Source organism: Capricornis sumatraensis, chromosome 16 (assembly GCF_032405125.1).
Source record: "Capricornis sumatraensis isolate serow.1 chromosome 16, serow.2, whole genome shotgun sequence".
NCBI lineage: Eukaryota > Metazoa > Chordata > Mammalia > Artiodactyla > Bovidae > Capricornis > Capricornis sumatraensis.
Window position 1 is genome coordinate 83,776,500 of NC_091084.1, and position 68,501 is coordinate 83,845,000.

A 68,501-nucleotide genomic window follows, 5' to 3' on the forward strand; every position below is an offset into this window, starting at 1 on the left:
TGATGCTGGGAAAGATTGAGGGCAGGAGGAGAGTGGGACGACAGAGGATGAGATGGTTGGATGGCATCACTGTCTTGATGCACATGAGTTTGAGGAAACTCTAGGAGTTGGTGATGGACAGGGAGGCCTGGTGTGCTGCAGTCCATGGGGTTACAAAGAGTCAGACATGACTGAGCAACTGAACTGAACTGAACTGGCCACACTCACCTGCCGGGGTCCAGCCCCGGTGGATCCAGGGAATTCGAAGGGTGGACGGCGTTGGCGTGGAAAGACTTGTTTATTTATTAATATAAGATTAGATTAAGAAACTGTAGTGCAGTAGGAAGATTAAGTGGAGAAAGAGGGCTGAATAGCTTGGTTTACGCGGAAGACCAATAAAATTCCAGACAAGGAATTTGCACCATCTACGTTGGGCCGCCGGTGCCCGCTTGAATATCTAAGGGTGCTTCGCCTTAAGCTCCCTTTCTCGCGGATCTTAATAACCAGGGCAAATAAGTAGACCTGGCGAGCCTCCGCGCCCCAGATGGAAATTCAGCCTGAAATTAAAGTAAAGAGCAGAGGGAAGAAAAGGGAGAGAAAAAGAGAGAGAGACACGGGGGGAGCCAGATTCCCAAGAAACCAGGCCGAGACTAGTCCGAGAAACTGGTCTGAGAATCTGGTCCGAGAATCTGGTCCCGTCCTTTATTGTTCAGAAGGCCTTTTATACTTTTGATAAAACATGGAGATCAATGGGTAACACAAAGTTATGCAGCGTTAGCAGTCCAGACTCTTATCAAAACCAGGCTTTTCTCTCTGCATACCTAATTGTATACGCAAGTCTTAGGTAATTTACATCATCTTCCAACCAAAAGGGCCAATTAACATTTTACAGCCTTTTTTCTGATAAGGGTTTGTCAACCACAAGACTTATTTGTGTTGATCTTCCCAAGGTCTGGTGCCACTCTCAGAAAGCACTAAATAAAGTTACATTCTTACACAGCAAGGATACAGCAACTTATAACAAGTAGAGGGAGTGCAGTGATTTACAGCAAAAGAGAAGCAATTAACTCAAAAGTCTAGTGTTGCTAACATCAAAACTACTATGTATCTTTTTCTACATCCTGCTTACATTAACATCCTTCCAGGTGCCTAAAAGATAAAGAATAAGGAGGTCTGGCAGCAATCCTTGAGTCAACAGTGAAAACCCTCTACCAATATAATTTTTAACTCTTTAGAAAAGGTTCTGTATCTTTAAGATGTCTCTCGCGGTTGGGGGCTGTAAGCAATTCACAAGCTGTAAGAGGTCTGGGGAACCTGTTAGGCAGGCTAGAGAGCTATCAGAGGGGTTTAACTGAAACATCCCTTTCAAATGCAGAAGACTAAAACCCTGAATTGACTTTTTTCCAGAGAATATCAGAAAAGCGGAAAAGCAGAGCACAAAAGCGGGCAGATATTTGCTGGGGTACATGCTTAGGAATTTCCAGAGGGGTCCCTGAAGTCTGAGCACGCCTTGCGTATGTCAGCTTCTTTCCTCATGACCTTGTCACGGGCGGGATTCCTCACACTGGCTCCCGGCACTCACCCATTTTTGAAAGGAGGCTCCAAGACCTCACAGGGAAGAGATGGGTGGCCAGCACCCTGGTGTGAGGGAGCGGAGGACAGCGGGGTCAGGCAGCTGGACTTTGGGGGTCAGCTCTAGGTTCAGACCCCTCATGGTCCCTTCCAGGTAATGGTGGGAACCGGCAGGACGGGGCAAGTGAGCCTGGCCTGTGTGACATGGGAAGCGGCTCCGTCAATAGCAGGGGTCACCGCTGCATGTAGTCTTCCTCTTGGGTTTTCCAGACTACTCAGGGAGACAGGTGTCGTCAGCAAACGGTGTTTAACTGTTTAACACAGTTCATGTGTCCAGGCAGTGTTTCATTCGCTGTAAGGATGCCATCTGACTTCCAGCCGCTGCCAAGTCCTGACACTGTGACCACTGTGGTCTGTGTGCAGCCTGGAAAAGAGTTACGAGATGAGACAGAGTGAGAGGAGAAGAGTCTCTCAGGGCGGGAGACACTGTAGAACAGCGGGCTCAGGGGAGAGCCAGCCTTTCCTAGGATTAATAGCCAATGTTTACAGCCTCCAGGCAGAGTCAGTTCCTGCTGGGAGGGTGGCCTTAGGTGGTTGATTCAGTTCAGTTCAGTTCAGTCGCTCAATCGTGTCCAACTCTTTGTGACCCCATGAATCGCAGCATGCCAGGCCTCCCTGTCCATCACCAACTCCCGGAGTTCACTCAGACTCATGTGCATCGAGTCAGTGATGCCATCCAGCCATCTCATCCTCTGTCGTCCCCTTCTCCTCCTGCCCCCAATCCCTCCCAGCATCAGAGTCTTTTCCAATGAGTCAACCACCATGAGGTGGCCAAAGTATTGGAGTTTCAGCTTTAGCATCAGTCTTTCCAATGAACACCCAGGACTGGTCTCCTTCAGAATGGACTGGTTGGATTGCCTTGCAGTCCAAGGGACCCTCAAGAGTCTTCTCCAACACCACAGTTCAAAAGCATCAATTCTTCTGCACTCAGCTTTCTTCACAGTCCAACTCTCACATCCATACATGACCACTGGAAAAACCACAGACTTGACTAGACGGACCTTTGTTGGCAAAGTAAGAGTCTCTGCTTTTGAATATGCTATCTAGGTTGGTCATAACTTTCCTTCCAAGGAGTAAGCGTATTTTAATTTCATGGCTGCAGTCACCATCTGCAGTGATTTCGGAGCCCCCAAAATAAAGTCTGACACTGTTTCCACTGTTTCCCCATCTATTTCCCATGAAGTGATGGGACCAGATGCCATGATCTTCGTTTTCTGAATGCTGAGCTTCTTTAAGCCAACTTTTTCACTCTCTTCTTTCACTTTCATCAAGAGGCTCTTCAGTTCCTCTTCACTTTCTGCCATAAGGGTGGTGTCATCTGCATATCTGAGGTTATTGATATTTCTCCCGGCAATCTTGATTCCAGCTTGTGCTTCCTCCAGCCCAGCGTTTCTCATGATGTACTCTGCTGCTACTGCTAAGTCACTTCAGTCGTGTCCGACTCTGTGCAACCCCATAGACGGCAGCCCACCAGGCTCCCTCATCCCTGGGATTCTCTAGGCAAGAATACTGGAGTGGGTTGCCATTTCCTTCTCCAGTGCATGAAAGTGAGAAGTCAAATTGAAGTCACTTAGTCGTGTCCAACTCTTCGAGACCCCGTGGACTGCAGCCTACCAGGCTCCTCCGTCCATGGGATTTTCCAGACAAGAGTACTGAAGTGGGGTGCCATTGCCTTCTCCTGATGTACTCTGCATAGAAGTTAAATAAGCAGGGTGACAATATACAGCCTTGACGTACTCCTCCTGTTTGGAACCAGTCTGTTGTTCCATGCCCAGTTCTAATTGTTGCTTCCTGACCTGCATATAGGTTCCTCAAGAGGCAGGTCAGGTGGTCTCGTATTCCCATTTCTCTCAGAATTTTCCAGAGTTTGTTGTGATCCACACACTCAAAGGCTTTGGCATTGTCAATAAAGCAGAAATATATGTTAGGTGGTTGATTAGGGTGCGTATTTTTACCTAATTCAGGGTCAGGGAGCTAGCTCGTTCAGATCAGGACGCTCAGGACTGTGGTTGTTGTGGGGCGTGGTCCTGTGACCTTGGTGTAACCTGGGGGCATGTGAGGGCCTCACTGGCTGAACGCCTGCTCGTGGGGGTCGCAGGGGGCTGGCCCTCACCCCGTTCCGGCCCTTCTTCCAGGCTGCCTCTGAGGAAACCCGCTGGGGAGGAAGGTGCCCTCTTGTTCTCTCCCGCCCTGCACGGGCGGCCGCGGTCACTTTGCAGAGTTCCCAGGCAGCACGTGGCACACGCCCCGTGTCGCAGGAAGGCCCGCGTCACGGTGCTCCGCAGCTGCTGCGCGCCTCACAGTCGCAGGCCGCGTTGGTGGTGCCCCGGCTCGAGGAGGCCTCTTGAGACGCCTCTCCGGCGAGCGTCTGCCCTGGCACGTCTGCATTTCAGGCTTCCTCACTGTTACCGCATCTGTTAGAAAGGTCGGTTATGTTGTTATGATGAATAACCGACATTTGTTATTGAAGAAGCTAAGCTACTCCATTTTGTTAACCGAAAAACTCCATTTTGTAAGGTTCTGGGAAAAGAGCCTTTGGAAATCCCCTGACCCTACCCCAGCACCCATGAGCCTATCGGACCCCAGACCAGAATCTCCTGACTTAACGTTCAGGAACTTGTGGTCTACCTAGGTAATAGGGACCAATCAAAAACCAACACACAAACCCTTCAAAAGAAAGTGACCAATCAGACGTCCCCCTACCTAGAAATTTTTTCATGAACACTCCCTATATAAGCAATGTAATCCAAAACTCGGGGCTCCTCCCTACAGCTGCTGCGTCGGTAACGGGGGGAGCCCCAGCTCGAGCTTGGTAATGAAGACTCTCTTGCTTTTGCATCGGACATCGGCTCCCTGGTGGTCATTGGGAGATTTCGCGACTTGGGCATAACATTATGATGCACTGATGTTATACCACGACTCACTGAAGCGTCAGGTGATTGTCAGCCCTTTCTAGCAACAAAGCGTTTCTAATTAAGGCGTGTGCACTAAGCTTTAGAGGCAGCGCTGCTCAAGAGCTAACCGACCACAGCATCCTGCGAGCATGACTGCTATATGCGTGGGAAACCAGAACCTTCACACGAACTTGCTCTCCCGCAGTCTCAGCACCACACCGTTCCAAAGGCATGTCTGCGTGTATTTTGTGCCTTGACAAATGGTTGGGAAACTTTTTTTCTTTTAAAATCTAGGAAAAGATGTGAGAAAAGAAGCCTGATTGATGTATGTTTCTCTCATCTTTCTGCTGGTCTTATAAAAGAAAAATGTTGAAGTGAATGCTTGTTAAAAATGGTGATGGGGCTCAGGACCGGCCCCCAAAACGTGCCGTTTGTGCACATTGATTATTTCCAATCAGGATGTTCTGACCCGCCTTCATCCCCTGAAAGCAGGAGAGAGTATCCACAGGAAGGGTGCCCGTGCCTGGAGGAAGGCAGGCGGGGACTCACAGGCAAGCCTCGGCTCTTCCACACGAGCTCACTCCCACGGCTGGAGCTCTTTGGCCTTGTCAGGTTTTCACAAATCATTCTTTCTTTGTCTAAAAAGAGTAACAGCTACCTGCTTTGGTCCCTTCTTTGAGTCTCATATTTTTCTGGGCTCCTGTACATACAAATTAAATGTTTTCTCCAGTTCATCTGTCTTACATCAATTTAATTACGAGATGAGCCAGAGAAGCAGGAAGAGGGGAAGGGAAAGCGCCCTGCCTATAAGGCGAGGCCTGAGCTCAACTGCAGGACTGAGCTCAGCCCTGGAGGTGCAGCACAGGCTGCAGAAGGTTCACAGGCGAAGAGCAGGGGTGTCAGCGGATGGGGTTACTGCGGGGACACTGATGGGAAGTTGGGCGGAGGCGTCTCGAAGCACTGAGGTCGCCCCAGCAGGCAGAGGGTCAGGGCGCAGTCCAGGAGGCGGCCTCACCTCCCTGGAGGAGCTGGTCACAGGGCAGGAAGTGGGCCAGGGACGCGGGAGGCCCAGGGCTTTTGGGTGTGGAGCGGAGGGACTCAGCACACTATAGCACCTCCAGCGTGAGGAAAGCCAACTCCTGCCAAGTGAAACGGGGTCCCAGGTGCGGGGTGGTCCTTCCTGGGACAGGAGAGGCAGAGCAGGTGACCAGAGCGCACCCAGGTCAGTGTGCACACGGCCTCGCTTGTCCCAGGGAGACGGGACCTCCGAGTGCACTTTAAGGGTGATCCTGCGTCAGGTACCCCAGGGTTTTTCTTATGGAGATGTTTTCTTAAGCTATGTTAATGTACCATGCATTTCCCCTAGACTGTCTTCAAATCAGTTTCCCAGAAGACTCAGAAGACAAACCAGTATGTTTTACTCATGCAAATGTTCTCTTAAGCTATGTTAATGAGACTATTTGCTTGGAACCCTGCCTTTCTTCAAGATTCATATCAATAGTTTTTTGGCCTGGGAAGACTCACCTGGTGCCAAGTTATCTCAAAATGCATGTTGTGGGTGATGGGCCTGGTGCCACTCTGAGTTTTGAGACTTCTCCGTTCTCTAATTAACAGCTTGCTGATAGGTATATAACATGCTGCTAAAGGCTAACAGAGGACACTCTTTTTGCCCTCTTCTGATGTCTATGTCAGAAGCTGTCTTTATCTCTTTTATACTTTAATAAAACTTTATCACACAAAAGCTCCGAGTGACCAAGCCTCATCATGGGCCCTAGATCGAATTCCTTTCCTCCGGAGGCCAAGAATCCCGGTGTCTTTCGTGGTTTAGCAACAGCCTTTCAGAACCACACACCGACTGGCCCGTGCACGCTGAGGGCAGCCCCCAGAAGGGCAGGCGAGGCACCCTGGGCTGGACAGGCTTGGCCAGCCAGCATCACAGCTGGAGCGGCAGGCACCCGAACCGCTGAGCCGTGTTTGTAATGTGGTCACAGATCAGAGCCTGCCCATGCTCCACAGCGATGAGGAGCCCGCGCAGCAACGAAGACCCAGGACAGCCAAAAAAAAAAAAAAAAAAAAAAATTAAACCCCGAGCACCAATAAACACATTTAAAAGTTTAAAAAAACCCTCAGAATTTAATGAAGAAAACTCAGGACTTACTGTAAGTGCCTCTCACAACTCTTGAGGGTACCTGATGTTGGTTAAAAACGTACAGCTTGAGTATAATAGGGGCAGCTCTGCCCAACAAACCGTCCAGGGGGACAGGAGCCCAGGCTGGAATTGTTCCAGGGGACAGGCGCAGGCCCCGCCCCTCGAGGCCCCGCCCCTCGAGGCCCCGCCCCCTCGATCCTCTGTCCAGCAGGTCCCGCCCCCTCGCAGGCTCCGCAACTCGGCGCTCCTTCCAGCGGCCCAGGCCTTGCGCCGCGAGGCTCCCTCACTCGGGCTGAGCAGGAAGCGGGAAGACGTCTCCCTTCCGCTTCAAACCTGCTTTTTCGGGCAACCCCGCCCCTGCCCTGCAGGCCCAGGTGTGAGGGAGGGGCCGACGCGGACATTTCCTCCAGGCCCCGCGCGCCCCGCGGCACGAGTCTAGCCTGGCCTTCTGACCCTGGGGATAGCTCCGCCCCAGGTAACGGCCATTCCCATTAAACGCCCATCCGGTGTACAGCCTGCCGCCGGGGTCTCCTGCGGCTGCGAGGGCGCTCTGTCTCGGCCCAACCGCTCGCCTCCGGGCTGTCCCGGCACCCAGCCCTCTTCCGGACCCCCGCCCTCCCCAGTGTCCCCACCCTCGCACTGGGCCGTGCCCCCACGGCGGGCTTGCGTTCCCACTGGCCAGTGTGCGTCCCCGGGTGAGGGCGGCCTCACTGCATCCCTGAGCGTCCAGAGTGGGGGTGGGGGTCCGAAGAGGGAGGGTGGAGTGGGCTGGAGAGGGTGGCTTTGCTGAGACCGCTTGTCTCAGGTGGTAACTAGACCTGGGCTAAGGGATGCCCAGAAAACTGGTATAACTTTCCGGTTGTGTCTGTCGTGTTTCAGAACAGATTAGCATTTGAATCCGGGGGCCTGGAAGGAGGATGAAAGTGAAAGTCACTCATTTCCTGTGACCCCCATGGGCTGTACAGTCCATGGAATTCTCCAGGCCAGAATGCTGCAGTTGGGTGGCCTATCCCTTCTCCAGGGGATCTTCCTGACCCAGGGATCGATCCCAGGTCCCCTGCATTGCGGGGAGATTCTTTACCAGCTGAGCTATGGGGGAAGCTCGGAATGGGGTTAACCCTCATCAATCCTTTACCAGTCCTACAAGGGCCTGGATAGAGCAACAAGGCAGGGAGTGGGGAGGGGGCTTCAGGGTTTGACGGCATGGGGGTGGAGGATGGAGCTTCTTAGCCTGGACTTCTGTCTCCTAAAATTGGCTCTGGTTCTCTGGGGTCGCAGGCCTTTGGACGCAGACGGGGACTTAATAGCTGCCCTCGTTCTCTGGCCTCTGGGTTTCCTGGGCCTCTAGCTGGCAGAGGGCAGGGCAGCTCTGGGACTTCTCAGCTTCCATCATCATGTGAGCCAGTCCTACCTAAGAAATCTCTTTCTAGATCTATGTGGCTATAATTAAATGACGCTTGGCTCCTTGGAAGAAAAGCTATGACCAACCTAGACAGCATATCAAAAAGCAGAAACGATTTTGCCAACAAAGGTCCGTGTAGTCAAAGATACGGTTTTTCCAGTAGTCATGTATGGATGTGAGTTGAACTATAAAGAAAGCTGAGCGCCAAAGAATCGATGCTTTTGAACTGTGGTGTTGGAGAAGACTCTCCAGTCTTGGCCAGCTAGGAGCTCCAACCAGTCAATCCTAAAGTAAATCAGTCCTGAATATTCATTGGAAGGGCTGATGCTGAGGCTGACACTCTAATACTTTGGCCACCTGATGTGAAGAACTGACTCATTTGAAAAGACTCTGATGCTGGGCAAGATTGAAGGCAGGAGAAGGGGACGACAGAGGATGATATGGTTGGATGGCATCACCCATGCGATGGATGTAAGTTTGAGTAAGCTCCGGCAGTTGGTGATGGAGAGGGAAGCCTGGTGTGCTGCAGTCCTTGGGGTCACAAATAGTTGGATGTGACTGAGCAACTGAACTGACATTTTGGGGTGACCTTTTAGCTTCATAAGCTATCAAAATTTCTCCTCAGATTTGGGACGTTTTTGGTCATTATTTTTTTAAATATGCTTTCTGACCTCTTTGTCTTCTTCTGAGGTGCCAGTACTTCTTAGATTGTTTTTCTTAATCTAAGGCAGTTAGAATAATTCACAGGACTTTCACTGTTCATTCATCTTCTCCTTTGAATAATTTCAAGGTTTTGTCTGCTACTTCACAACTTCTTCCTCTTGATTCATTCTGCTGTTAATGTTGTCCATTGCATTTTAAATAATTTCATCCATTGTATTCTTCAGCCTAAGAATTTCTACATAATTCTTTTTTTTTTTTAATGATTTTTCTCCCAGTAGAACGTCTGTCTTATTTGTTCACGTGTTGTTTTCCTAATTTGGTGAATTGTCCTGGTTTTTGTAGTTTACTGAGCTTCCTTAAAACAGCTATTTTGAATATTTATTGGGTAAATGGCAGATCTCCATTTCTCTGCGGTCAGTTATTAGACACAGTTACTGTGTTCCACTGATGGGGTCATATTCCTTAAATTTTCTTAAAAACACTTTTTTTTTTTTTTTTTTACTAAAGCATAGTTGCTATACAGTATTATATTAGTTCGGAGTGTACCGCAGAGTGATTCAGCATTTTTGTGGATTATGAACTGACCATCATGATAAGTGCAGGGGCCTCCTGTCATCACACAGAGTCCTATGCTGTACACTGCCTCCCTGTGGCCTTTATTCGATAACTGGACCTCGATTTTTCATATTCCTTGAAGCCCTGTGTTGCTGCCTTCACATCTGAACAGTGACCTCTTCCCGGCTGACTTCAGGAGAGAAGCGCCCTCTGGGGCTGTGCTGGGAACTCTCGCCTGTTGCTGCGGGGCGCCGGCTCCACGCCGCCCCTTGTGGCGAACGCTGCAGCTCCGCGGCCCTCGGTCCGGAGGGCCCGGCTGCGCGCGGACAGCCCCCGCGCCCCTGGGGCCCGCCCCGCGGTCCAGTCGCTGGTTTCCCGCAGGCCGGCCGACGCGCAGCTTTTCCGCCCAGGCTCCCAGAAGCCCGAGCGCGCGCCCGGCCGTCGGCGCATGCGCGGGGGGGCGGGGCGCGCCTCCCAGGGAGGCAGGCTTGAGGCGAGGAGGCGGTTTTAACGGGAGCCTGCGGGCGGAGAAGAAGGCAGGCTTGTGCCCCGAAACCGCCGTCTTTCAGGGCCTGGGCGCCAGGTTCTTTTGTGGAGCAGAGATGGGGGGAGGGGAGGAAAGAGTAGGAAGACTAATCCGCCTTTGTAAGAATGGCTCGCCTCAGGCAGGAGGTGTGAGCCTCACTTCCTCACACTCCACAGGTGGGCGGCTCAGGGCCTCAGGCAGGCCCTTATGTTTCTTTATAAAAATAAAAAAGGGTTCAAGTCACTGGAGCAGAGCCAGTGTAAATTTAAAATTAACCTTTCCTGGTTACCTTTAGTCCTGAAATGCCACCGTGGGGGTTGGGCGGGGGGGTCAGCATGGGAAGAGTTAGACCCTTAGCCTCCTCAGTGCATCCAGTATCTGGTTTTTTGTCCAGCACCGCGCTGGCACACGCCGCTGGACTCCGGGCCTTCCGCAGAGGCTGTCTGGTCTGTGGGCAGTCGTTCAAATCGGTTTTCTTTGGGGGAAGAGAGTAGAAATCTCCTGCTCCACCATTCTGATGATGTCGCTCCTCTGCCTGTGATTTTTTTGTTGAAAACGACGTTTGAGTGCAGTAATGTGGGAACTTGGAAATAAGGTTCCTGCTCTTCCCCAGGCTTGCTGTTTGCTGACACTGTTTTTGTGCTTCTGATTGTTGTGGGCAGTCTCCAAGATGAGGGCCAGCCCGAGGGGTACACGCCAAGTCTTCTAAGGTCTTCCCTGAATCTTGGTTTATGTGGTCACTTCCTATTTTCCCCTTATATACACTTGTTTTTCAGTTACTGTCCAGTGTCCTTTATGCAAGGCAGGCCTAATGCTAAAGAACTCTCTGTTTTGCCAGCCACAGGATTCTTGGTTGACAAATTTTTCCTTCAGTGCTTAGAATAAGTCAACCCACTGTCTCCTGGTCTCCCAAGCTTTCTAATGATGAGTTTGCTGCTGACCTTACTGGGGTAAATATGATGAGGGTTGTCTTTTTCAGGAAGGCCATTAACAAGAGCCTCCAGAGACTTTTCTTGCAAAGTCCAGAGCATCAGGGTCTTGAAAGCTCCTCCAGATGATTGACACTGAAGAAACATTATTCCTTGTCACAGTATGTGAGTGGAGGAGACGCGGTTGACTGTTTACTGGACGGTGGCTGCCGGGCAGATGAGGCGGCCAAGGCCTGTCACAGCAGCTGGTGCCTGCTGGGCAGCGCTGCCACCAGAAAGTGTCGCCCGTAGACGAGACCTGAGACCAGAGACCCTACTTCTTGATGCTGAGCTGAGTATAAGCATCACAGACTTTCCCACTCAGTCAGCACCTTCTGTGACGGCCGCTCACCTGGACGCGTGGTGCCTGGGAGTGGTTCTGTACTCGTGGGGCCTGGGTCGCTGCCCTAATGGGACCGGACTTCTGGGAGCTGCAGCAGCGAATCCTGAGTGGGCAACACCATGTTCCCACTTTATCCCTCTCTTGAGATAGAAGAATCTCTCTGAAACAATGATAACTAACCCTTGACCCCGATGACAGAGGGGTCACTTGAAGTGACCCATGAGGCATCTGTGAGTGAACCTGGGCTGGGAGGAGCCGCTCGGGCCATCCAGTGAGCTGCCCTGTGACAAGGACTCCCCGGGTGACGGAGGTGATGACCGTAGGCTTGGGGGTGTGGCCACAGGCAGGATTCATCCTGTCACTCTGAGGCCCTCCCCTTCTGCTGACCTCAGCATGGGTTGAGCCCCTTGGGCCCTGAGGTGGGCGGGCAGTTCTGTGAGGGGGAGGGGCAGCAGCCTGGAGGGCCAGCAGTCCACGCCCCCAGCTTGGGTGAGGCCCTGGGGCTCCCCCTCCACCAGCAGGCCTGGGGCCCCAGAGGCTCTGGCTGCCCTGGGTGTGTTGTCCTCCAGGAGCTCCCCCCATGCTGGGCAGCCCGAGAGTGTCCCAGCCCCCCTCCGGCCACAGCCAAAGGCAGCAGGGGTGGCTGGGAGATTCTAGAACTTAACTTGAAAACATTTGTGTTGCAGACTGGCCAGCTGGAAGCCTGACCACAAAGTGAGCCCAGGGTAATTCCTCATGGCTGGCGAGGCAGGAAGGTCAGGCCACACCTCGTGCATTGAAGCAGAGGGCAGGATGATGCTGAACCCTGGGCCCCTGGAGGCCAGGGCTGGGTGCACACAGCCCAGCCCGAGGTGGGGGCAGTGCCGGCAGTGTGCGCTGTGTGTGCCTGATGCCCGTGGAGAGGATGTGGTCCAGGGGAACACGGGGGTGTTCTCTGCCCTGTATTCACATCAGGAGGGTGGCTCACACCGCCACGGCCTTCAGAAGCATCGTATCCGGATTACCTGGCCAGCTCAGAGGACGGTCTGGTGCTGCTTGGGGCCTAGAGGAGAAGCTGCCCTGACGCAGGCCCACCTGGGTGGGGGCTGGACTGTCAGAGGCTGGACGGCCTTTCCTGCAGCTCGTCTCCCCTCCCCCGCTCTTCCGAGTCGGGGAGGGGACGGTCCTTTTAAAGCACCGGGAATAAACATGATGCCCCAGGAAGCTGTGTCACAGACACTCTATTTTGCCTCCCCCTGCATGGAACCTGGGCCGTGCATGCTCCAGTTAGAGATGCGTGTAGCCAAGTGGTCCTTGGAATTAATCAGGGCAACTAAACGGAATAACGACCTGAGAAAATTATCACGTGACTCCCGACACAGCCACAGAGGGGAAAGGCTTGAGCTGCACTGCAGGACAGGAATATGGAAAGTGTGCCAGCTTCCTGCACTTGCGTTCCGGAACACTTCCAGAAGGACTGAGGGAGGCTCCCAGGCCCTTACTAGGAGAACAGAGTCCGTGAACCAGGCTGCGGGGGCAGGCGGAGAAGGCGGCATGGGCGTGGCCGTCCCTGCGCAGCTGTCTCCTGACCGTCACGCAGGGGGCCTTTGGAGCAGCCCCTCGGAGAGGCTGGACCACGATGGGAGCTGCTGAGCAGCTCAGGTCCTGGGGAGGCTCCTGTGAGCCACACGTCCCAGGGGGAGGAGTCAGGAGGAGACACAGCAGCCCAGAAGTATGAAGGCCAAGGAAAGGGCCCTTAAAAAGCTAAGTTCCAGATTCCCAGGGGCCAGGTGTTTCCACTTTAGGTGGTGAGTCTCTGTGTGTCAGATGTCTGTCCCGGCGCTTGCACATGGGCTCCTGAAAGCCCTGGGTGGCTGCAAGTGGCCCAGGCTCTGTGTGCCCGGCTGTCACCACGCAGTGACGTTGCCCATGGGTCCACACCGGCCCAGTCGGAGAGGACCCTCCTCTAGGCCCTGAGGACGGGCTGGGAAGCAAGAGGGCTGGGACGGGGTCAGGGCCCTGCTGTACCCCTTTATCTTCCCAGTTCTGGCTTTCTTTGCGCCAAGCAGCCCAGTGTGCGGTTAACCAGTGCTGTGCTCCTTGAAATCTGTCCACACCTCTCATCCCTTCCCCGTGAGTCCCAGTTCCTCACTGGGGTTTCGGGGTCCTCTGTGGCTGGCTCCTGCAGGCCCACTGTGCAGGTCCCAGTCCAGCTGGGAAGATGAGACGGACTCAGTGACAGTGCAGGCAGCGGTCCAGGGACCCAGGAGGACACACAGCACAGTACGTGCTCCCTGCAAGGGCGAGGTCAGGGCAGCTGCTTGAAGGAAGTGGGTCCCCATGCACGGGTTTGACCACAGAGACTCGAGAACAGGCATCCAGGCAGGGGGAAGCTGGAGTGTCTGGCGCACACAGGACTGAGGCTGGGGAGTGGGTGCTGGGCTGCCCCCCCTCTCTTCCAGGACCACCCCAGCTGGCGCTTTGTGCTCCATGTCTCCAAACTGAAACACCCCCCAGCTCAGGGCTGGAAGGCAGTCCCATGACGGACACTGGGCTCAGAAGACCGGCTGCTCTTCTGTGAGCCTTGGGCCGGGCTGGTGGGGCAGCGGCTGCCTCGGGTCACCCTCACTGTCCCCAGCTCCATCCCACGGGGACTGAGGGAGCAGAGGAGCAGGGGGTGACACGGGGGCCTTCCACCGGACAGGATGCCTCTGGCTGCCGATGCCCATGGGCTCTGTGGGGCTGGGGGAGCCTCCATGTCAGTAACACAGCCCTGCCAGCAATCTGTGAGCAAAACTCATGAAAGGCACCCGCCAGCCCATGATTTTCAACTGATTCCTGAAGTATAAGTCACGTAATGCAATTGTATCTCTCATAAAACGTGGCTTCCAGGTGGAGAGTGGTCGGGGGTGGAGGAACATTAGAAGGGGTGGCTCCCAGGGCATGGAACCCTGCCGTTCAGCTGGCCATGTGCCTGACCTCTTCTGCAGCCAGGCTGGTTGTGCAAGCAAGCTCTTCCTCCAGAAGGGAAGGGCGTGGTTGGCACAAGTGCTAGAATCCACCCTAGGAGAGAGGAGCAGACCCCTCTGCTCTGTCCCTGGGAAGGGGAGCTCTGAGGCTTGTCCGCCTATGTGGACAAGGCACCTCCTCTGGGACGACAGGGCGTCAGGGACAGGAGCCTCCTGGTCCAACCCTGGTCTGTCTGCCTCTGGACCCAGCGTGAGGGGTGCCAGCTTCCGTCTGCCTGTAGGCTGTGGGGCCTCGGCCACCTCATGGAGCCTTGTCCTGAGCAGGAGGGCAGAGCCAGGGGATACTTCTCGTGGCTCCCTTGACCGCACAGCTCCCAGGAGACAGCTGCCTGGCGTTTCCAGCCCCGCATGCACGGTGACTTCCGTGACTCCGGCCCACTACCCCTCGAGGAGGCAGTCTCCAAGCAGGCAGCTGGCCGTCCAGGCCCGCGACCTCTCGGCTCCAGCCAGAGCCACCCGGGACGTGGACTCAGATCTACAGCCTGGGTTCCCTGCAGCCTTGGCTTGTTCCCTCACACTGGGGGGCCCTGGCAGTTATTTATCCCAGTTATCCCCACCGGGAGCGCCAGCCCCAACCTACACCAGTGCTTCGGAGAGGGCTTTCCCTGCACAGAGCAGGCAGGAGGCAAGGGGGCAACTGAGCTTTGACACCTGGACCCAGTGTACAAACTGTGCACACAACCGCCAGGAGGGGCAGGGTTTGGCAGGGAGTGGGGTGCCACCCTCCTTGGATCCTTGTTTGGATCAAACGAGGAGGGCCAGAATCAGACTGGCAGGTGCCCCAGGCCAGGGCAGCCCCTGGGGATGCGGACAAAGGTAGGAGAAAGTGCTGAGAGTTGGTGTTAGTGCAGAAGGCTGCTAGAGGGGGCTGGAGCATGGCGGAGCCCCCGCTAAGGTTCCTTGGTCAGACCTCTGCGCCCAGAGAGAGATGAGGGTGGAGATGGAGTTGGTGGAACTCCAAGGACATGGACAGAGAGCCAGTGTTGGTTTCAGGGAGCTGATCAAGTTAAAGTAGTGGGGTGAGGTTGGGAGGGGAGCTGCACTGAGAAACTATGAAAGAGAAACAGCCCTGGCATAAAAGTGTTGTACTTCATTGAGCTGAGAGAAAGAGGAGGCAAGACATCAGGCTGGCAGGGCCCCAGGCCAGAGCAGTCCCCGGGACTGGAGATGAAGGCAGGAGAGCTCTGGGACCTGACCTCAGGCCCTGCAGGTGGTGAGGGCCAAGTGGCCCTGTGCCTGCCACCCAGAATGGAGCCCCCTCCCTGTTCCCTGCTGTCCAGTTGCTCAGTCGAGTCTGACCATTTGCGACCCCATGGACTGCAGCACGCCAGGCTTTCCTGTCCTTCACCATCTTCTGGAGCTTGCTCAAACTCTGTCCATTGAGTCGGTGATGCCATCCAGCCATCTCATCCTCTGTCGTCCCCTTCTCCTCCTGCCTTCCGTCTTTCCCAGCACCAGGGGCTTTTCTAATGAGTCCACTCTTTGCACCAGGTGGCCAAAGTATTGGAGTTTCAGCTTCAGCATCAGTCCTTCCAATGAATATTCAGGACTGATTTCCTTTAGGATGGCCTGGTTTGATCTCCTTGCCGTCCAAGGGACTCTCAAGAGTCTTCCCCAACATAGAGTCCAGCTTGACAGCACAGGTTCCTGAAAGTGCGGCTTGGCAAAAGAATGAGAAACACTCAAGAAAATTAAAGGGGAGTCAGGGGACCAACACCCCCACGAGGTGAAGGTGCCCTGACTGATCTCCAGTCTGCTTTATTACACTTTTGAGACCTGCTTGTACGCGCTTCTGTGAGCACAGCAGGCCAGGTGGCCATCAGTGATAACCTTGTGTAGTTCACAGTTAGCATTTTTGTTCCCTGTTTTTCTGCCTCAAGAACAAAGACCCAGTCACTCTCTCTGTGCCTCGCAGGTGCCAAAGATAGGAACAGTCTGTTGATGGCTTTCTACACCCAGGCATACATCCTGCTTTCGAGATGTTTTTGTTCCTTCTTGGATTCCTTCAGAAGTCACATGCTGAGTCAGGTCCTCTCAGTAAGATTGCTTACTTCTTTTGCCAGACCTTTTAATAGGACTGGTCTCCTACACCCCAACACCACAGTTCAAAAACATCAATTCTTTGGTGCTCAGCCTTCTCTATAGTCCAGCTCTCACATCCATACATGACCACTGGAAAAACCATAGCTTTGACTATATGGACCTTTGTTGGCAAAGTAATGTTCTAATATGCTGTCTAGGTTGGTCATAGGTTTTCTTCCAAGAAGCAAGAGTCTTTTAATTTTATGGCTGCAGTCACTGTCTGCCCAAGAAATAAAATCTGCCACTGTTTCCAGTTTTCCCGTGTGCCGGGGTCCAGCCCTGGTGGTTCCAGGGTGATTCGAAGGTGGGGGCGGAGTCGGCGTCCTTGGAAATAACTTATTTAATTATAGATAGAGAGGGATTAGAAAATTAGCAGAGAAAAAGAGGCTGAATAACTTGGTTTACATGGGATACCAATAAAATTCCAAGACAAGGAATTTGTACCATCTACGTTGGGCCACCGGTGCCACTTGAATATTGGAAGGTGCCCTTCCTTGGGCTCCTTCTCACGTGGGCTTGAAAACCAGGGCAAATAAGCAGACATGGCAAGCACCCACGCTCCAGATGGGAATTCAGCCAGAAAAACGGGGAGCAAGAAAGAACGACCTGGGGGTATCAGTCTTTCCGGAAACTGATCCCATTTCTTTATTTTGGGGTTTGCTTATATACCTTTTGTTACACATAGGGATGAATACAGAGTCATGCGGGGGTCAGCAGTCCTGACCTTTATCAAAATCAGGTGCTTCACATAAATGTATTTAAAAAAGGTCTTAGGGGTTTTACATCATCTTCTGGCCATGAGACCTGCTGACATTTTACGACCCTTTCTTTCTGATAACCAAAATACTTATTTTTTCCAAGGGTGTTTTTTCTTAAACCAGGCACCACCCTCCAAATAAAGTTGCATTCCTATAGGGTGAGGGTGTAGTGAGTTACAATCAAGAAAGGAATTTATTTAGCCCAAGGTTAACATGATTAATCTTAAAGGTTAATACTTAATTCTCCTATATGCTTAAAGGTTAATACTTATTTCTTCTATATGCTTAAACGTTAATGCTTATTTCTCCTATATGCTAGTTATATTCATTATAAGGACAGGGAATATGGAGATTTAGCAGCAAACATCAACCCAACAAATGAAAATCCTTTCACCAATGCTCCCCTTAAGATCTATTTAGTCTTAAGATAGTGATAAAGTTACATTTTTACATAGCAAGGACACAGTGATTTATAACAAAGTACAGCGATCTATTACAAAAGAGAAAATTCATTAACTCAAAAAGTCTAGTATTGCTAACCTTAAAACTACTATATTTCCTTTTCTATATTCCAAATACATTGATTAATATATTCCCAGGTGCCTAAGGATATGGAGGCCTGGCGGCAAGCATTAACTCAACAACGAGAAAAGCCCTATGCTAATTAAGACTCTCAAAATACTCCAAAACTCTCTGTGCTGTTTCTGGTTGAGAGGTAGTAAACAATCATGTGCGTAGTGGCAGGAGTATGGATAATCCTGTCACACAAGCTAGTCTGTCAGCAGAGAGGTTTGACCTGAGACACCCTTGTCACATCCAGGGCAGGGAATTAGCAGCAATTATTGGCACAACAAATGAAAAAACCCTTCACCAATATAATTTCTAACCAACCCACTATACCGACAATTTCCAACTTCCCAAAGGAATTTGCCTTTAGTAAGTCTAAAACATCTCGTGCCTCTCAGGTTGGGAGGCTGTAAACAATCACATGCGGCCGGACGAACCTATACAGGTGGGCTAGATAACCTTCAGAGGAGTCCGGAAGCTGAAACGCTCTTGTCACGCCCAGGAAGTTTTATTGCCTTGGAGCTGCACGTTTACTCCTCCGAGAGAAACGGTGATGGGGGAGAGCCCCCCGTAAGGTCAGAGGTGTAGGTGAGAGCATAAAACAGACTCTGGTTTTGGGGTAGATGCTCGGGAACAGGGGCTTTCCTGAGGCTTGATCACGCCTTTGCCTATGCCAAGCCTCCTTCCTCATGACCTTTGCCATGGGCGGAGTTCCTCACACTGGCCCCCGGCACCCCTGTCTACTTGTTATGAAATGATGGGACTGGATGCCATGATCTTGGTTTTCTGAATGTTGAGTGTTAAGCCAGCTGTTTCACTTTCCTCTTTCTCCTTCCTTAAGAGTCTCTTTAGTTCCTGTTTGCTTTCTGCCATTAGGGTGGTGTCATCTGCATATCTGAGGTTGTTGAGGTTTCTCCCAGCTGTCTTGATTCCAGCTTGTGATTGATCAAGCCAGCATTTCACGTGATGTGCTTTGCATAGAAGTTAACTAAGCAGGGTGACAGTGCACAGCATACACTGTCATGCTCGTCTCCCAATTTTGAACCAGGCCATTGCTCCATGTCTGGTTCTAACTGTTGCTTCTTGACCTGCGTATAGGTTTCTCAAGGGGCAGGTAAGGTGGTCTGGTATTACCATCTTGTGAGGAATTGTCCACAGCTTGTTGTGACCCATACAGTCAAAGGCTTTAACGTGGTCAATGAAGCAGAAGTAGATGTTTTTCTGAAATTCTCTTGCTTTTTCTATGACCCAGCAGATGTTGGCAATTTGATTTCTGGTTTCTTTGCCTTTTCTAAATCCAACTGTACATCTGGAAGTTCTTGGTTCATTTACTGTTGAATCCTAGCTTGGAGAATTTTGAGCATTACCTAGCTAGTGAGTGAAATGACTACAATTATGTGGTAGTCTGAACATTCTTTGGCATTCCCCTTCTTTGGGATTAGAATGAAAACTGACCTTTTCCAGTCCTGTGGCCACTGCTGAGTTTTCCAAATTTGCTGATATGTTGGTTGCAGCACTTTCATAGCATCATCTTTTAGGATTTGAAAGAGCTCAGCAGGAATTCCATCACCTCCACTAGCTTTGTTCATAGTGATGCTTCCTAAGGCCCACTTGACTTTGCATTCCAGGATGTCTGGCTCTAGGTGAGTGATCACACCATTGTGGTTATCTGGGTCATCAAGACCTTTTTTGTGCAGTTCTTCTGTGTCCTTAGTGGCTCAGATAGTAAAGAATCTGCCTGCAATGCAGGAGACCCAGTTTTTATCCCTGGGTTGGGAAGATCCCCTGGAAAAGGGAATGACAACCCACTCCAGTATTCCATTTTTTTTGAAAGGACTTTATTTTTTAATGCAGTTTTAGGTTCACAGCAAAATTGAACCAAAAGTACAGAAGGTTCCTCTCCTGGTGCATGCACAGCCTCCCCACTGTCAACATCCTGCACAAAAGAAGTACATCTGTTATAATTAACTAAAGTACATCGACACACCATTATCACCCACAGTCTGCAGTTTACATTCAGTTCAGTCGCTCAGTCATGTCCAACTCTTTGCGACCCCATGAATCGACCCCAGGCCTCCCTGTCCATCACCAAGTCCCAGAATTCACTCAGATTCATGTCCATCGAGTCTGTGATGCCATCCAGCCATCTCATCCTCTGTCATCCCCTTCTCCTCCTGCCCCCAATCCCTCCCAGCATCAGAGTCTTTTCCAATGAGTCAACTGTTTGCATGAGGTGGCCAGAGTACTGGAGTTTCAGCTTCAGCATCATTCTCTCCAAAGAACACCCAGTCCTTCAGAATGGACTGGTTGGATTGCCTTGCAGTCCAAGGGACTCTCAAGAGTCTTCTCCAACACCACAGTTCAAAAGCATCAATTCTTCGGCCCTCAGCCTTCTTCACAGTCCAACTCTCACATCCATACATGACAACCGGAAAAACCAAGCCTTGACTAGATGGACCTTTGTTGGCAAAGTAATGTCTCTGCTTTTCAATATGCTACATTAGGCAACACTATTGGAATTATGCATTCTGTGATTTTGAACAAATGTGTGATGACATGTATCAATCATTATAGGATCACACAGACTAGTTTCAGTGCCCTAAGAATCCTCTGTGCTCTGCCTATTCACCCCTCCTCCACCCCTCACCTCACTCCTCGCAACCGTTGATCTTTTCTCTTTTTAAAACATATTTATTCATTTGGCTGTGCTGGTTCTTAGTTGCGGCATGTGGGATCTAGCTCCCTGACCAGAGGCTGAGCCCAGCCCCCCTGCACTGGGGCACAGAGTCTTAGCTGCTGGACCACCGCGGAAGTCCATGGCCACTGACCTTTTTGTTCTCTCCAGTTTCCCTTTTCTGGTGATAGTTTGTGGTGAACGACATCAGATTTGTGGTCTCTGAAGAAGAAGATTTAGCTGCGGGACCAGGGATCATTCGCGATCACTCAAGAGCTTTTGTGGAGCAGAGGTTTATAAAAGTAAGAAAAGGAGCAGAGAAAGCTTCTGACACAGACTCCGAAGGGGGATGGGGGTGCCCCCCTTGCTAGTGTTAGCAAGGCCTTACATGCTTGTATCAGACCCGCTCCCACCACATGCACCCTAAGGTAGCAGGGTGAGTCAGAAGGTCTCGTTAAGGAGGGACATATCCTTCAGCAAGATGCTCTGTTGTTACCTAACCCTTACTATGCCTAAGGGATGTAGGAGAAAAGGTTTCTCCTTTCTTCTTCCCTGAGAATTCCAGACCCCTCTCTCCTCCTCAAGAGCCCCAGACTCCTCTCTCCTCCTCAGAGACTCTGGACTTCTTAGCAACCTGCCTAGGAACTGACTCTCTCATTCCCCCCTTTTCTTGTAGGAGAATTATGTTCCCAAGGGAAAGGGGCATTTTTTTTCATTCCATAACTACTTCCTGCTGTTGAGCGGTGTCATCCTTAAACTGCTGAGACAACATGTTCTCCTAACCCTCATATTGAGGGTCTCGGATCCTGGGGCCCCAAGTAATAGTTGGAGGAGGCTGTGGCACTTGTAGAAGCCTGGACAACCATGGGCAACTTAAAAACTTTAGATGGCTAGAAAGAAGTCCAGTTACACAGCTACAGATGCAGGCAGCAAACAGCAGAAACAGAACAACAGGCAAGGTGAACATCACATTAGGGCCATAGTTAAGGTCCAGACTGCTGCACTAGTCCCTTTTAGGAGTGTTAGATGTCATCAGATTAAGAAGAGACTTCATGCATGGTTGCTGTTGTCGAAGGTATTCGCAGACTTGGAGAAAGTCCTTTCCTTAAAGTGGAGAAACCCACCACGGGAAGTCTTCAATTGATGAGAGGGTTGAAAAGCTGAAAGCTTGTCCTGAAGATCCCGGATGAGCCCCCAAGAAGATAGTTTATGCTGAATGATGTGATCTCTGAAGATTCGCGATCTCTGAAGAAGATTTAGCGTTGGGACCAGGGACCAGGCTTGATCACGTAAGAACTTTTGTGTAGCAGAGTTTTATCGAAGTATAAAAGGGACAGAGAAAGCTTCTGACACAGACATCAGAAGAGGGATGGGAGTGCCCCCTTTGCCAGTGTTCTTGCCTGGAGAACCCCATGGACAGAGGAGCTTGGTGGGCTACAGTCCATGGGGTTGCAGAGGGCTGGGCATGACTGAGCGAGTAATGCATCACTTTACTCTATAGTGCTGCTGCTGCTGAGTCGCTTCAGTCGTGTCCGACTCTCTGCCACCCCATAGATGGCAGCCCACCAGGCTCCCCCGACCCTGGGATTCTCCAGGCAAGAACACTGGAGTGGGTTGCCATTTCCTTCTGAAATCTGACAAAACCTGACAAAACAGGATCCCCTGGAGGAAAGAATGGCTAAGCCACCCCAGGATACTTGCCATGAGCACCTCATGAACTGTATAAAAGGAGAAAAAGCTATGAAAGGGAAAGATGAGCCCCCTAGGCCTGAAATATGCTACAGAGGAAGCGTGGAGGAGAACTACTAATAGCCCCAGAAAGAATGAAGTGGCTGAGCCAAAGCGGGAAGGACACTCAATTATGGATTGTCCGGTGATGAAAGTAAAATTCAATGCTGCAAAGAACAGTATTGCATAGAAACCTGGAATGTTAGTCCATGAATCAAGGTAAATTGGATGGGGTCAAGCGGGAGATGGTAAGAGTGAACTGAAATGGATGAGAATGTGTGAATTTAACTCAGATGACCATTGTATCTACTACTGTGGGCAAGAATCCCATTGAAGAAATGGAGCAGCACTCATAATCAGCAAGAGTCCAAAATCCAATACTTAGGAGAGATCTCAAAAATGACAGAATGATCTCGGTTTGCTTCCAAGGCAAAGAATTCAATATCACAGTAATCCAAGTCTATGCCCCAGCCACTATTGCCAAAGAAACTGAAGTTGTTCAGATCTATGAAGACCTAGAAGACCTAGAACTAATGCCAAACACAGATGCTCCCGTCATCACTGGGGCCTGGAATGTAAAAGTAGGGAGTCAAGAGATACCTGGAGTAACAGGCAAGTTTGGCCTTGGAGAATGAAATGAAGCAGAGCAAAGGCTACCTGAATTCTGCCAAGAGAATGCATGGGTCATAGCAAATACACTTTTTCAACAATGCAAGAGATGACTTTACACATGGACTTCACCAAGTGATCAATACCAAAATGAAATTGATTTCATTCTCTGTAGCTGAAGATGGAGAAGCTGCACACAGTCAGCAAAAACAAGACCTGGAGCTGACTGTGGCTCAGATCCTCAGCTTCTCATAGCAAACTTCAGGCTTAAACTAAAGAAAGTGGGGAAAACCACTAGGCCAGCCAGGTACAACTTAAATCAAATCCCCTTTGAATATGCAGTGGAGGTGATGAATAGATTCAAGGGGTCAGATCTAGTAAACAAGATGCCTGAAGAACTATGGACAGAAGTCCATAGTACGGTACAGGAGGCAGCGAACAGAACCATCCCAAAGAAGAAGAGAAGGAGGAAAGCAAAGCGGTCATCAGAGGAGGCCTCACAAATCGCTAAAGCAAGAAGAGAAGAGAAAAGCAAGGAGAGGCATATCCAACTGAGCTCAGATTTCCGAATAACAGTATGGAGAGACAAGAAGACCTTCTTCAGTGGACAGTGCATAAAACTGGAAACCATCTGAAGGGGAAAGACTAGGGATCTCTTCAGGGAAATTTGAAATATCAAGGGAACATTTTGCCCAAAGATGGGCACAATAAAGGACAGAAATGGTAGACACATAGTAGATGCTGAAGAGATCAAGAAGAGATGGAAAGAATGCAAGGAAAAACTGTACAAAGGAGAGCTTAATGAACCAGATCACTACAGCGGTGTGGTCAGCCACCTAAAGCCAGACATTCTGGAGAGAGAAGTCAAGCGGGCCTTAGGAAGCACTGCTGTTAATAAAGCTAGTGGATGTGATGGAATTTCAGTAGAGCTATTCAAAACCCTAAAGGATCAGTGTGTTGCACTCAATATGTCAGCAAATCTGGAAGACCCCGCAGTGGCCACAGGACTGGAAAAGCTCGATCCTCATTCCAATTCCCAAGAAGGGTAGTACCAAAAAATGTGCTAATCATTGGACAATTGCACTCATCTCCCATGCTAGTAAGCTCATGCTTAAAATATTGCATGTTAGCCTTCAGCATTTTTTGAATCAAGACCTTCCAGATGTCCAAGCTGGGTTTAGAAAAGGAAACAGAGACCAAATTGCCAACATTCGCTGGATATAGAAAAAACTGGGAATTCCAGAAAAACATCTACATCTGTTTCTTCAGCTACACCAAAGCCTTGACTGTGTTCAGTTCAGTTCAGTTCAGTCACTCAGTCGTGTCTGAGTCTTTGCGACCCCATGAATTGCAGCATGCCAGGCCTCTCTGTCCATCACCAACTCCTGGAGTTTGTGTGGATCATGACAAACTGTGGAAAGCTCTTAAAGAGAAGGTAATACCAGACCATCTTACCTGTCTGCTGAAAAACCTGTATGTGGGTCAAGCAGCAACAGTTAGAACCGTGTATGGTTTAAGATTAAGAAAGGAGTAGAACAGGGCTGTCTGCTGTCACCCTGTTTATTTAACCTATACACTGAGCACATCATGAGAAATGCCAGGCTGGATGAGTTACAAGCTGGGATCAAGATAGGCAGGAGAAACATCAACAACCTTAGTTACGCGGATAATATCACTCTAATGGCAGAAAGCCAAGAGGAACTAAAGAGCCTCTTGATGAGGGTGAAGGAGGAGAGTGAAAGAGCTGGCTTAAATCTAAATATTAAAAAACCTAAGATCGTGGCATCCGGTCCTACTACTCATGGCAAACAGAAGGGGAAAAGGTGAAAATAGTGGCAAATTTCCTCTTCTTGGCTCTAAAATCACTGCGGATGGTGACTGCAGCCATGAAATCAGAAGATGATTGCTTCTTGGCAGGAAAGCTATGACAAACCTAGACAGTGTGTTGGAAAGCAGAGACATTACACTGCTGACAAAGGTCTGTATAGTCAAGGCTATGGTCTTCCCAGTGGTCATAGGCGGTCGTGAGAGATGAGCTGCAAAGAAGGCAGAATGCCAAAGAATTGATGCCTTTGAACTGTGGCACTGGAGAAGACTCCTGAAAGTCCCTTGGATAGCAGGGAGATCAAACCAGTCAATCTTAAGGGAGATCGACCCTGAATAGTCACTGGAAGGACTGATGCTAAAGCTGAAGCTTTAATATTTAGGTCATCTGATTAAAAGAGCTGACTCACTGGAAAAATCCCTGATGCTGGGAAAGATTGAGAGCAGAAGGAGAGGAGGATGTCCAAGGATGAGATGGCTGGATGGCATCACTGATGTAAGGGACATGAACCTGGGCAAACTTTGGGAGATGGTGAGTGACAGGGAAGCCTGGTGTGCTGCAGTCCATGGGGTCACAAAGAGCTGGACACAACTGGGTGTCTGAATAACAACAACTGAAACCTGATAATCTGAGGGCAAGTATGTGTTTATATGTGTATTTCTATATGTGTTATATACGCTTACTCCTTGGAAGGAAATTATGGCCAACCTAGACAGCATATTCAAAAGCAGAGACATTACTTTGCCAACAAAGGTCCATCTAGTCAAGGCTATGGTTTTTCCAGTGGTCATGTATGGATGAAGAGTTAGACTGTGAAGAAGGCTGAGCGCCGAAGAATTGATGCTTTTGAACTGTGGTGTTGGAGAAGACTCTTGAGAGTCCCTTGGACTGCAAGGAGATCCAACCAGTCCATCCTAAAGGAGATCAGCCCTGGGATTACTTTGGAAGGAATGATACTAAAGCTGAAACTCCAGTACTTTTGCCACCTCATGCGAAGTGTTGACTCGCTGGAAAAGACTCTGATGCTGGGAGGGATTGGGGGCAGGAGGAGAAGGGGACGACAGAGGATGAGATGGCTGGATGGCATCACGGACTCGATGGCCGTGAGTCTGAGTGAACTCCGGGAGTTGGTGATGGACAGGGAGGCCTGGCGTGCTGCGATTCATGGGGTTGCAAAGAGTCAGACACGACTGAGTGACTGAACTGCACTGACTGGTATATATATAATGTATATTATATGCTATATATATGTGATATATGTATATATAACTGAATCCCTTTGCTATATATCTGGAACTAACACAACATAAAACACTACTCTTTAATTAAAAATGCCCCAGTTTTCAATAGAAAAAAGACTCCACATGTCCCTAATACAAATATTTGGAGTTATAATTCAATTTAACACACCATTACACAAAACTGTCTCTATGCGAGTGGAAGCCTTTGTCTTCATGGACACGCCGCTCAGAGTCGGGGGCACCTGCGCCTAGAGGGGCTCCGTCCTTGGTCTAAGGCTGTGTTGTCGGCACGACGCTCTTAGTAACCCCAACACAAGGGCTCCTGCATTTTTGTTCTGTCCTGACCCTGCCAGTGATGTGGGCCATCCAGTCTCTGGCAATTGTGCTGTCGTGAAGCTGGGGAAGGGGCCTTGGTCAGAACAGAAAAATCTACAGAAACTCCCTTAGGCTCATGGTGCAGCCCTCGTGTCCTGGTGTAACTTTAAAACATATTTTGCTATTAGAGTGCGGGTAATCATGATGGTGTGATCACTCACCTAGAGCCAGACATCCTGGAATGTAAAGCCCAGTGGGCCTTAGAAAGCATCACTATGAACAAAGCTAGTGGAGGTGATGGAATTCCAGGGGAGCTCTTTCAAATCCTGAAAGAAGATGCTGTGAAAGTGCTGCACTCAATATCCCAGCAAGTTTGGAAAACTCAGCAGTGGCCACAGGACTGGAAAAGGTCAGTTTTCATTCCAATCCCAAAGAAAGGCAATGCCAAAGAATGCTCAAACTACTGCACAATTGCACTCATATCACACGCTAGTAAAGTAATGCTCAAAATTCTCCAAGCCAGGCTTCAGAAATATGTGAACTGTGAACTTCCAGATGTTCCAGCTGGTTTTAGAAAAGGCAGAGGAACCAGAGATCAAATAGCCAACATCTGCTAGATCATGGAAAAAGGAAGAGAGTTCCAGAAAAACATCTATTTCTGCTTTATTGACTATGCCAAAGCCTTTGTGTGGATCACAATAAACTGTGGAAGATTCTGAGAGAGATGGGAATACCAGACCACCTGACCTGCCTCTTGAGAAATCTGTATGCAGGTCAGGAAGCAACAGTTAGAACTGGACATGGAACAACAAACTGGTTCCAAATAGGAAAAGGAGTACGTCAAGGCTGTATATTGTCACCCTGCTTATTTAACTTCTATGCAGAGTACATCATGAGAAACGCTGGACTGGAAGAAACACAAGCTGGAATCAAGATTGCCGGGAGAAATATCAATAACCTCAGATATGCAGATGACACCACCCTTATGGCAGAAAGTGAAGAGGAACTCAAAAGCCTCTTGATGAAAGTGAAAGAGAGTGAAAAAGTTGGCTTAAAGCTCAACATTCAGAAAACGAAGATCATGGCATCTGGTCCCATCACTTCATGGGAAATAGATGGGGAAACAGTAGAAACAGTGTCAGACTTCATTTTTCTGGGCTCCAAAATCACTGCAGATGGTGATTGGAGCCATGAAATTAAAAGATGCTTACTCCTTGGGAGGAAAGTTATGACCAACCTAGATAGCATATTCAAAAGCAGAGACTCTTACTTTGCCAACAAAGGTCCGTCTAGTCAAGGCTATGGTTTTTCCTGTGGTCATGTACGGATGTGAGAGTTGGATTGTGAAGAAAGCTGAGTGCCGAAGAATTGATGCTTTTGAACTGTGGTCTTGGAGAAGACTCTTGAGAGTCTCTTGTACTTCAGGATTGGATTGGACTCCCTTGGATCAAGGAGATCCAACCAGTCCATTCTGAAGGAGACCAGTCCTGGGTATTCATTGGAAAGACTGATGCTAAAGCTGAAACTCCAATACTTTGGCCACCTCATGGTGGTTGACTCATTGGAAAAGATTCTGATGCTGGGAGGGATTGGGGGCAGGAGGAGAAGGGGACGACAGAGGATGAGATGGCTGGATGGCATCACCAACTTGATGGACATGAGTTTGAGTGAACTCTGGGAGTTGGTGATGGACAGGGAGGCCTGGCGTGCTGCAATTCATGGGGTCGCAAAGACTCAGACATGACTGAGCTGCTGAACTGAACTGAACTGAATCCTATAGAATCCTGAGTTTAATCCTAAATTATTAACAGTTGACCTAGACATACAGAAAGAGGTCAAACTATGTCTTCAGGACAAACTGTTCACCCTCAGATGGAATGGTCAGCCTGAGGGCTGAGATGCGGGAAATGTCTGGTGATATGGTGGTCTCACCATTTACCCCCTGCACTGACTGAGCTTGCTTGAGGAACAGCTTTCATTGGGAGGTGGACCTTAGTCCCAGCACAAGCCTTCCCTTTGAAGGGAGCAATGCACATCTTTAAAACTGATCAGAGATGCATGACTGATGCACCACCTTGATCAGCATGATGCCTCATGTCCCGACAGCTAACCAAGAAGAGAGGAGATTACTAAATAGCCAATGAGCCCTCACCTGTGAGAAGGTGTCACGGCGATACTTCGCATGACGGACTTCACACATCTGAAGTTTAAAGAATCATCTTATAATGCTCCTCATTGGTAATTATTTGAGAAATGCAGGTAAAAACCACAATGAGGTACTGCTTCACACTGGTAGAATGGCCAGCACTAAGAAGTCTCCAAATAACACCTGTTGCAGACGGTGTGGAGAAAAGGGAACCCCCCACACTGTTGGAAGGAATGTTAACTGGTGCAATCCCTGCAGAGAGCAGCATGGTGATTCCTCAAAAAACTAGAGTTTAACCATATGACTCAGTAATCCCACTCCTAGCCATGTATCAATGGCAACCCACTCCAGTACTCTTGCCTGGCAAATCCCAGGGACGGAGGAGCCTTGTAGGCCTGCAGTCCATGGGGTCGCTAGGAATAGGACATGACATTCACTTTTCACTCTCATGCATTGGAGAAGGAAGTTTGCAACCCACTCCAGTGTTCTTTCCTGAAGAATCCCAGGGACGGGGGAGCCTGGTGGGCTGCCGTCTCTGGGGTCACGCAGAGTCGGACGCGACTGAAGCGACTTAGCAGCAGCAGCAGGAGCCATGTATCAAGACAAGCCTATAATTCTGAAAGATACATGCAGGTTTCTAAAGAATCTATGCATGCCAGCTGCAGATCCGACAGGAAACCTTTACTCTCACATAGGAGATACAAAATTTGCCTTCACACATTGCCTGCTGTATGTGGACCCTTGGTTCATACTCCATGTAACCACACGCTGTTATAATTAAATCCAATTTGAATTTTAGCCTTATTTTTTGGATGTGGTTTCCCTCCAGCTGCGTAGGAGCATTCCCTTTTCTCCAGGACCTGTCTCCCTGGTATGACATTTCAAAGCTCAAAAAATGTTATTTGTTGTATGAATATCAATTTCATTTTAGCTCATTTTGAACAGAGAAAAAAATCGGGGAGGGTGGCATTTTTTTCTGTTTTCTTCACTAAGAGAAATGAAACTGTTAGAAGAAAAAGTACCTGCGGCTTCCGTGCTCTTTGAGTCACTCACTGTTTGCAGGAATTTGCTTTTATTTTCTTTCAAGTGTGACCTTTCATTAAATAGTAACAAACAACAGAATTAGAAGAAACTAGTTTGAAATGATGGCTTGTTTCTACCTGGAAAACTTGAACATGTTCTTTTAAGAATATGTTAAGTTGCAAATAATAACTAGTATGGTTGAAATTTCAACAACACACTTTTATTCTGATAAAGAATATACTTTTCCAAAAGGTTTCCACCTCCTGCTGGAAGCCTGGGATGCTGCAATCAGGCCACATCCTGTGTGTCTTTACACGACACTGGGCTGCACTCTAAAAAACTCCCGGCCCCTGGATCCCGAACGAAGGAAAAAGCAGACGAGCCAAGCTGGTGGTAGTCAGGCTCTCTCGCCCACTCCCTCTCGCGCCGGCCCCACGTTTGTAAATACACGGCTCTATCAGCTGAGTGCGCTCACACCACAGCGCACGCAACTCACAGGGTACCCGCCTGGCCGAAGACCACTTTTGCTGTGTAAACATCAGTAAGTTCCACGAGCAAAGCCCTTGGCCAGAGGGTACAGCGCGTCTGCTGTTACGGCCGCTGTGCGGGTCGGGAGAGAATGAACAAGTCTGCGGTTCCTAGGCTCCCCAAGGTTTCTTCCGGCTTCCCTGCTCGTGCCTTGCCTGCCTTGGGTGCAACGAATGGTGTCAAACAGCGAGACACTGACCTTCACGTGGCCAAAGCAATTGGTAACACTTTGTTTTGCTTGTTGGAATGTTCAGTGACACAGATTCTTCCAGTTTCACCCTCCCCTGATGTGGGTGAAGGGTGGAGCTCGCTGATTATTTTTTGTTCAAGAAATGTGCATCCTAATTCACAGGCAAGGGTGAGCGCCCCTCAACAGTGAGAGACCCTGCCTGTGTGTGACCGGTGCCTCCTGGGAGAGCAGCTTTAAGCTGGTATAACCCTGACCAAGGTCTGTCTAGGCGGTAGGTTCAGACCTCTCTCCAGGTCCTGTCCACACTGATGCTGTTTAGATGAGACTGTGAGCTTCTACAGTGAGAACATTAGGACTGTGCACACTGGGACTGGGGACCTGGGCAGAGGCCTGGCCTGGCCTCCAGCCCAGAAAATTCTGTGCCTGCGTCCGGATGTCAGTGCTCAGAGGTCTGGGGGCTGGGACTGAGCTGGGCTTTTCTGGGTAGAGTGCTAGTCTCCAAGTGGGTCCCACGGCCCTCCTAGGGGTCAGTGCTGCGGTAGGCTCTCAGTCTTTCCTCCTGCCGGGAGCTGTTTGTATGCGTTGGAGACAAATCCCTGTGGGTATCTTCCTTTGCAAGAATTTTTTTCCATTCTGAGGGCTGTCTTTTTCTTTCACTGCAGGTGCCCTTGGTTGTGCAGATGCTTTAAATGTTTATTAGGTCCCATTTGTTTATTTCTGTTTTATTTAAATAGTCCCGATTCTAAGAGGTGGATCAAAAAAGAACTTGCTGCATTTTATGTCAAAGTGTGTTCTGCTTTTTTCTTTAAGAGTTTCATTGTCTGTCCATTTATTTAGACCTTTAATCTATTTGCAGTTTATTTTTGCATGCAGCATTAGGAGTATTGTAATTTCATTCCGATTTTCTTTGCTAAGGACTCTGCCTGGTGTCCTCCACAGTAGCTGCCCCCATTGGCCGTTCCCAGTATCAGTGTAGAAGAGCTCGCTTTCCTCCACACCCTCTCCAGCACTTATTGTTTGTAGAGTATCTTCTGACTGTGGTCATTCAGACTGGTGTGAGGTGATAACTTGTTGAAGTTTTGATTTGCATTTCTCTCATATTTAGCGATATTGACATGATTTTTTGAAACTGTATGAGTTTGAAATCCTGCCATATTCTGAACATTTTCCCAGTGACCTCCCCTAAGACATTTCTTGAGGGCAGGTGCTTTTTTTACTTGCAGCCCTGCAGGCCCTGTTAATGTACATTAAGTGCCCATCAGCAGTGGTTTCTGGAGAAGGCAATGGCACCCCACTCCAGTACTCTTGCCTGGAAAATCCCATGGATGGAGGAGCCTGGTGGGCTGCTGTCCATGGGGTCATGAAGAGTCAGACACGGCTGAGTGACTTCACTTTCACTTTTCACTTTCATGCACTGGAGAAGGAAATGGCAACCCACTCCAGTGTTCTTGCCTGGAGAATCCCAGGGACGGGGGAGCCTGGCGGGCTGCCGTCTCTGCGGTCGCACAGAGTCGGACACGAATGAAGCGCCTTTGTAGCAGTAGGTGCTTTGCTGTGCTGTGCAGCCCGTCCTATTTGGTGAAGAAGTTTGTCTGTGTCCGCTTTTGGAGTCTGCCTCTCAGTGACGCCCTGCGGTAGCTGGCCTTTGTCTGACTTCACTCTTCGTGTCATCTCTGCTCCCTCCCTTGTTGCTGGACGTGGCATGAGATCGTCCTCCCTACGGCTGAGAGATGTTGCTCTGTGCGTGCACCCCGTCTTCTGTATCCACTCATCTGTCCTTCTCTGATTAGCTGCTTTCTTGTCTTGCCTAGTGCAACCGAGACTGAGGGTTACCCATGCTTTTAAATTTTAGGTTTTCTCTGGATTGATTTCCAGCTGTTGGATTGCTGGGTCCTAAGGTACTTCTGTGTTATTTTTCAAATGAACATCCGTACTGTGGTCCCTATTGGATGTACTCATGTGATTGCAAAGAATGCTGCGGAGGGTTTCCTTCTCTCCACACCCTCTCTGTCACTGACTGTAGAGTGTTTGGCAATGGCCATTCTGACCAGTGTGCCGTGATATTTTGCTGTAGCTTGGATTTGTATTTCTCTAGTGTTTAGTGGTGTTGACATTTTTCATGTGATTAAAAAAAAAAATAAACAACTGTGGTTTAAGCTTGCATCTTGAAATCGGCTTCTTTAACGCCTGCCTTCTCTTGGATTCCTTTTCGATGACAACCCCTAGGACATTTTCCGAGGGCAGCTGTTTTTACTTACAGTCTCTGGGTCCTTGTGAATATTAAATACTCAACAGCAGAAGGAAATGGCAACCCATTCCAGTGTTCTTGTCTGGAGAATCCTATGGATAGAGGAGCCTGGCAGGCCACCATCCATAGGGTCACAGAAAGTCAGACACGGCTGAGCGCATCAACTGCACAGCTCTTCATGGTGTTATTACAGAGAATGGCCACAAGGCGGCAGCCCTTGTTCATGCCGCATGCTTTTTTTTTTTTTTTTTTTTTAAATCTGTAAATTCCTTGCTATTTTCTATTGGAATAGAGTGGATTTCTGATGTTGTGTTTGTTTTAGGTGTACAGGAACTTGATTCACTTATACACAGATGCTTATTCTCTTTAGAGCTCTATTTTTTTTGCATACAGGTCATGGCAGTGTGTTCAGTAAACTTCCCTATGCTGTTCAGTAGATACTTTTACCCTCTATGTGATAGACACAAGTGTGTGTATGTTACTTCCAATCTTTTCATTTATTCTGCCTGCATATGGAGGTGGGGGTCTCTCCAGAGGGAATCAGGAACTCCAGGTTCATTTTGGAGACACACCGCCTGCCGCATGCTCCCAGCTCGCTCTGCCCCAGGACACTCCAGCCTTGGCACCCAAGCCAGCTGGGCTCCAGGGATGAGACACTGCAAGTCGCCATGCCCTGAGGGGAACGGCGTTGGAATATCCTTTCCGTTTGTCTGTTTCCATCCCTTCATTTGAGCTGGAGCATGCAGGTGAATCACAGTCTTGTGAGTGTTCTGTCCCTCCCTTCTCCTTCTGTGACAAGTCGTCTTGCTTCTGCACAGGTGTGCATGTGGCTTGCCAGGGCTTTTCTTTATGGGTCGATGCCAGGCGTGAAGTGTGCTTCCTTCTGTTGCATGGTGGGTCCTGGTCTCTTGTTTTGCCAGCAGTAGTGTGCATATATCGCTCTAAAGCAGCTCTCTTCTCCCTGCCCCACATCTTCATATTTTGATGCCCAGAAGCTTCTTCTCTAAGTCTGTGAGCCTGTGTCTCTGGGAAGTCAGTCCATTTGTACCCATCTTTAGATTACACCTAGAAGTGATATCATATGGTACTAGTCTCCCCCTGTCTCTCTTACTTCTCTTGGAATGATCATCTCTGCTTTCTTTCCTGACACGGGACTCGGCATGTATCCCTCCCTCTTTATGGTTCGTTCCCTTCTGTTTTCCACTGTGTTCATGTACCCCATGGTGCATCCCTTCGCCTGTGCTTCTACAATTAGCTTGTCTTTTTGTCTTGGCTGTTGTACATAGTGGAGCCAAAATTTCAGGGTTGCCCATCTCTATTAAAATTTTGGTTGTCTCAACCCATCTGCCTCAACCCCAGATGAGTCCAGACATGAGACACAAGCCTGCTGAGGCTCCTGAATGGGAGAAGAGCCCAAGTCAGGGAGCTGGGAGGGAATAAGCTAGGCCTTGCTTTTTATTCCCTTGCTCTAGTCTCCTGCCTGTGCTGTGTTGGAGTATAGTCAATGTGCAGTTCTGTGCTTATCTTCAGGGCACAGCCACGTGAGTCACTAATGACATATACACGCAGCTAATCAGGGTGCAGCCACGTGAGTCACTAATAACATGTACATGCAGCTTATCAGGGCACAGCCACGTGAGCCACTAAGGACGTGTACACACAACTTACCAGGGCACAGTTATGTGAGTCACTAATGACATATACACTCAGCTAATCAGGGCACAGATACTTGAGTCACTAATGACATATACACACAGCTAATCAGGGCGCAGCCACGTGAGTCACTAATAACATGTACATGCAGCTTATCAGGGCACAGCCACGTGAGCCACTAAGGACGTGTACACACAACTTACCAGGGCACAGTTATGTGAGTCACTAATGACATATACACTCAGCTAATCAGGGCGCAGCCACGTGAGTCACTAATAACATGTACATGCAGCTTATCAGGGCACAGCCACGTGAGCCACTAAGGACGTGTACACACAACTTACCAGGGCACAGTTATGTGAGTCACTAATGACATATACACTCAGCTAATCAGGGCACAGATACTTGAGTCACTAATGACATATACACACAGCTAATCAGGGCGCAGCCACGTGAGTCACTAATAATGTGTACATGCAGCTAATCAGGGCAGAGCCACGTGAGTCACTAATGACACATACACACAGTTTATCAGGGCACAGATACTTGAGTCACTAATGACATATACACACAGCTAATCAGGGTGCAGCCACGTGAGTCACTAATAACATGTACATGCAGCTTATCAGGGCACAGCCACGTGAGCCACTAAGGACGTGTACACACAACTTACCAGGGCACAGTTATGTGAGTCACTAATGACATATACACGCAGCTTATCTGTTCTGTTTTGGATTCTTTTCCCATAGAGGTTATTGCAGAGGGTTGAGGAAAGTACCCTGTGTTGAATATCAGGTTCTTCCTGAAAATCTATTAGAGATACTGATTTCTGTGTGTATGTGATGGGAAAGAAGGAAATAATGGTTTTGGATTATCCATTACAGATAGAGATTTCTCTGTATATGTTAGAGATACAAATTTCTGTGTCTGTTTGGAAGGAAGAAAGGAAAGAGCGAACCCTTCTGGATCGTCTATTACAGCTACAGATTTCCGGGTCTGTGTTATCCCTGACCTCCTAACTCACCCTTGCTTTTTCACATTATTTTGGAGCCTTCTGTCTCTGTTTGAATTCTGAGTCTCGCTCGTGGTGTGAATTCGTTGCTTTGCTGCTCTTTTCTTGTTTTGCCAGAAGGGATGATGTCATATGCTGTCTTCTTTCTTGGTCTGGCTGAGTTCGCCTAGCCTATGCTCCTCCCAGGTCCATCCTTGTGCTTGTCGCCGCATGGATTCAGTGGCCATCCTGCGTGGCTGTGCGGTGCTCCACTGTGTGTGCGCGACACCTTCTGTAACTTTTAATCCGTCCCGCTGCACCCTGCTGGCTCTCTGTCTTGGCTCTTGGAAGCAGGGCTGCCCTGAGTGTGGGGTGCGTGTGTGTTTTGGAATGGTGGTTTTCTCGGGCTACAGGCCCAGATTGTGGGCTGCGCTCTCTTGACATCTTGTTTTCTGGCGTGCAGACACACAGGCTTTCCTGCAGCTGTTGCTAATGTCCCTTCCAACGCCCGCGTGAGGGGCTCGCTTTTCTCCTAGCTGTCGCGTGCGTTTATTGTTTGTAGAATCTTGAGTATGGCCGTTCTGCCAGGTGAGACTGGATCGCTTGCTGTCGCTTTGCTCGGTACTCACCCGGTCCTATTTAGGGATATAGACCATCTTGTTCCCTGGCCATTTGGGGATTTTTATTCTTTTTGTCTTTACTTTAAAGGGTGTGGGGAAAGTTAACCTTGCAGTTGGCTTCTTCAAAGTTGGTTGTCTTTGCAGTTGATTTCCGCAGTACTCACCCCAGGTCCTTTCCTGAGGGCAGCTGTCAGTAACAGCCCCACAGGCCTTGTGACTTGGAGGGGCCAGTAAGCACAGGTGCCAAAGCTGTAGTTACGGGAAATGTCCACAGGGAGGCAGCACTTCTTCATGCCCATCTCTGGCTCCACCTGTGACCGGCGCCTCAGGGAAAGTCAGCTCCCTAGGCTGTGAGTTAATGTGGAACGTGCTGAGCAGCCACCCAAGGGCTTGTGTCTCACTACTTCTTCCCCCTGCAGCCTCACCCCTCCGCTCCAGAGTTATGTGTACCTGGGACACCCCTCCCTGCTGAGGAACCTCGGCGGCTGCACTCTTGGGACGGAGGCTTCAGCTGGGGACCACATCCCCAAAGATCTGGATGCCTGGTGACTTGACCCTGGTCCTTGAGGCCAGACGGTTGTGTCACCGTCAGGGTGCACAGGGCAGACGAGACAGTTCAGGTTTAAGAGGGGTCTCAGTGCAGGGCACCCTACCAGGCGTGTTAGCCCCAACCCAGTCCAGCCTTGGGAGTCAGACCTGCTCTGGTCCCAGGGATCGGCTAGCATCCCATGTCAGGGACATCTGAGGGAATAAACTGGGCAATGCTCTCCTCCCTTTCCTGTCTCTTTAATCTCATGCTAAATCACACGCCTGGGTCTTCTTAATCACATGGGCCACACAGCCTATGGCCTAAGCCCTCTTGGAGGAGGTGGCCATTAGTCCCACCCACCGCAGAGCTGCTGAGCAGATGGCCCACAGACTGCAGAACAATCACACCAGAGACGTTCTCACTCTGTTAGAAAGTTCTAGGGCCCACAGAAGACTTCCCAACCTGGAATCTGGCAAAGGGGCTGAGAACCCCCAGGGCGTTTGACTTTGGAGGCCAGTGGGATTCGATTACAGAACTTGCACCGGGCAGGAACACAGACTCTTGGAGGGCACAAGCAAACCCTTGTGCGACTAGAAACCAGGAGAAAGGAGCAGTGACCCCGCAGGAGGCTGAGCCAGACGCCCCGTGAGTGTCCAGGAGCCTCCGGCGGAGGCGCGGGCCGGCGGTGGCCTGCTGCAGGGTCGGGGCACTGAGTGCAGCAGTGCATCATGGGACCTTTTGAAGGAGGTCACGATTATCTTCATCACCTCCACCATAGTTTGGCCACAGGTCAAACAACAGGGAGGGAACACAGCCCCGACCATCAACAGAAATTTGAATTAAAGATTTACTCAGCATGGCCCCGCCCGTCAGAACAGTTTCCCCCTCAGTCTCTCCCATCAGGAAGCTTCCATAAGCCTCTTATCCTTCTCCATCAGAGGCCAGACAGACTGAAAACCACAGTCACAGAAAACTGACCAATCTGATCACATGGACCATAGCCCTGTCTAAGTCAATGAAACCAATGAGCCATGGCCTGTGGGGCCACCAAGACGGACGGATCACATGGACCACAGCCTGGTCCAAGTCAGTGAAACCATGAGCCATGCCATGTAAGGCCACCCAAGATGGACGAGCCATGGTGGAGAGGTCTGCCAAAATGTGGTCCACTGGAGAAGGGAATGGCAAACCACTTCAGTATTCTTGCCGTGAGAACCCCATGAACCATATGAAAAGGCAAAAAGATATGACACTGAAAGATGAACTCCCCAGGTTGGTAGGTGCCCAATATGCTACTGGAGATCAGTGGAGAAATAGCTCCAGAAATAATGAAGAGACAGAGCCAAAGCAAAAACAACACCCAGTCGTGGATGTGCCTGGTGAAGGAAGCAAAGTCCGATGCTGTAAAGAGCAACATTTCATAGGAACCTGGAATGTTAGGTCTGTGAGTCAAGTTCATGTCTCTCTGAAACCTATGCAAGAAGGACCCTTCTTGGCCTCTTTCTTACTTCTGCTGATTTTCCGGTAATCTTGGTGTCACTGTTTCATAGCTCATAGACACATCTCTCCAACCTTCTGTTTTCATATGATGTATTCCCTGTGAGTCTTCACAGAACCCTTGTGTGTATGTCTATCTCAGTGTCCAAATTTCCCCTCTTTATAAGGACACCAGTCATATTTTATCAAGGGCCCATCCTAATGACCTCAGTTGAACTTGATTACTTCCATACAGATCCTATTTTCAAATAAGGTCCCATGATGAGGTGCTGGGGATTAGGACTCTACCATAGCTTTTCTGGAGGCTTCCCTAGTGGATCTCTTGGAGAAGAAAATGGCAGCCCACTCCAGTATTCTTGCCTGGAGAATCCCATGGACAGAAGAGCCTGGCGAGCCCCAGTCTATGGGGTCACAGAGAGTTGGACGCAACTGAGTGACTAACATACACTTCACTTCCCTGGTGAATCAGATGGTAAAGAATCTGCCTGAAATGCAGGAGCTGCTACTGCTAAGTCACTTCAATTGTGTCCAACTCTGTGTGACCCCATAGACGGCAGCCCACTAGGCTCCACTATCTCTGAGATTCTCCAGGCAAGAACACTGGAATGGGTTGCCGTTTCCTTCTCCAGTGGATGCAAGTGAAAAGTGAAAGTGAAGTCACTCAGCCACTCACTCCTTGCGACCCCATGGACTGCAGCCCACCAGGCTCCTCTGTCCATGGGATTTTCCAGGCAGGAGTAGAGGAGTGGGTGGCCATTGCCTTCTCCAGAAATGCAGGAGACCTGGGTTCAATTCCTAGGCCAGGAAGATCTGCTGGAGAAGGGAATGGCTACCCACTATAGTACTCTTGCCTGGAGAGTTCCACAGACAGAGGAGCCTGGTGGGCTACAGTCCGTGGGGTCACAAAGAGTCAGACATGGCTGAGTGACTTCACTTTCACTTTCTTCTTCATCACTTTCATGAGAGATGCGATTCAGCCCATAGTAGCACCTCTTAGCAAGCTCTCAATTGATCTTTTGAGTATATCTTCTGGTTTCGGAAGTGGACTCTCATCACCAATTCTTGGAAAATGGGAAGAACTCCACATAGCTCTAATGTCATCATGCTGCAGTTATATTAAGAGCTAATAAATGATGGCTGGATGGCATCACTGACTCGATGGACGTGAGTCTGAGTGAACTCCGGGAGTTGGTGATGGACAGGGAGGCCTGGCGTGCTGTGATTCATGGGGTCGCAAAGAGTCAGACACGACTGAGCGACTGAGCTGAACTGTACTGAATAAATGCTGACTAAAAATTTACTGAGGGATTACCATAAACTAGGTGCTGCTGTAAGTCTTTCTGGTGATGTTTTGTCACTAACCCTTGCCTCTGCTCTGTGGTCCAGGGACTGTTACTTCTGCTTGGTAAGTGTGTTAGCTGCTCAGTCATGTCCAACTCTCTGTGACCCCGTGGACGGTAGCCTGCCAGGCATCCATGGAATTCTCCAGACAAGACTACTGGAGTGGGTTGTCTTTCCCTTCTGCAGGGGATCTTCCCGACCCAGGGACTGAACCCATGTTTCCTGCATTTTAGGCGGATTCTTTACCACCTGAGCCACCATGGGTGAGGAATAACAACATAGGGTCTTGCTGTTGCTACATCGGCATCCTGCCTGCTTCCAAAGTTAGAGCCTCCTTCTTTCAGGTGGAATCCCTTCCCTCAGGCCAATCTCCTCCAATGTAAGATAAAGTGGGCATTCAACATTACTTTCCTATATTCCCCAGACTGATTTCATTTTTCCATGTCAACTCAGATTGGCTTTTATGAAAGGAACAGTCAACTTGTCATCAAATTGCGTCCTTTATTGAAGAGGTTGGGAAAAGGAGCACCGGAAAAGACTTCATTAGGATGCATTTTCCATGAGGTCTCTTGAAAGAAAAAGTCATGGAGTTCTTCACTAATTCACAGTTAATCTTTTCTTGACTGGAGTCACACTGGTTCTTTGGAAATTATGAAGGCACAGAGGATTCAGACAGTGTGTAACCTGGGGTGATTAGAGGGATAGCAGATTCTTCATTATTATACTGTAATATAATAACATTATCCTTAGCCACTGAGTCAAAACAAGATAAAACAATAGCAATAACAAACATGTAAGCCTGTGGGACCAGTGGAAAGCATACGAAGAGAACAGCATCTGCTCTGTCCTGGGGCCAAAGACACACTGGACCCAAGGCCCACCAGAAACTGGTGGCTTCAGTGGATTACAAACCACCATGTTAAACTGAACTGTGACTCTTTGCAAAACGACTTTCACCTTCAGCTGGACATTTATGGGTCTCAAGATTCCTCCTGGATCCTCTACTTCATGTTCTGGGTCAGAGAGAGAAATATCCTTCTGGAGTGGACAGCTGTCTGGCTCAGATTACAGGGTTTGGGGGAGTCCCTGCGGCTGCAAGAAGGCATTCTGACGCTAACAGTGTTGTTCCTGCCCCAGTGAGACTTCGGTTGGTCTTTTTGCATTTTAAGGTGGTAGCAGAATATGTCGCATTAACGCAGACACAAAAAACTGAAAATAATGAACATTTTGAACAGTTTTATATTCAAGTGAAGTACAGATCAGCATTTAAAGCTAAGCTCAACAGTTACTGAGTTTTGGAATTAGAAATGAAGCGTAAGCAGTTGACGTAATGAATCTACCACTTTGTATCTACTAATTTTAGCTATTGAAAAGCATGGAGTGTGAGCCTAACATGAAACATTGAGGAAATTCCTAAATACCTTTCAAGTTTATCCTCTTTAATTCTCTACAGTTCAAATTTAGGAGTCGTCATTTGGCTCTAATGTGGCCTCTGCTGAAGCAATCATCTAAGTGTCCTTGTCTCTAGGCTTGTTCTTCAATTCCATCTCTATTCTTCAGGTGAGTGACTTCTTCAAAATCTTGCTCCTACACCTTTATCTAAATTCATCATGGCAATTCCATCCCCTTTGCCATTATTCAGTTCAGAAAGGGGCTGGACTAAGGCAACTGGGCCAGTGTAAGGTAAAGAAAGTCTTCCCTTTGGCTTCTGAGAAAGAGAAACCATTTTCTTCTGCTGGATGTGAACCAGGAAGTATGCATCTTACAACTTTAAAATTAAGATGAATTTGCAGAGGAAGGCAGAAAGAACTTGGGTCACCGATACCATCACCGAGCAGCTGAACCCGTGGATCCAGAAGTCCCTTACTTGGGAACTTGCTGTTATAAGACATGTTTTCTGATTAATTAAGCATTTTGAGTTGGGAGATCTGTAATTTGCTGCAGAAAATATTCTCATGGAAATAATGATACAACCATAAAGCTTGATAAAGAAACACTGCTGTGTAAAACCCTTCTGTAGCATGCTGTTACTTACAGACTAAATCCCAAACTCTTGTAAGCTGGTTTAGCCGTGTTAGAACTTGGTCTCAATTTGCTTCTCTGCCTTCATTTTCCAGTTATCTCCGCTACACACTTATCCTATGCATGTGTGTGCGCTCAGTGGTGTCTGACTCTTTGTGCCCTCATGGGCTGTAGCCCGCCAAGGCTCCTCTGTCCATGGGGTTCTCCAGGCAAGAACACCGGAGTGGGCTTCCACGCCCTCCTCCAGGGCATCCTCCCAACCCAGGGATCGAAGCTGCCTCTCTTGTGCCTCTTGCATTACAGGTGGGTTCTTCACCATTGAGCCACCCTGGAAGCCCACAGCATCCCATAGGAATCCCACAAGTATCTGTTCTTCTGGATCCAGGCAGAGTGTTAGATTGCCTTATTAGTGTGCAGTTTTTTTGGAGGGATTAATGACTGATTTTTATTTTGAAAGAATTTAGAGGGAAGGAGATAAGATTATCAGCCATTACAATCTATTAATATTTCCTTCTATCAATCTTTAGTGACTGTTTCTTTTATTCTATCAATACCATTTACTATTAATAGATTGATTTTTTTCAATCTAAGAAATTATGCTAAAATATATGTAATATTTAACATCTTAATCAATTAAAAAATTGATTTGTTTTGAAAGTGGTTTTAAATATGTAGATTTTATTGTGCAACCATCACCACTATTTCTCTCCATAGTCTTTTTCATTTTGTGAAACTGAAACTCTATCCCATTAAGCAGTAACATCACACGGCCTGTTCTCCAGTCTCAGCAACTATCCTTTCAGTTTCTGCCTTATAATTTCCATTATTCTAAGTATCTCATATAAGTGGAATGATACAATATTTGTGTTTTTGTGATTGGCTTATTTCACTTAGCGTAACATCGCCAAAGTTTATTCAAGTTGTAGCATATGCCAGAATTTCCTTCCTTCTAAGTCTGAGTAATAGTCCATTGTATGGATATGCCACGTTTGGCTTATGCATTTATCTGTCAATGGAAACGTGGATTGCTATGTTTCGGCTATTGTAAATAATGCTGCTATTGAACATGAGTATACAGACATCTCTTTGAGACCCTGCTTTCAATTTTTGGGGGGTATATATCCAGAAGTGGAATTGCTATTTCATATGATAATTCTATGTTTATTTTTTGAGTACTCACCATATTGTTTTCCATAAAGTTTGTACTATTTCACATTCTCAATAACAGCATACAAGGGTTTCAATTTTTTTCACATCCTCACCAACAATTATTTTCTGCTTAAAAAATCTGTTAGCCATTCTAATGGGTGTAAGATAGTATCTCTCTCTCTCTTTTTTTTTAACTCACTTCTTTATTACTGTTTTTGTTGCACTGGTCTTCACTTCCTTAACTGCCTTCAACAAACAAAATTTTCAGTCTTTGCTGAGAAGCTGTGTGTATGCAAGTGTGTGTGTGTGTGTGTGTGTGTGTGTGTGTGTTGGGGATAAGTCTTTAAAGCTCTGGGACACAGTTGGCAACTCTGCCTTAGCCATCGCTCCTTGTTTGCAGACAGCCTCAGGCCAACCAGAGGTGGGAGACAAGGGCATTCTCAGGTTTTCCCTCAGCATGTACACAACCCTGCTTATGCACTTGGCCTTTATTATTTCCAAGTTATTGTCATAGTTTTAAAGTCCCTTATGGATACAGCGTGTGTGTGTGTCAGTTGCTCAGTCATGTCTGACTCTTTGTGATTCCATGGACAGTAGCCTGCCAGGCTCCTCTATTCAGTCCATGGAATTCTCCAGGTAAGAATACTGGAGTGAGCAGCCATTCCCTTCTCCAGGGCATCTTCCCAACCAAAGGATCAAACCTGGGTCTTCTGTACTGCAGGTAGATTCGTTACCATCTGAGCCACAAGGGAAACCATGGACATTGTACTCTACAGTTTTTTTGTTTTTTAAGTTATTTGATCAGCCTTTTGTATTCCCCAACTGTCATCCTTGATTTAGGCAGACATGATGCTAAGTACCACTGTCTGTTCAAATACCCCATGGACGGATGATCCTGGTAGGCTACAGTCCGTGGGGTCACAAAGAGTCAGACACGACTGAGCGACTTCACTTTCACTTTGATCAGCCTTTTGTATTCCCCAACTGTCATCCTTGATTTAGTCAGACATGATGCTAAGTGCCACCATCTGTTCAAACACCCCAGGGAGAAAGCTGTTCACAGTGACTAAGCTTTGAGTGAGGTCAGATTAAGACAAGGCTTGCCAATGGAGGTTTCTAGGGAGCTGCCAGACAAGTTAATAAACATTCTCTAGGAATAGGGCTCTTTTGGGAGAACTCCAATACCACCCCCTTTTTTGTAGTTGTTAGGCTGTTAATTTAAAGGCTGCTATGGAGATGGGGCAAGGAGGATGGGAATGTGACAAGTTAAAGCGCCATGGACCTCACTGTTTTTGCCAAGATACAGCCATTTTTTTTGAATAAGTGCTTCTTGGATTATTGCAATTTTAAAACTAATTTCCAGATTTCTGAAAAAGTTGATTTTGACAACTTTTTGCCAATGTTCTCATGTATTTTATGGAAGAATGGGTTTTAGAGATCCTTATTCTTTTATTCCAGAAGTATTCTCTGAAGTGGCCTCTAAAATCTCCATTTTCTGAAGGCATTTGTGCTTCTGTGTGCTCAGTCATGTCTGACTCTTTGCAACCCCATGGACCGTAGCCTGCCAGGCTCCTCTGTGGAATTTTCCAGGCAAAAATACTGAAATGGGTCGCCATTTCCTTCTCCGGGGGATCTTCTCCGACCCAGGGATTGAATGAAGCTGCACCTTCTGCATTGCAGACAGAGTCTTTACCTGCTGAGCCATCTGGGAAGGCATTTGAAGATCCCAGATTTCAGAAGCCAACATTTCATAACTGAATTTGAACCTCTGAGTCTGTAGCGCTCAGTGTTCCCATATTTGGTATGCCCCGTGAAACCTCTGCAGTTTACGTTTGCTCTATGAGTCTCCTGGGAGATGCCAGTTCTAAAAAACATAATTCTCCCACAACTTTTCCCAAGACAAGTTGTTTAGGTTCCATTTTTCACAGGACCAAGCAACTGACATTTTAGCGTATTTTCTGCTGCCACTGACCTCAGCTCAGAAGCAACTCTGCCGTCCCTCGAGTATAGTTGAACTTTGGTCCCTCAGAGAGAGGCTTTGGCAGGAGCTGTTTCATTCTGATCTGTCAGCCGGAAACAAAGCTACTTACTGTCTGTTTTGGGTTCTGGATGACGCAGTGCTCGCACAATCCAGGACAGGATTATGCTAACAACGATCAGCTCTGCGACACTGCTGAAGAGCAAATACTGCAAAAGCATACCGCCAGCTAACTGAATCAGAAAGAGAGCATTCCTCCTGTTAATCATTTAAACACTATACAGGAACAACGTTCTAAAATAGGGCAAGAATCACTCATCCCAACAGTCTCACATACCTAGGATGATTTGGGGGGTATTTTTCATAAAAATAAAATGTTTCAAATTTTACCTAGTGCTTATATATGTGTCGCACATTATGCTAAGCACTCTCATTTAAGAACAACCCTACAAGTAGGGAGCTTTGATTTCCATTTTACACGTGAAAAGCAGACTGAGCAGTGGAGAGATGGCTTGTGGGACCATGCGCTACCCTGGTGCCCACCCTCTTCTTGCAGTCTCTCATTTAACGAGGGTGACTAGTGACCTGTGTTTTATGTTTTCCCCGGCGCATGCGTAGTCGGCATGTTCTGTTTTCTAACTCATGTATCATGAGCACTGTGGCACATGTTTACGTGACCTGTGTTTTATGCTTTCCCCCGGCGCATGTGTAGTAGGCATGTTCTGTTTTCTTCTAACTCATGTATCATGAGCATTGTGGCATGTGTTTATGTGATCTTTTATGCTTTCCCCTGGCGCATGTGTAGTTTGCATGTTCTGTTTTTTTCTAACTCATGAGCACTGTGGCACATGTTTACGTGACCTGTTTTAGGCTTTCCCCTGGCACGTGTGTAGTCGGCATGTTGTTTTCTTCTAACTCATGTATCATGAGTGTTGTGGCACGCGTTTACGTGACCTGTGTTTTAGGCTTTCCCCCGGAACGTGTGTAGTAGGCATGTTCTGTTTTCTAACTCATGTATCATGAGCACTGTGGCACATGTTTACGTGACCTGTGTTTTAGGCTTTCCCCCGGCGCATGTGTAGTAGGCATGTTCTGTTTTCTTCTAACTCATGTATCATGAGCATTGTGGCATGTGTTTATGTGATCTTTTATGCTTTCCCCTGGCGCATGTGTAGTTTGCATGTTCTGTTTTTTTCTAACTCATGAGCACTGTGGCACATGTTTACGTGACCTGTTTTAGGCTTTCCCCTGGCACGTGTGTAGTCGGCATGTTGTTTTCTTCTAACTCATGTATCATGAGTGTTGTGGCACGTGTTTATGTGACCTGTGTTTTAGGCTTTCCCCCGGCACGTGTGTAGTAGGCATGTTCTGTTTTCTTCTAACTCATGTATCATGAGTGTTGTGGCACGTGTTTACGTGACCTGTGTTTTAGGCTTTCCCCCAGAACGTGTGTAGTAGGCATGTTCTGTTTTCTTCTAACTCATGTATCATGAGCACTGTGGCACATGTTGACGTGACCTGTGTTTTAGGCTTCCCCCCAGCACGTGTGTAGTAGGCATGTTCTGTGTTCTAACTCATGTATCATGAGTGTTGTGGCACGTGTTTATGTGACCTGTGTTTTAGGCTTTCCCCTGGCACATGTGTAGTAGGCATGTTCTGTGCTCTTCTAACTCATGTACCATGAGTGTTGTGGCACGTGTTTACGTGACCTGTGTTTTAGGCTTCCCCCCGCACGTGTGCAGTAGGCATGTTCTGTGTTCTAACTCATGTACCATGAGCGCTGTGGCACGTGTTTACGTGACCTGTGTTTTAGGCTTCCCCCCGCATGTGTGCAGTAGGCATGTTCTGTGTTCTAACTCATGTACCATGAGCGCTGTGGCACGTGTTTACGTGACCTGTGTTTTAGGCTTCCCCCCGCATGTGTGCAGTAGGCATGTTCTGTGTTCTAACTCATGTACCATGAGTGCTGTGGCACGTGTTTACGTGACCTGTGTTTTAGGCTTCCCCCCGCACGTGTGCAGTAGGCATGTTCTGTGTTCTAACTCATGTACCATGAGCGCTGTGGCACGTGTTTACGTGACCTGTGTTTTAGGCTTCCCCCCGCACGTGTGCAGTAGGCATGTTCTGTGTTCTAACTCATGTACCATGAGCGCTGTGGCACGTGTTTACGTGACCTGTGTTTTAGGCTTCTCCCCGCACGTGTGCAGTAGGCATGTTCTGTGTTCTAACTCATGTACCATGAGCGCTGTGGCACGTGTTTACGTGACCTGTGTTTTAGGCTTCCCCCGCACGTGTGCAGTAGGCATGTTCTGTGTTCTAACTCATGTACCATGAGCGCTGTGGCGCGTGTTTACGTGACCTGTGTTTTAGGCTTCCCCCCGCACATGTGTCGTAGGCATGTTCTGTGTTCTTCTAACTCATGTACCATGAGCGCTATGGCACGTGTTTACGTGACCTGTGTTTTAGGCTTCCCCCCGCACGTGTGTCGTAGGCATGTTCTGTGTTCTAACTCATGTACCATGAGCGCTGTGGCGCGTGTCAGGTGGAATTGTTCCCCCTCTGCTTCCACATTTCTCCCGTGCTCCCAAGTAGGAGTTTTCTCTTTGTGAGAAATAGATAAAGAATGGCTTCCGGTGCTTTTTCGTGCTCTTCACTTACAATTCCCCATGTGGAAAGCAGGGATTTATCAAATTGTTGATTTTTGAGAGGAAGAAGCCAGCTCCTTCCAGAACGATCTGTGCTTGCAGCTACGAGTTCTTCTTCTCAACATCTGGAAGTTGTCAGGGCCACTGTAGGGAGACTGGTGGTCTAAACATAACTAGCAGGATGAGTTTAATTAATAAGAAGAGGTATCAGTACATTAGCAGGTTAATTTTGGCCAAAGATTTAAAACTTTTTCTCCAACTATGGTGGTGATGGTGGTATTGGTATTGTTCAGTCACTAAGTCGTGTCTGTCTCTTTGCAACCCCGTGGACTGCAGTACACCAGGCTCCCGTTTCCTCCACGATCTCCCAGAGTGTGCTCAAATTCATGTCCCTGGAGTCAATGATGCCACCTAACCATCTCATCCTCTGCCATCCCCTTCTCCTCATGAGTTTAATCTTTCCCAGCATCAGGGTCTTTTCTAAGGACTCAGTTCTTCACATCAGGAGGCCAAAGTATTCGAGTTTCAGCTTCAGCGTCAGTCCTTCCAGTGAATATTCAGGACTGATTTCCTTTAGGATGGACTGGTTTGATCTTGCGCTCCAAGGGACTCTCAAGAGTCTTCTCCATACCGCAGTTCGAAAGCATCAATTCTTCTGCACTCAACTATGGTAATCAACAATGAAGCTGATAGTTTCAGCTATATCTGCTTGATTCTGTCTTTGCTCCCTTGGTTCAGAACATGAGAGAAGGAGAGTGGATGGCTGCTTACTGGGCTCCCATGCTGGCTTCTTAGGGCTACTGTGATGGAGCATCACAGTTCAGTGGCCTAACACAACTGAGACGCATTTTCTCACAGGCCTGGAGGGTAAAAGTCAAAAGTGATGCATTGGCCTGACTGTTCCTTCCGAAGCCCCCTCGGGGGGAGGGTCTTCCTTGCCTCTCCCAGCCCTGGCAGCCCCAGGCGTTCCTCTTTTTCTGAGGTTTTTACTGTTTCCAAATACTAAAGGAAAACTGATTTTTAAAATATTCCCGTGAAAAAAATTTGGAGGAAATACAGGTTTTTTTTTTTTTTCAATATTTCTCTGCCAAAGATGTTTGATAACTTTGGTTGTCTTTTCCATACCTTGCTCATTGCAAACATACACCATTCATCATAGTTTTTTTTCAGTTATATCTAAAATTTTGATCCAGTTATTGTTAAATTTGGTACCTACCTGTGACCAAACATAGTCTTGCATTTTTGCAGCATAGGAGAAACACGCGATACATAATATAATTGAACCACATGCAGAAAAGCAGGCGCTAAAGATGCTCATGACAATGGTGGATGTCAGCTGTGACAGACACACGAGAGAGCTGATCAGGAGCAGCAGAAGCAGATTCTGATGAAGCAACCACTCTAGCCATCAGCTAGGGAACATTCCAGCTAAAATTTTAATCTGATTTTCTGGCATTTTACTGCAGTCACTAGCAGGACTCTGAGTTAAATTTGTCTGGTAACCAATTAGAATAAAATTTTTTTTTCAGAAGATATATTTATTTATTCAACAAATAATTGTACAGTGCCTACAACATGCTAAATATTGTGTTAAGGATAAACTCAGACTTCAACTGAAGAATCTTGTAATCAAATGGGGGAGGCAAAATGATACTTCATGTGATAAAAATTCAATAAATAATGAGCTCAAGTCTAGCATCTGCCAATGTCATCCTCCTTCAGTAATGCCACTTCAGTACTTAAAACCTTTCCATAGTCCCAGCATCCTTCCAGACAGCATGGAGGGCCTTACAGGAGCCGTGAAGAGAGGCTGTATCCCTTTCCAAAGATGCTGCATGCATTTTTGTATATGTGAGGACAGTTACATTTTAAAGAGGATTTTTAAAAAACTAGTAATGGAAAGAAGGATGTGCTTTGATGCTGGCTAACAAGAAGAAAGGACCATAGTGGCAACATTAGTTTTTGGCCGCCAACCCCCTTCCTACTTTAAGGGCTCCTCTCATCGTTCTAGTCTTCATGAGAGATGCTTCTCAAACGTCTATGAAAGTCAGAGGGAGGCCCTTCCTGTCTCCAATCTATAGAGCCAGACTCAGACCACAGCTAATGAAATGCTCCTCTTAAGGACGATAAACCTTGAGCAAGCAGCTTAAAGATGAACAAAAGATTAGGATTCATGCCTAGAAGAGAGAGCTGTGCTGTTATGCAGAGGCAGGCAGTGGGAACCTGGACTGCCAGATATCTAGTGATGGTAAAATGTGGCCGGATACGCCTCCCGAAAAGGAATGCTTCTGTAGCGCTACTGTGCTGCTTTTCTGGTTCTCGGGGACCCTCAGATCCTGTCTATTTTCTAAGACGAGTCCTTCATCTCCTGTAGATGCTACAAGCCTGGCATCTTCTCAGTGTTTCTCATTTTCCCTGGATAGCCAGACTCAGTTCACAGTGGCAGACAACGTTGAGAAAGTGTATTATGGGAAAGAGAGCAGTGTATACGCCGCTTCAGAAACATGGGGAAGTGGCAGTTCCAGAAAGCTCCTGGCATTTGATGTGGCTGAAACATGAAATGCTGAAGGGGAGTTGGGTTACATGTGATCAGAGAAGTGGGTGAGGGATGGAATATGGAGAATCTAGTGTCTGTGCTGAGGGTTTTAAAATTTCATCTTTATGCACATATAGCGCTGCTGGGAGTATCAGCCAGAGGGCCTCTTCCTCAGCAGAGGTCCAGGCTGCGGTTCGCTCCAGAAAGTGCCCACTACTCCTGCCTCTGCACACTCACCCTGTATCCGCTTATGAGGCCCCTCATCCCACGAGTGGGGGCTGGGCAGATGAAGAGAGCCCCTTTCTCTAGGTTGGGGGAAAGAGAACAGTGATTCATCTTTATGAACCAGGATCACCTAAAGAAAGATATGTATGTTCCAAAAAAGCCTAATGGAACATTTGAATTAAATACACAACATCATTACTTTTGAGGGATCCTGTTTCTAGTGTGAAAGTCTGAGGAACATCAAGGACCAACTCCCCACTTAAACTCGTGAATGTTACTAAAAATAAACCCAATCACTTAAAAATCTCTGGAAACAGTCCTCAGGGCATACAGCAAATGGAGAAACATTTATTGAAGAAAATCTACTAAAACTCAGTACACACTGTGAGTCTGTGGTATATGCACCGAGGTCTGCTCCCTCTTGTCTCTTCTCAGCAAGGCAAGGCCACTCCAAATCTCTCCCCTCATCCCCTAGTCAGAGTTGCATCTAGCGCTACCTTCCCTGGAGGCACAGGTCATTTAATTAGCATGTCTAATCCTGTGCCCAGCCACCTGTTGCCCAGGCTACGTCCCAGTGCATGCAGCCTAGAGAAGGGGGGTCTCTTCATCTGCCGAGCCCCCCACTTATGGGATAGGGGAGTACCTTGGATGTGGTATCAGTGAGTCCTGGGCCCTGACCAACCCTGCCCTGGCTTATGGGGTCAGGGCTCCACGTCATGAGAGGCAAACAGAGGAGACCTGGGCCGCTGCCACCTTCACCAAGCCCTCAGCTCTTACAGTGGAGGAGTCACTCAGAGAGAAGCATTCCATTGCCCTTGACACCCAGCACATTCTAGCACCGGAGCCCTGGCTTAGAGAATTTGTCCAGAGGGGAAGGAAACTATAAAAAGAGGGCTTCCACCTCCCCGAGGGAGATGGCTTCATTTGTAGCAGAGGAAAAGACTCTGATGCTGGGAGGGATTGGGGGCAGGAGAAGGGGACGACAGAGGATGCGATGGCTGGATGGCATCACCGACTCGATGGACATGGGTTTGGGTGGACTCTGGGAGTTGGTGATGGACAGGGAGGCCTGGTGTGCTGTGATTCATGGGGTCGCAAAGAGTCAGACACGACTGAGCGACTGAACTGAACTGAACTGAACTGATGGAGAAATCTAGGCCTAAGGGTATTCTCATAAATAGTTGAAGTGTTAAGGGAAACACTGACTGAAACCACCCACCCTGGCTAGACAAGGTAGTAGCCTCTTTAAGGAGTTATTTTAACAACAGGAGGTCTTGGTAAGGAATGTGGAACTAACAAGCCACTACCAACCGGAAGAATTTGGGAAAAGTCAAAAGGAGAGAGGAGACCCCAGTCCACAAGTCCTATCAACCTCCCAGGATCCTCCCTGTTGGAACATCTTGGGTGAGTGATGTGTGCACCACAAGAAAGGACCCTGAGTCAGAATGATTGGCCAGAGACCATCTGGAAACCAACCCCATTACCATGAAAGCTGAGACTGTGAGCCACGCGGCAGAGCAGCCTCCTGGGCTCCCTCACCCCCTGCTCTCCACCTGGGGGCCCCTCCCAGTAAAGCTGCTTGCTAACATCTGTCAGCATGTGTGTATTCGTGGACAATTCATTTCTGAATGTTAGTCGAGAGTCCACTCTCAGGCCCTGGAAGGGGCCCCCCTTCCTGCAGCAGAGGCTGTGGTGAAAGGAAGCTTGAAGGGACTGATAAGATGCATAGGGGATCTAGGCTTTAACTGTAGGGAAGTTAATTCGCTCGAGAAATGGGGGAACAAACAGTTAGGAAGAGCCTTCCTGGGTTCAGAACAGATCTCTCCCTCAGGCTTTGCTCAGATGCCGTCTTCTCAATGAGATGAATTGGGACCCTCTTGTTTAAGCACACCAGCTCTCCCTGATGCCAGGAAAGACTGAGGGAAGGAGAAGAGGGCATTAGAGGGTGAGATGGCTGGATGGCATCACCGATGCAACGGATATGAACTTGGGCAAACTTTGGGAGATGGTGAGGGGCTCCAGGGAGGCCTGGCGTGCTGCAGTCCATGGAGTTGCAAAGAGCTGGACACAACTGAGCAACTGAACAAAAACAGCACTTAAGGCAGACAGACTCCCAAGGGCAGCCCTGCCGGTGTTGCCCCCACTCCCACCGTGGTTCTCACTTTCTCGCATGTTACTGTTTCCTTATCTGTCACGTTCAATTTCTTTATCCTCCCATTACGATACAAGTGCCGCAGGGGCAATAAATCTTTGTCTGTTTGTTCACCAAGGCATCCTACATACCAGAACTTGCCTCATGCTCAAGATGTTTTTTTGAACTGAATTATTGGAATTTATGAAGAAAGTTGAGCACCAAAGAATTGATGCTTTCGAACTGTGGTGCTGGAGAAGACTCTTGAGAGTCCCTTGGACTGCAAGGGGATCCAACCAGTCCATCCTAAAGGAGGTCAGTCCTGAGTGTTCACTGGAAGGACTGATGTTGAAGCTGAAACTCCAATACTTTGACCACCTGATGCGAATAACTGACTCATTTGAAAAGACCCTGATGCTGGGCAAGACTGAAGGCAGGAGGAGAAGGGGACGACAGAGGATGAGATGGTTGGATGGCATCACTGACTCAATGGACATGAGTCTGAGTAAACTCCAGGAATTGGTGATGGACAGAGGGGTTTGGTGTGCTGCAGTCCGTGGAGTCGCAAAGAGTTGGACACGACTGAGCAACTGAACTGAACTGACTGGAATTTAGAAACATTAACGGTACATGAGGTGCATCATAGCACCCAAGAATAATAGAACATTATGCTGCCACTTGAGTAAATTTTCCAAGGCATTTTCCTGACTTGATAAGTAATTATAATTGATTTCGTTCTGTAGAATTGAGCCACGCTGATTTGGAAACTTCCTGGACTAGCATCCTTGGGGCAGAGGAGTGTTTGTGTTTCTGTGACGAATGATATCACATGCTTCTAGAGAAGGAACTGGAACTACACTGGCTGAGACAAGAAGAAATGCTTACTTTTGCTACTTGAGGTTGGGGGAAGAATGACGAGGGGAGCCAGACTGTGGCTAGAACTTGGAAGTTATAGCCATCATCCTCTCCCACCATCCTTCTGGGAAAAAACAGAAACAAAAACACTTCTGGTGAGTTTTTGTGGCAACCAGTCAAGTGAAGCGAAAGTTGCTCAGTTATGTCCGACTGCTTGTGACCCCCTGGACTAAAGTCCATGCCAGACCCTCCAGGCCAGAATACTGGAGTGGGTAGCCGTTCCCTTCTCCAGGGGATCTTCCAAACCCAGGGATCAAATCCAGGTCTCCCACATTGCAAATTTATTCACACCTGTTTCCTTGGATGTGAAGAAAAATGGAAACAGTCTGCGCAAATATGAAACTGAACTAGGATGATGTCAGTTGCCAATTAAAAATGGGCAATTGCTGTCTGCCTCTGACAAGGATTAAATCCCAAGCTGGTTTGACCCTTAACCCACCTGAAAGAAGTTCAAGGTGGAGATCAGGAATGAGGCATTCTGTGCTCTGGGAAAAACTAGCCAAACAGATCTTCAGATACTTAGATATTTTCAGAAGATTTTCTGAGTCCAATTCTTGTATCTCCTCATATCTAGAAAAATACTAAAATCCTTCATGGTGACATCTGCTCCTTGTGAGTAACAGTATCTTTCATGAAACTAGCCGCAACCTTCATGAAGCTAGCCGCAAGCTTCTGCAAAAAATGCCTGACTGCGTGTGCTCCCCTTCACCAGAATCACATATACACTGACTCTCCCTCCTGCCTGTTTGGGGCAATTTCTCAGAGCTGTCTGAAATGCTGTCTCCTGGGCTATACTCTTCACTTTGTCCCCAAGTAAAGCTTCAGTTGGGGCTTTCCAGGTGGTTCTAGTGGTAAAGAACCCTCTTGCCAATGCAGGAAACATAAGAGATGCGGGTTCAGTCTCTGGGTTGGGATGATCCCCTGGGGAAGCATGGCAACCCACTCTAGTCTTCCTGTCTGGGGAATCCCATGGACAGAGGAGCCCGGTGGGCTGTGGTCTATGGGGCGCCAGAGTCGGAAACGACTCAGTGACTGAGCACAAAGCTTTCAACTCTCATGTTGCACTCCGCCCCCCCACCCCCCCCCCCAGCCAACACAGTTTCAGGGATTTGCAAAATCACAAGGGCATTCGTAGACTTTGAGGCCAACTCTACTTGCATCTTTGGGGCAAAAGTAACACCAGGTCACATCTGGGTCACATGTACATGCTGTGTGCAACTGTCCTTTATGCTTGCGTGCATGCTGTGCCAAGTCGCTCAGCTGTGTCTGACTCTTTGCAACCTTGTGGACTGTAGCCCTCCAGGCTTCTCTCTCCATGGGGTTCTCCAGGCCAGAAGACTGGAGTGGGTTGCCATGCCCTCCTCCAGGGGATCTTTCAGACCCAGGGATTGAATCCACACCACCTGTGTCTCCTGCATTGGCAGGCAGGTTCTTTACCACTATTGCCACTGGGAAGCCTCATCCATCATGCTTATTTACTCTTTTAACCCTCACAACCATCTTCTGAGGTAGGTAACTTTATGGGTCACTTTTTTTTTTTCAGATGAGGAGAGTGAAGCACAATAATTTGCCCAAGTTCATGCAGCCAATTGGACAATCCATCTCCAGAGCTGTGATCCCAGTCACAGTGGGGGAGGCTCTACAGGAGAAAGTGACTATCCTTTGTTGGATATACTTTAATGGTATCTGATTCATGTTCCAATGTTATTCTCTAGATCTGAGTTTGCTGAAGGCAACTCTCTTTTCAAACATCATGTTGTCTTATCCCCTTCCCACTGCTTTTGACTCTTAGGTTAGAGCTCTGTTTGGCTATATTTTCCCTTCTCGGCATCCCTGGTGGCTCAGTGGTAAAGAATCTGCCTGTCAGTTTAGGAGATGTAGGTTTGATCCCTGGATCAAGAAGATCCCCTGGAGAAGAAAAAGGCAACTCATTCCAGTATTCTTGACTGGGAAATCCCACGGACAGAGGAACCTGGAGGTTACAGTCCATGGAGTCGCAAAAACATCAGACACAACTTAGCAACTAAACAACAATGCCAACATACTCCGCTAGATAGCTTGAACTGATTTTCCCATAAGAACCCTCTCATCTGACATCTTATAAAACTAACTCCTTGCACCCTCCTCAACACCCATACACCCTGCACACAAAGAGATGCACTGGAGGGCATGCTGATAACAAGTGTTTTTTTTTCCTATACAAACATTTGGAAAAGCAGTTTTTCCTCCTAGAAAAACTGACTGAAAAGCAACAATTTCTTCTCAGTGTGTTCCAGGCACAAGCCTGTCATCTCTGGCATTGCCCCAAATGCCCCACATACCTTATACCGCGTGGGCTTCTTCTGCGCACTGACAGCCATGGACCCCGACAGGAGGAACTGGGGGTAGAAAGACAGGTCTGTAAACACCCACTCCTGGCGACGAGCCCCCAAACACATTCTCTAATGCCAGCGGCATTCCTGAGCTCTAACGTATCGCTGAGTTCTCTGAAGAAGGCGGTTTTAACTATGTATTTCAGTTCTGTAGTGACCACTGGTAGATTCTAAGAAATGGACTCACCCTTTCTACAGAGAAGAAATGACATTTTAGTCTTTGGTCATTAATGAACCCTTTGTACAGGTGATGGGGCTTAGGGACCTCACAAAGACTATGAGGGCTGAGGAGGCTGTACTTCACTTGTTTTGATTGCCATTTATTTGAGAGAACATTGCCCCACACCCATCACGCTGTAGAGAAAAAGATTTCATCAACTGAAAATAGTTTCAGAAAGCATTTGATCTGAAGATTTAGAGGCTCACTTCCACATAGTCTGTCTTAAGGACTGTTTGTTGCTCCTGGCAATTAGGGTTTTTTTTTTTTTGAAATGTTTGTCTTATACCTGATCTGTATCTGCTCACAGCAGCTACAAAAGATGACTTATTTCAAGGGGGCTGGGGACCTTGCAGTCCGGGAAAGTGAGACCCTGTCATGAAAGCAGAAGCATTCTTAGCTTGACTAAAAAAAACCAAACAAAAAAACTCTGATACTTTTCCTGGGTCACTCTGTAAAATTTACTTACACTTTCTAAATCTTGCTTTCCTCATTCATTAAATGGGAATTAGTAACATTCTCTCATGAGGTTGGTTTTTCCATCATATAAAAGAGACCTGAAGTACTTTTTGAAACATGCCTGATATGCAGCAGATATAAAATTGAATAATTACTACCTGTGACTAATTTCTTCTGTAATCTTCTCTTCTACATCATGGACTTGGGAATCCTTCTGGATGCCTTGTATTGGGCAATTCACTTTCACTGTATTCTGTCAGTGTAAAGCATTTCTCCTTATGACATATGGCCATTTCCAGAAAGTTCTGGTGCTGATAAATGCCCTTCACTTGAGGACCAACCCTAAAGGAAAGTCTCCGAGGGACTATCTCTCATCTGGGGCACTGGTGACCAGACCCCCTAGGGTTAAAACTGCTGTAGTACCATGTTTCAAGGGGCTTTCTTGGAAGCACTAATGGTAAAGAATCTGCCTGCCAATGCAGGAGGCACCAGTTCAGTTCAGTCACTCAGTTGTGTCCGACTCTTTGCAACCCCATGGACTGTGGCACACGAGGCTTCCCTGTCCAGCACCAACTCCTGGAGCTTACTCAAACTCGTGTCCATCGAGTCACTGATGCCATCCAGCCATCTCATCCTCTGTCATCCCTTCTCCTCCTGCCTCAATCTTGCCCAGCATCAGGGTCTTTTCCAATGAGTCAGTTCTTTGCATCAGGAGGCCAAAGTATTGGAATTTCAGCTTCAGCATCAGTCCTTCCAATGAATATTCAGGACTGATTTCCTTTAGGATGGACTGGTTGGATTTCCTTGCAGTCCAAGGAACTCTCAAGAGTCTTCTCCAACACCACAGTTCAAAAGCATCAATTCTTCGGTGCTCAGCTTTCTTTATATGCAACTCTCACATCCATACATGACCACTGGAAAAACCATAGCCTTGACTAGATGGACCTTTGTCGGAAAAGTAATGTCTCTGCTTTTTTATATGGTGTCTAGGTTGGTCATAGCTTTTCTTCCAAGGAGCGAGCGTCTTTTAATTTCATGGCTGCAGTCACCATCTGCAGTGATTTTGGAGCCCCCCAAAAATAAAGTCTGACACTGTTTCCACTGTTTCCCCATCTATTTGCCATGAAGTGATGGGACCAGATGCCATGATCTTTGTTTTTTGAATGTTGAGTTTTAAGCCATCTTTTTCATTCTTCTCTTTCACTTTCATCAAGAGGCTCTTTAGTTTCTCTTCTCTTCCTGCCATAAGGGTGGTGTCATCTGCATATCTGATGACATATCTCCTGCATATGAGAGGAGGCATAAAAGGCGCATGTTTGATCCCTGGGTTGGGAAGATCCCCTTGAGAAGGAGAATGCAACCCACTCCAGTATTCTTGTCTGGAGAATCCTCATGGACAGAGGAAACCGGTGGGCTACAAGGGTCGCAAAGAGTTGGACATGACTGAAGAGACTTAGCATGCATGCAGCATGTTTCAGAGTCCTTTTCCCAAAGCACAGGGACTGTGTTACATTCAAATCTCCTCTCCCACAGCCTTGTTTTTGGTTGAGGAGTACAAAGGGAATTGGTCAGAGGCTAATAAAACCTTTTGCCCTCTAAGGAGAAATTTGGCCTTGGGTCAGCTTTGATGGAGAAAGAAATGGCAACCCACTCCAGTATTCTTGCCTGGAAAATTCCATGGAGGGAGGAGCCTGGTAGGCTACAGTCCATGAGGTCACAAAGAGTCGGACACAACTGAGCGACTTCACTTTCTTTCACTTTCTTTCAGCTTTGATACACTAGGAATATTAGTTGTGTTACTACGCCACATCACTTATGAATAAAATCCTTGATTGATGAATTGTTTCTGGATTGGTTGTAGCTATGAGCCTAAATTGACTTGTGGGAGACCACAGCTTTGGGTTTCCCTGAATACAGTGCCTTGTAATTAATCGTGCATGTCTCTGGCAGGTACCTTGGCAACTATGCTTATGCAATTATTACAATATCCTTCCTTACTCAAAACATCCACTTTAGAAATCTGTTTTAATTTCTTCACCCCATGTTTCTTCTTTTCGATTTCCTTGTGTAGTCTCTCTAAAAATCTCCAAAAATCATTAAGCTCAGGCCTTTGGATTTCCACTCTGCCGAAGAAGGGCATCATAGTTTCCCAAACAGCCACTCTCTCTATTACTCTTCAAACACACCCTTCAGTATCATGTATGCACGCACATGCCATTCTCTTAAAGGATTTATCAAACATAAAACAAACATAAAAATGCTTTCCCTAAGTATGCACTCCCCACCCCAGCCCAAAGCCTACCCTCCACTTTGTTAAGGCTGTTTCCACAGTAAAATTTGCTGTTTAGAGTCAGATACTGGGTCTTTAGTCCATTGTTTGACCTCATGCGTAATTCACTTGATACATTAGAAAAAAGATCAGAGAAAAAAATACCATGGTTTACTCACAAATGGTGATGACCATACTATGTACCCTAGTGTAAGTAATACAGGGATATGGCCAGTGCTTTTTATATCCTCTTCGCCAAGAAACAAGGAAGCACAGAGAAAACCCAGTGCATAGTGAAACATGGTAAGAATTATTTGCACAGCCTGTGAGAAGAGAGAGTCATCATCATTACTCAAGTCAGGTCTATCACGGATGCATACAATCTGAGTGACTGAAAGGTCGTGGAAATGTCCTCCTTACGCTGGTATTTCTGAAGCAGTGATGAAAGACTTAACATGTCAAGGAGGATAAAGGGGCCACACTGGGGTCATTTAATGAAACTGGGAGTATTTGTCTTTGTTTTATAATAATCTTTGGAGGTAATTAACTTAAATCTAGTTGGTTCTAGCTAAGTGAAAAGCAGAGACCTATTTGTTTGGTCCAGGCAGACACACAACAGGAAGGAGATGTCTGGCTCTGGGGATGGCTCAGGCTGTCTTGACACTGGTTTCCTTTCTGCAGTTGCTTATCTGAGGCCACCTCTAGTGCATACTTGGTCCTTTTGGACTTGGCTCCTTTCTTTTGTCCTCTCTTGTCTGGGACTCGGACTTGGGTTTCCTTTTGCTCTTCACCATTCCCATACCCTGTGCTGACTTTTGTGACTACAGGCTGGACCAGAGCCCTAGGCTTTGCTAAAAAAACAAGCAAACCATGAGAAGGGATGCTCTCCAATGACTCCTGGTTTTCTGTAACTCTCATGTGAAGTGTGCTCACGTGCTGGGACTTGTTTGTCAGCTTGTGCGGAGCCTCACTCACACCTGAGCCCAGAGCATCCTTGTCGGGCAGCGAAGGAGGCAGATGGGGAAGGTCAGTCTTCTGTTCTAGCCAGGCCTTCAACTGATTGGATGCGGCCCACCCACACATGGAGGGCAATCCGCCTTACTCGATGTCCACTGATTTAATTGCTAATCTCATCCAAAAGACATCCTCACAGACATACCCAAAACAATGAGGGCAAATATCTGGGTACCCTGTGGCCCAGGTAAGCTGACACATTCAATTAACTGTCACAGAAAGTCAAGGGGTGATAGTACTCCCCTCCCTTAAAGATTACCTTGACCTTGAGATAACACATAATCACGCATTTATTGGTGACTTGTGCCTCTGTCTCCCACATGAAGGATGGTAGTTCAGGTTGGGATCAGATGGAGTTGCCCACTGATGACTCACTCTTCAATTTTAGTTTCTTTCTGGATTATAAATCCACTGACACTTTGATTTCAGTGAAGGACCCATGAGAGTTTAGTAGAAGAAACTAAATAGAAGACCCTAAGCCTCAACCTCTCTTGAGGTGATGGATCGTGCTGGTAGGTCAGGGGGCGGCCACGACAGGTTTATAGCTTCTCCACATTGTGATTAATGCCTTTCTGGCCAGATAAGGAGGACAGGAACAAGCAATCCAGACCCAAAACACCATGGTAACGCAGGATGGGTGTAGGGAAAACACGTCTCCCCCCTTATCCTGCCCTATGTGAGGCTTTGCTGCATTAAGGTGCACTTCCATTCTGGAGGCGGGCTAAGTAGCTACCAGCCAGCTGAGGGTGGTCACTGACTTGATATGGTGGAAGTTTTCCTGGCACAAGCTTCACTCTTGCTACCTTCAATCAAAATGTACTTCAAGCCCCCACAAATATTGGTGGATAATAGAAAAGGTTATAACCTTTTGTTAACATTAAAAAAAAAACCCTAAAGCATTCTAAGGTTGAGGACGGGTGAGAGGGAGGACACAATGCAGAATACGACCCACCTGACCGGATGATATGGGGAGCATAGTGAGATCACAGTGTTATCAAGCAACCACAGGCCCCAGAGCCCCGTTGTCTAGAGGCCCTTCTGGTTTGGAGCCCATTGCTGGATCACCTCATCCATGATCTATAAGCTTGTTTCAAATTGCTTACAAACAAACGCAGGAAATGGACCTTCTCGGGGCTGATGAGGTTTATAAGCAATCTCAGAGTATATTTTCTAGAACCCTGGGTAGGTTGTGATGACGTAGAGCTATTCAAAAATGGATTGTGGATCCATAATTTGTGCCCAATTAGCTCTAGCCTGATTGGCACCACTCCACGACACTGTCATCAACTTTCCTTCCTTAGGGAAGTCCATTGTAGATATGCTCAATGTCTCTTGCTTTTTCTATTAGGCAGATACAACACATCATTTATTAACCCAAGTAGCACTTAGTCCTTACCCCTAATGCTCTGGCCTCCATTCTTAAAGGATATCTTCTTGCCATTTTAATTAAGATATGGTCTAGAAATTATAGAGAATAAATTGACTCCTTTTCTGTAGAGAAATACGGAGAAAAATAATACTGATTATTTTTGAGATAAGGCACTTAATATTGCAGCCTGTGGTTTTCTACTACTTTCCCTTGGAGATACTGCAGATTATTTATAGACCACTGTGATAAAGCAAATCGCATGAATTTCTGGACTTCCAATGTAAAGTGATGTTTATGCTATATTGCAGTCTATTGTGTGCAACAGCATTGCCTAAAAAATGTGCACACTTTAGTTGAAGAGTAGATGAGATACAGATGGCCAAGAGGCATATGAAAAGAAGCTCAGCATCACTAATTGTTAGAGAGATGCACGTCAAAACTACAATGAGATATCACCTCACACCAGTCAGAATGGCCATCAAAAAGTCTACAAACAATAAATGTTGGAGAGGGTGTGGGGAAAAGGGAAACTTCCTACACTGTTGGTGAGAATGTGTACAGCCAATATGAAGAACAGTAGGGAGGTTCCTTAAGAAACTAAAAATAGAGCTACCGTATGATTCTGGAATTCCACTCCTGGGCATAGGTCCAGAGAAAAACATGGTTTGATGGGATACATGCACCCTAGTGTTCACTGCAGATCTGTTTACGATAGCCAAGACAGGGAAGTAGCCTAAATATCCATCGGAAGAGGAATGGATAAGGAAGTGGTACATATATATACAGTAGAATATTACTCAGCCACTAAAAACCTGAAATGGTGCCATTTGCAGCATGTAGAAGACCTAGGGATCATCAGAGCAAGCACAGTAAGTCAGACAAAGACAGATTTCATAGGGTATTTTTTATATGTGGAGTCTAGAAAAATGATGCAAGGGAATTTATTTGCAAAACAGACTCACAGAGTTATAGAACAAGCTCATGGCTACCAGGAGTTAAGAGTCGGAGATAGGTTGGGAGTTTGGGACTGATAGGTACACACTGTTATATCTATTCAACAAAAATATGGTTATATTTTGTTGTTATAGCTAATAAAATAAGACAATCAACAAAGACCTGCTGTACCGCACAGGGAACTCTGCTAAATATTCTGTAATAACCTAAACAGGAAGATAATTTGAAAATAATAGATACATGTATATATACATAACTAAAGCTAAAGGCAAAGGAGAAAAGGAAAGATATACCCATCTGAATGCAGAATTCTAACGAATAGCAAGGAGAGATAAGAAAGCCTTCCTTAATGATCAATACAAAGAAATAGAGGAAAACAATAGAATGGAAAAGACTAGAGGTCTCAAGAAAATTAGAGATACCAAGGGAACATTTCATGCAAAGATGGGTACAATAAAGGATAGAAATGATATGGACCTAACAGAAGCAGAAGATATTAAGAAGAGGTGGCAAGAATACACAAAAACACTATACAAAAGAAGATCTTCATGACCTGGACCACATGATGGTGTGATCACTCACCTAGAGCAAGACATCCTGGATTACAAAGTCAAGTGGGCCTTAGGAAGCATCAGACAAACAAAGCTAGTGGAGGTGATGGAATTCCTGCTGAACTATTTCAAATCCTAAAAGATGATGCTGTGAAAGTGCTGCACTCAGTATGCCAGCTAATTTGGAAAGCTCAGCAGTGGCCACAGAACCGGAAAAGGTCAGCTTTCATTCCAATCCCATAGAAAGGCAATGCCAAAGCATGTTCAAACTACTGCACAAATGCACTCATCTTAGAAAGCTGAGCACCGAAAAATTGATGCTTTTGAAGTGTGGTGTTGGAGAAGACTCTTGAGAGTCCCTTGGACTGCAAGGAGATCCAACCAGTCCATCCTAAAGGGAATCAGCCCTGAATATTCATTGGAAGGACTGATGCTGAATCTGAAGCTCCAATACTTTGGCCACCTGATGTGAAGAACTGACTCATTTAAAAAGACCCTGATGCTGGGAAAGATTGAGGGCAGGAGGAGAAGGGGATCACAGAGGATGAGATGGTTGGATGGCATCACCAACTCAATGGACATGAGTTTGAGTAAGCTCCGGGAGTTGGTGATGGACAGGGAAGCCTGGTGTGCTGCAGTCCACGGGGTCTCAAAGAGTCAGACATGACTGAGTGACTGAACTGAACTACAGGCTATCAAAGTAATGCGCAAAATTATCCAAGCGAGGCTTCAACTGTACATGAACTGTGAGCTTCCAGATGTTCAAGCTGGATTTAGAAAAGGCAGAGGGACCAGATCAAATTGCCAACGTCTGCTGGATCACGGAAAAAGCAAGAGAGTTCCAGAAAAACATCTACTTCTGTTTTATTGACTATGCCAAAGCCTTTGACTGTGTGGATGACAACAAACTGTGGAAAATTCTTCAAGAGATGGGAATACCAGACCATTTTACCTGCCGCCTGAGAAATCTGTATGCAGGTCAAGAAGTAACAGTTAGAACCAGACACGAAACAATGGAGTGTTTCCAAATTGGGAAAGGAGTCCGTCAAGGATGTATATTGTCACCCTGCTTATTTAACTTATATGCAGAGTACATCATGTGAAATGCTGGGTTGGATGACTTACAAGGGGAATCAAGATTGCCAGGAGAAATATCAATAACCTCAGATGTGCAGATGACATCATCCTTGGTTTGATCCCTGGGTTGGGAAGATCCTCTGGAGAAGGAAATGGCAACCCACTCCAGTACTGCTGCCTGGAAAATCCCATGGACGGAGGAGCGTGGTAGGCTAAAGTCCATGGGGTCGTAAAGAGATGGACATGACTGAGCGACTTCACTTTTTTCACTTATGGCAGAAAGAGAAGAGGAACTAAACAGCCTCTTGATGAAAGTGAAAGAGGAGAGTTTAAAAGCTGGGTTAAAGCCCAGCATTCAAAAAATTTAAGATCATGGCATCCGGTCCCAACACTTCATGGCAAATAGATGGGGAAACAATGGAAACAGTGACAGACTTTATGTTCTCGGGCTCCAAAATCACTGAAGATGGTGACTGCAGGCATGAAATAAAAAGACGCTTGCTCCTTGCAAGCAGTTCAGTTCAGTCACTCAGTCATATCCAAATCTTTGAGACCCTGTAGACTGCAGCACACCAGGCTTCCTGTCCATCACTAACTCCCGGAGTTTACTCAAACTCATATCCATCGAATTAGTGATGCCATCCAATCTTCTCACCGTCTGTCATCCCCTTCTCCTCCTGCCTTCAATCTTGATATGTATAACTGAATCACTTTGCATATATCTGGATTTAGGACAACACTGGTAATCAAGTCTACTCCAATAAAAAATAAAATTAAAAAAAAATCAAAATAAAAGTGTTAAAATGAAAAAGCACTTTATAGCCAAGAATGCTATATATCATCTATGACTTCAATAAGTCATAATCATTTTGCAGTAGTAACATCAAGGATTATTTTGATCACTATAATAAATACAGCACAATAAAATGGTTTGAAATAGTGTGAGAATTAACCAAAATGTGACACAGAGGCATGAAGTGAGCAACTACTGTTGGGAAAATGGCAACAGCAGACTCGCTCTATGCAAGGTTGCCGGAAACCTTCAATCTGCATTTTTAAAAAATGCAGTATTCGGAGGCAGAATAAAGTGAAGTGCATTGAACTCAACCCTAAGACTATATAGTCCCGGTCTGGGCTTGTCTTGTGCCCCATGCGGTGGAAGCCCAGAGTCTAGGCCAGTGTACCGCCAGGCAAGTCCCACCCTAGTATGTTTAAAGATACTGGCTGTTAAAATTGCTGTTACCCTCAGAAATATAAAGAGAAAGGGAAGCGAGAATTTACTGAGTGCTTACTCTGCTAAGTACTTTTCTAAATTCTATACAAATATTAGTTCATACAGACTACTCAATAAGATAGATACCCTGAAACGGTTAAAAATTCTAGAACGATACAACCTACAAGACTGAATCATGAAGAAATAGAAAAGCTGAACAGATTAGTCATGAGCAAGGATATTGAATGAGAAACAAAAAATCTAACAAGAAAATGAAAACCCAAGACCACACAGCCTCACTCGTGAGTCTACCAAACATTGAAAGAATACCAATTCTTTGTAAACTCTTCAAAAAAAATTTAAGAGGAGAGAACACTTCCAAATTCATTCTATGAGGCCAGTATTACTCTGTTGCCAGAGCCAGACAAGGACACTGCAAGAAAGAAAGTCACAACAAATATTAGCAAACAAAATTCAACAGCACACTGAAAGAATCACACGCCATGATAAAGTGGGACTTGTCCCTGGGATGCAAGGGCAGGACAACATATGCATCTCATTAATAAAGGGAAAGACAAAAAACACCTGAAGGGATGTAAGAGCAAAGCATCTGGCAAATGTTCACGGTTGTTTAGTGATGATGGAGCTGCTAGTTGCTCAGTGTGTCTGACTCTTTGCGATCCCATGGACCATAGCCTGCCAGGCTCCTCTGCCCTTGGGATTCTCCAGACAAGGATACTGGAGCGGGTTGACATTTCCTTCTCCAGGGGATCTTCTCAACCCAGAGATCGAACCCTGGCCTCCTGCATTACAGGCAGATTCTTTACCATCTGAGCCACCAGGAAGGAATGTATATCAATGTAATGGAGACCATATATGACAAATACAGAGCAAACATCGTATTAGTGAAAAGCTGAACACTTTTGCTTAAGATCAAGCATAAGATATGGGTGCCATCTGTTGTCAATTCTATTTAACATAATATTATAAGTTCTAATCAGAGGAATTAGGCAAGAAAAAGAAAAAATATGTCCAAATAGGAAGAAAGGCATGAAACAGTTTCTGCTGGTAAGTAATATGATCTTACATATAGAAAACCCTAAAGAAACTGTTTGAACTGACAAATGAATTCAATAAAGTTGTAGGATTCAAAATTTACACAAAAATCAGCTGTGTTTCTGTATACTAACAGAAACTATCTGAAAATGAAACAAAACCATCCCATTTACAGTAGCACCAAAAAATACTTCAGCATTAATTCAATCAAGAAGGTGAAAGATTTTACATTGAAAATTATAAGACAGTGATGAAGGAAATTGAAGAAGTCACAAAAGATATCCTGTGTTCATTAAACAGAAGAATTAATATTATTATAATTCCATAATACTCAAAGCCATCTATAGATTCAGTCCAATTCCTATCAAAATTCCAGTATTTTTCACAGAAATAAAAAAATTCTTAAAATTTATATGAGACAACAAAAGTCTCTGAACAGTTAAAACAATATTAAGCAAGAAAAGCAAAGCTGGAGGCATCACACTTCCTTGTATCAAACTATATCACAAAGCTATAGTAATTAAAATATTATGATATTGGCATAAAAACAGATCTATAGATTGATGGGACAGAATAGAGAGCCTAGAAATAAACCCACATGCTTATGGTCAACAAGATTCAACAAAGACACCAGGAACGTTCAGTGCGGGAAGGACAGTCTCTTCAATAAATGCTTTGGGGAAGCTGGATATTCCTATAAAAGGATTAAATTGAAACTTTATCTTACACCATATGCAAAAGTCAAAGATGAATCAAAGATTTGAATATAGGGCCTGAAATCACAGAACTCCTGGAAGAAAATGTAGTGGGTATGTTCCTGCCCTTTACCTGATTTCCCTCCAAGTCAAGTCAGCCAACCAAGTAAAACATGGAGAAGCCAAAAGTCAAACCTATTGCTCTGCTGAGGAGTAGGGGCAGAGGTAGAAATGGGAGACCAAGCTAAGAGATCAGTAGCTGAGTTGACGTGGGATTATTTTTTTACTTGGATTATTGCTAACATCTCCAGTTTGGTCTTCTTTCCTCCAGTGTCTCATTAATCCTTTTTTTGCCCCTTTAAGTCCATCTCAATCCAGCAGCAGTCTTTCGAATCTGATCAGATCATTCGAAAGGCCTTCAAAATAGCATCCTAACATACATCAGCCTTTCTTGATGTGCCCTCTAGTTCCCTTTGCAGCTTAATTTCTCAAACCATACTCCTGACATTTCTGATTAGAAATATTCTAATCATTAGGTAAGAGATATTCCACCAGCAGTCCTCTTTTTCGGTATGTTTGTGCCATACTCATCTTTTAACTGTCGATGTTGAGCCTGTGCATAGCACATTTTTGGAGCTCAGTGAGTGTTCCTGTAGCTTGGAAACAACTGGCTTTCATTTCATGATATTTGAGATGGTAAGTCTTAGTGTTTGAGCTCATGCCATTCACAAAATTGACACCGAAGAAAAAATACATTATCAGAGTGTTTGTTGTGTGATAGGTGTGCCGAAAACGTAGCCATGGTTGTCTTATTACTGCCACTGTCCTAAGGAGCAAGCTGAAATTCCAGATAACTTTTCATCAGATGTGAATGATATGCTGGGAATGGAGTGACTTAAGTCTAAGTGCTGCGAAGATACAAAAATTCCTTTTGGGGACCCTGGAGACACACCTTAAGGTGATAAGATAGCTGAAAACCAGACTTAAGAGGCTATCCTATGGAGATTTGAAGTGTTAGGATGAAAAGAGAAAGCAAACGGTGATTTCAAAGAGACCCCAATGCCATTCTCCTAAATCATCCCACCCTCGCCCTCTCCCACAGAGTCCAAAAGACTGTTCAGTACATCTGTGTCTCTTTTGCTGTCTTGCATACAGGGTTATCGTTACCATCTTTCTAAATTCCATATATATGCGTTAGTATACTGTATTAGTGTTGATTTGGGAGAATGGCATTGAAACATGTATAATATATGTGAAACGAATCGCCAGTCCAGGTTCGATGCATGATACAGGGTGCTCCAGGCGGGTGCACTGGGATGACCCAGAGGGATGGTTTGCGGAGGGAGGTGGGAGGGGGGTTCAGGATGGGGAACACGTGTACACCCGTGGGGGATTCATGTTGATGTATGGCAAAACCAATACAATATTGTAAAGTAATTAGCCTCCAATTAAAATAAATTTATATTTAAAAAGAATTTTATATAAAGAATAGTAAATATCAATCTAAATATCTAATGGGAATCTAATCTCAACTAGAAGCCGTAGTGAATTCGTTTTGTGAATTTAAAAATAAATTATCAAAAGCCCCCTCCCCCCCAAAACAAACAAACACCAAAATGACCCCAAGCGGCAGCCCTTAATTGTAGTAGTGCTGTAACTCAGGAGTGTGCTCTCCCACGGATATACTTACTTAAAACGGTGGAAGATTCTCCCAGGCTATTCTCCACCTAGCTGTCTGAATGGTGCTGAGATGCACAGGACGAGCATGGATCTTCCCGACTCAAGGCTTGTTACCATTCCTAGCAGCTGGACAGCCAGGCCGAGGGAGGCCCAGGACGCCAGGGTCCTGCGGCCTCTGATCTCAGTGTGATTCGCACCTCCTCCGCGCACGTCAGGCCCTGCGAGCTGGGTCAGAGGGGTGCGATCTCCAGGGCAGAGCCCTCGGCAAAGGGCCTCCCAGCCCGGGGAGCCCGGTGGGCGCTGCCTCCTCGGCCCAGCCCCTCATCGCCCCTCGCGCGGGTCCAACACTGCGGTTGCGGCAGAGAGCGCGAGCGCGGGTGGAGGGGGGACGCCGTGCAGGGAGCCCCGTGGGGAGAGCGCGAGCGCCGGCGTCTGCGCGGGGAGCCCCACGGGGCGAGAGCGAGAGTGAGGGTTGGGCGCTGTGCTGGAAGCCCCACCGGTCCGAGAGCGCGAGTGCAGGGGGGCCACGCGGGGAGCCCCACGGGGCGAGAGCGCGACTGCTGGGGCGGGGCGCCGCACGGGGAGGCCCGCGCAGACACCCGTGGCGAGGCCTGCGTGGACACCAGCGTCGCGCCGTAGGACCTCGCAGTTCCTCGCGCCTGCAGGCTCCTAGGGGGAGGAGGGGAGATAGAGGTATTATGGAGAGATGCCGCCCTTTCCTGCCTGTGGACATCACACTGTCGGTGGATCCGGGCACACCCAGGTGGAAGTGGGTGTGCTTGACGCCACCCACATGGGCTGAAACTCCCCAGAGACATCCCCTTGAAGAAGCATCATCGTGAGAAGATAGAAAGAGCTGACAAAAAATCTGCTGGAAAGAAGAGGGGGAATATCACTGTGGAAAGTAATGGTACAGGTGCTCTTCTTGGTTTTAGGGAGTTTGTAGTACATTTTGCAGTGAAAGGACTGAGGAATAAACCAAGGTCGACGTGAAGTCTGGTTCAAAAGTACCGGAAGGGGACCTGTTGGCATGCCCACAGGGGCATCATCCTGAAGCTTGTTGGCTTATTGAGCACCCTGATTCACAGTGTGAATGCAATCCACTCAGTGCTTCTTTCTGAGTTATGTGCCTAGTCTAAAATGCACATTGAAAAAACCTTTTCTGGAATCAAATAGTCTTGCTAAGTAGTTAGAATAGGAAAAAGGGGCCCAGAATGGCGGTGGCTAAAAGACAAAGAAGGGAAAAGCCCCAAAGATAGAACAAGGGAAGGTCCCAGGACCAGAGTGAGG

At 47.3% G+C, this 68,501-nt stretch overlaps 1 protein-coding gene across 1 annotated transcript; it reads right to left on the bottom strand.

Moving 5' to 3' along the window:
• Positions 1 to 39,333: 39,333 nt before the first annotated feature.
• Positions 39,334 to 60,057, bottom strand: LOC138092350 (membrane-spanning 4-domains subfamily A member 12-like). Its single transcript, XM_068988132.1, has 6 exons — positions 60,013 to 60,057; positions 57,782 to 57,925; positions 54,607 to 54,663; positions 47,695 to 47,814; positions 43,946 to 44,066; positions 39,334 to 39,368 (listed from the first exon to the last, which is right to left on the bottom strand). Exons 1-6 carry the CDS (start codon positions 60,055 to 60,057, stop codon positions 39,334 to 39,336), a joined length of 522 nt encoding a protein of 173 aa, XP_068844233.1.
• Positions 60,058 to 68,501: the final 8,444 nt, after the last annotated feature.

Excerpts from the sequence above, each read along its gene's own strand:
- LOC138092350 (XM_068988132.1), bottom strand. The coding sequence starts at position 60,057 with ATGGCAAGAAGATATCCTTTAAGAATGGAGGCCAGAGCATTAGGG. Across the intron at positions 57,926-60,012 it reads TGGAGGCCAGAGCATTAGGG|GCTGTGCAAATAATTCTTAC; the intron begins GTAAGGACTAAG and ends CTCTTCTCACAG. Across the intron at positions 47,815-54,606 it reads AGAAGCCCACGCGGTATAAG|CTGACATCCACCATTGTCAT; the intron begins GTATGTGGGGCA and ends TGTCTGTCACAG.